We start from the raw sequence: 64,826 nt of genomic DNA, 5'->3' as shown, positions 1-64,826 counted from the left end.
AGAATCGCACCCCTCTTTCTCTCTTCCCCATAACACATCAGGGTTTGTGAGCCCGTTGCACCATCACCACTAAGGACAGCCCACGCCTCCCAGCAGAGCTGGGCCATGCACAGTCACCCCTGTAGCTCCTGCTATTCCTTTTTTTCATCTATCTCTTCTATACAGACTTTTCCAGGTTAAGATGTGCTAAAGGATAGCATGAAGCTCAACTCGGACACCTGGGAAGTCTTAGGAAATCAGAGGTGGGCCGTGATTGGGATTTAGCAGTTGAGGTCCTCAGCAAGGAGGTCGGTTCTGCTTCTTGCTGAGGTTTCAGGTGAAATGCTGAGTTCTGACCTGGCCTTGCTGCAGCCTGGCCCTGGCGAGTGTTCTGTATGTCAGATCTCAGACACCATGTACCTGTCTCACTGTGTAACCCTCAGCATGTCATCCCCACTCCATTTCTTCATCTGGAAAATGTGCTGCTTGCTTGTATCTGCATGGAAACGCTGGGATGAATTAAGCAACCATTTCTTTTGTGATAAAGGCAAGAAAAAGAACGAAGCTGTGAGGACACTGGAGGTCAGTTCTGATTTTGTGATGTGAGTACCTGCTTGGGTACAACCCTTGAGGAAGCACCAAAAGTAACCCAGAAGTTATTTGGGGAAAGCTGTGCTGCATCCTGCCACGTGTGGGTTCAGCTTGGGGTGCCCCAGGCAGAGGTGTGCTCCTCCTCCGAGCATCTGGGCATGGCAAGGGAGGAGGGAAGTGTGTAGTGAGGTAAGAAAGCCAAAGAATTTCGGGCTTGGAAATGCTGCAATGAAGCCCGAGGGGAATGGGCAGTTGACAGGAAGGAAGGAGGTGTCACTGCAAGAGGCAGTGAGTGGGACTCATTGTAGCAGCCTGAATGGACTCAGCTCTTTGTGAAGGGCAGATGTTGTCCTCGGAGCCCTTTATTCCCTGCCTTGTGGGAAAGCCAGGAGACAAGACATCTCATGAACGCTTTGAAGCAGTCAAAGGATTATGATACAAAATAAGACCCAGCTCAGACACCATGCCCCAGCTTCTGCCAGCTTTAATGAGGTGTTGCCTGTTTTCCTGTGCTCTCTGGCTGGCCTTTCTCCAGGAGCTGGTGTCCCAGGTTATCCCTTTCCTAGCAGAGGAGCCATGCTGGCAGACCTTAAGCCAGGAGCTGACAGGTAGGCATGGACCAAGCTGGTTGAACACTCTTCAGTGTCAAAAACCATCTTTTTCCCAACTCCTGAGAAGCCCTGACCTTTATTGCTGTATTAGAACTGATAGCCAGATGGTCTTTTGGGAGTTGGATTCTTTCCCTTTAAATCATTCAGGCTCAAGCACCGTCACTAATGTCGGGAGTAGTTGCAAGGCACACTTCTATTGTCCCAGCAAGAAATGTTATCAATGGGGGAAGAGTATGGGAAAGGCAGAGAAATCCAAACCCACACAGCCTGGCGCTAATAACCCTTTTGTGGAGCTGGGCTTCTGTTGGGGCACCATGAACTCTGTGGCTTTTTCACCCAGGAAGGCTGAAATGGGCACGTTTCACATCCAGGGGCTTCTCCTGGATCTGTGTGCACGGGGAGAAAGGGGTGACAAGGGGTAGAGACACCAGTTCATGCAGGGGTGGCTGTGGGAATGCTGAACTCAGGCTGTCCTGGGGCTCTGGTTTGTTCTACTGTGCCTCAGTTTGCTCTTCTGGGAAATTTGGGATGTTTGCTCTTCTGGGAAATGGGTGAGTGGTGCTGAGCTGTTCCACAGAGCCCTCTGGGAACTGGGAGCTGACCTGTGCCTGTGGTGGGAGGCAGGGATGGGGCTGATGTGGCCCTTGTGCTTTCCTGGCATCACCTGGGAGCATCTCAGGGAGCAGAGTGGAGGAGCAGCAGTGCTTGGGGTGCACAGAAGGTTTTTTCTTGTCTTGCAGAGGGGTTTCTTTTCTCCCTGTCTGTTGGGAGCAGTGCTGGGAAAGTTTTTGTACCCAGGGAAATGGAGGAGGTCAGGGTCAAGCCAGCTCTGATCTCAGTTTAATGGGGAATGTGCTGGTCCCACCACTGAGGGACACAGCAGTGAAAACACTGCCAGTGCTCCAGGCAGACACACCTGAGTGGGAAATATTACCTTTGAGTGCTATTGAAAATTATGAACCCTGGTAAACTACTGGGTCTGTGTGTCACTGCTGGGTGAACCTGATCTAATGGTTAAAATTCACAGATTCCAGCACCACAAATCCCTGCAGTGTTAGCACAGCCCTTCATCACCCTCATGTTCCCACATCCTCTCTGGAGGTTCTTGATCAAGGTGTGAAAAGACAGGGAACCTGTTTGAGGTGAGCCCTAATGATCCTGTGTCAGTTCTTAATTGAGGAGCCACTGCTTCTTTTGGTGTCTCAGATGAAAATCCCTTCTCCCAACTCTAACCCCACCCTAACCTCAACCCTAACCCTAATCCTGCCTATCATGCTCTGCTCAGAGTCTTTCAGTGACATGACATTCTACACAGAAAATAGCACAAAAATCGTTTGGCTGGAAGGCAATATGTAAAGAAATAACCATGTAAAACTTGTTACTCAGGACTGGCTTCTGTTCCCACATGGGAATCATAACTCTGCATGTGAACCAGTGGAGTGAGAGTCGAGGGAAATCTGCCTCTTCCAGGGGAAAAGGTTATGTTGTTATTAGACCTATTGTATGAAATATTCCATTAAATGTCATTAACATGGCATTATCTTGCCTCCTTAAGACATCAGAACCCACTCAAAAAGGGGCCTTAATACTGTAAAGTACATTCTTCACAGATTTAGCCTTCTTTAATTAGTTTTTCTTCAAGACCAGAATGTTTAATACGCTGCCATTCCCAGGTGCATGAGTGAAGGAAAGTGGACTTTGATCATTAAGAAACATCTGAGACAACTTGATCTGCATTTTTAGGGTTGTTAGAGGCAAAGGCAATTTCTATAGCTGCTTGTGTGGTGACCCCCAAGTAGTCATGCCCCAATGACATAGTCCTTCTACAGCGGGTATCACAAATAATTAAAAATTAAGGAGAATTTATTATTTTTCTGCCCAGCTGAAATTCCCACAAGTCACCTCTTGGCATATTCAAGAGTGCACAAGAGGGATTTATTATTTCCTGGTATATTGACTCTGAAAGGTCTGGGGATTACAGCTGCTTTGCACATGAATAGCTGGAGTGTGTTGTACAAAAGGCACGGTCTGTGGGATAATGGGGTTGGATGTGGGAAAGCGCTGACCCTGGGGGAGAGCAGGCTGGTGCCTGATGGCAGGAATCAATTATGTCTCAAAGGAACACATTGCCCTGGGAGCAGGCTTGGCGGGAGCCACCATGTCCTGTGTTTACCACCCTCCTCCTCCCAAACCCGCAGAAAACAACCGCGGGATGTGTCCCGTCCTTCTGCTCCTTCCCGGGGCTCGTGGCAATCAGCGCTGAATTACCGGGGATTTTGGAAATGCTGTTGCTTCTCCTCTCTGGGATGGGGCTGAGGGATCTCCCACGTGCTGGGTTGGAGTTTCTCCCAAGCATCCCGGATGGTGCTGAGCTCACTGGGAGCTCCTGAAAATCTTCTGGAATTCCCCATCAGTCACCTCCCCTGCCCTGGCCAAGGACTCCTGTCACCGACAATGCAGAGAGGGCAGCAAACAGAAGCTGCTGGGTTCATGCACTTCCTTCATTGTTTGCTTTTGGTTAGTTTTTTGGGAGGCAGTGGCATTCAGCTCTGGCAGTGCTGCCAGCCTTTCAAAGATTTGACAAAAACAATTTAATGTTTCTAATAAAAATAAAAGCATTTTGATGCTATTTTTTTCCTGAGCATTTGGACTTTGGATGGACACAATTAATTTTCTCTCTTTATAGAATTATGAGGCTTGGATGTGAAGTCCTGCTGAAGGTCCTAAGCGTTATAAATCTCCTGATAAAAGTCACAGGAATCAGCAAATAAGCTTTTGGCAGGGAGCAGGTATCCTGCAGAGAGGATATTTCAGCAGAGCAGGTTGGGAATAGGGAATGTGGCTCCCGAGCTCTGGCCCCAGCAGCCCCTTGGTGGCATTCACCAGAGGGGAAGGGTGTGTCCGTGCCAGATAGGAGGACAGGCACCTCTCCCCTGACAGGAGCAGCAATTAGTCCCATCTGCATGAGGCAGATATTTAATCACTCAGAAACCAGCGAGGGCAGTGGTGGGAGATAAGAGCCTCAGGTTCCCTGGGTGTTCCCTGAGCCTCGTTTGATTGTCCCTGTCTTGGGAACAAGTCTATAACCTGAAGCTGACTCTCCCTAATGCCCCAGTGGATTGCTCCACTCCCCTCGAGCTCAGCCTGAGTTTTGAGGTGAGTTTTGGGTGAATTTTGGGGTGTAAGCTCCCACTGGAACCCATTTTCTTGTGCTTGGCAGTCATCAGTCACCAGCTGCAGAGCACAATGGATGTGTCTGGGAAAAGTGTCCTGGGGCTCCTGTGAGGTCCTGCCCTGCCAGCCAGGTGGGTTTTGGAGACACCTTTGCCATGCTCAGCTGGCAGCAGAATGTAGAGATGGTGTCTGGTAAAAGCAAGAAGGGTTTTTCGGGAGGTGGATCACCTGATCCTGAGCCAGGCAAAGGCCTGACAGAGGGGCACATGCAGGAGCAGCCAGGCCATGGGCAGGGTTGGGTGCCCTCATCTCCATCCACAGGACAAGACATATTGTCAAATTCCCTCATATTCCCTCAGGAATCCATGGAATTCAGGGCACACTCCCTCTCTGAGGAGCTCCAGTCCCAGGACAACCATACCTGCTGGGAAGCAGCTGAGCAGAATTCCATGGTGCTGACAGACAGACAGGCTTGATCAGGGACTAAGCACAGCTGCAGGTCTGCAGGAGTGAGAATAAGCAAATGAAAACTTTCTTTACTTTCTGGAGAGATTGAGGCATCTTCCTTTTCCAGCTGTTTCATGGGCTTAGAAAAATTATACTTAATAACATTGTCAAGCCCCACTGCTGAACTGGAGGGCAAAGGAGAATTTGGTATCTGCTTATCTGGGTGGTGCATGGCTGTGAGTGTGGTCCAGCCTGGAAATCCAAGTCCTTCCACAAGCAAACGAGTTGGCCCCATTCAGAGATGCCAAAGCTAATTAAAACAAAAGTGGGTGCTGAGCATTTTTGCAAACCAGATGTCTCAAAGAGCCTCTTGGCCATAGAAGCCTGTGACCTGTAGGCTGTTTGAAATCTTGAAATCTTGGTTTTCTTCTCTCAGCCTCATTTTCCCGCCTTTGTAAAACACTGCTAATAATACATCCTCACCCACGGAGGAGGTCGCTGAGAATTCATTAGCTGGTATTTGTAAAGCACTTTGAAAATGCAAAGCCAGTGTATTATTCCTACTCTTCTGGATGCTTTCCATGTTATTAAAATCAGGATTTCAGAAAAGGCTTATCTGGGATCAAAACAGCATCCCAAACTTGAAAGGAAGCAAGACTGTTAAACCATCAACTGTCGCCTCCCCCTCCAGCCAGATGTTAAGCCCTAAAGAACTGAAGTGGCACAAGGAATTACTTTCCCAAGTTCCCCCAGCTGGGCTGACAGGCCTTGATCAATGGTTTTCTCCACGGTGAGGGCTATGCAGATGGTCTGCCCAGAGCAAGGTTTCTGTGGAGTACAAAAGGAAGTCAAACACCATTTCTAATTCAGCTTGTAGCATGGCACACTTCCTTTATCCTGTGCCTGAATGCCCTGAATGGGAGAGCGGTGTGGGAAACTGGAGGGAACTCCACACTCACCATGGCTGTGGGGCTCTGAGACACCCCTGTCCTCAAACCACATCTGCCTGTGACAGGCAGGGGGGAAAGGAGTGACAGATCGAAAAATCAGATTATAAAACCTGCATGGAGGGAAAGTAAGGCACGAGGAAAAAGGAGGAAAAAAGGGAAGGAAGCTGTGCAGGCAGACAGAAATTGCACCAGCCAAGCAGCAGGACAGGGAAGGACAGGGAGGAAATTCAGGGAAGGGGTGGGAGGAAATGACAGGGAAAGGAGCTGCAGAGCAGAGCCCTGCTCATCTACCAGTCAGGCCAAAGCAAACTGTCCCATTGGAGGTGGCAGAGGTGAATTAGATTGCACTGAGAATTCTGAGCCACATCCCCTGTTTGCCTCTTTAACTCCCCAGTCTGTTCAATATGTCCCAGAAAATGCAGCAACTCCTGTGGGCCACGAGGGTATTGTGAGAGTTTTGTAGGACCCATGTAGAGCTATGGGAGCTGAGCCTGCCTTTCAAGAAAACTCAGTCAGGTTTTATACCAGCAACACCAGGAGGATGAGAGAAATGGGAAACAACAGACCTGACTCTTGTTTTGGTATTTGGCAGGAAAAAATTCAAATTTTGATTAGGTTTTGATAAATTCTGAGGTAGGTATGGAAATGATTTGTATTCCCAAGTTTACAGAGATCAGGAAATAGCTCCAGAGTTAGAAAATCTGCAGAGTCCAAATTCTCTGTTGGCCTCAGTGTGGATCCCAGTAAGGCCCTTGGGATTGGACCCATTTTATTTTCCACTTCAGGATACTCTGCAGAACTCAGCACTAACTGAACACCCACATGTTGCTGTGTTTCCTGTTCCCAGTTCATCTCTGCCCCTGCTCTCCTTTCCATGACTTACTAACATACGGCTGTGGAAGTTTGAGTACTCTGGAGTTTCCCACACCATCCCTCAACCATATTCCCTCCTGTCACAAAGGAAGTGTGCCCGACTACAAACCACATTAGCAACGGTGCTTGGCTCTGCTTTGTGTTCAGTGGGAAACCCTGCTCCCAAAAGGCCATCTGGGCAGCATGGGCTGGGGGGGAAAGCACTGGGAGCAGGGAGCATCTCCCCAGACTTGGGAAAGCAGCAGCATCCTTAAGGCTTTCTAAAGGGCTAACATCTGGCAGGGATTCTGGGGCAAAGCCGTTGGTGATGCTTGTTTCAAACATCCAGATCCAGTGTTTTGGGATCCTAATGAGCTTTCTGTCTAGTAGTGTGTGTGTTTGGAGTAGGAGATGTGTAATTCCAAATTCATTCTTCTTAAACTTTTCATAATAGGGGGGAATTTTTGATACCACATTCTTTAGAATGTCCAGCCAAAGAAGAGCATCTATTTTGGGTAACTGAGTATCTATTTTGAGTAATTCTTCCAACTCGGTCAGTAACTGGGTAGTTTTTTCCCCTCAGAGATTTTGCAACCAAAGAGAAAATAAAAAACTGTTTTAAAGATGTGTTTTTATTTCCAATTGTTTAAAATTTGTGCGTGACACAGAGTGAGAATGTAGGAACCTCAATGGATTTCCAACCCAGGGGAGACTTTGCTATGTTCACCTCCCTATAATACATTGAATATTGTAATTCTTATTACCACACCCAGTTTAAGTATGCAGGGCTTCCAGCCTCTCCAGCAAAAGTGGAATGGCACAGAGGATTATTTTGCATTCAGCCTCCTCAGGTGCAGGCTCTGGGTCGGTTTGGATGCTGGTAGAGAGGAAATTCTGAGCACTGATTTTTTGACTGCTAGTGCACAACCACTCCCAAAAGCAAGGAGGTTGGCATGATTGTTCCCATGAAATTAATGTAGTTTTTATCTGGGTGTTGAGTGGAGAATCAGAGGAAAGCAGCAAGAGAGAAACAGCAATTGTCTCTAGCAAAAACTGCCCTGCCCATCACAGGACTGGCACTTTTCTTCTTCCTGTGCTCAATTAACGAGCTGGAGAAACGAGTCCCAGCTCCGGAGTTTCTGTTTCAGGGAATGTCCCCGAGAGGGATGCGCAGAGGGCAAGATTGGTTTCAGAGGTGGCATTACATGGGCTCAGAGATAATCCACAGTCTTTGAGGAGAACATGTGAAACAGTGTCACAAAAGCTTTCCCACAACTTGACATAAAAGACCCGGAGCTCAACAGCTGCTGCTCTGTGCCGAGAGAAGGGAGCCCATTCAGGGCAGCACAATAGGGATGGAAAAGCAGAGCCTGGAAGAGGTCACTGAAGCCTTACCTGGTGCACCAATAATGAGCTGCAGAGTGAGAGAGAAATGTGCCCCTGCGCTCTGGCTGTGTGTTCACATTAAAGGCTGTGTGTGACCACACACACACATTGATGCAAAGGTGAACACACCTACATGTACATTAATGTGAATACAACTGGTGTTTACTCACTACAGTAAGAGCTCCACGAACATAAGCCCTGACATTACTTGATGGATAAATTGCTGGCAGATCTGGTTCAAGTGTTCCAGCAGGAATCCCTGACTGTGTTTCCATCAGAGTCTGTCAGCTCTCCCAGCTGCAGGCACCTCCTCAGCACAGGTTGTGCATCAAACACAGCAACTGGCCCAGGGGAAAATAATGAGGAACCAGGAATTCGATCTCTAATAAATTTATGAGGATATAAATCTCTTCTGCACCAAATTTTCCTTTAGTTTATGGACTAAATGAAAACAATTAGAGCAAAATATGTTTTGGGGAGGAAGTAAGAGGCAGCATGTGATACTGAACTGATCCTGAAACAATCCCAAAACGCTTCCCCTCAAGTATTAGTCTTGCATGTATTTGGAAACAGGAACATAAAGCGCTTATGACTTGGCTTTAGAGTTTTCTAGAGGGGTGCATAAGGTACTGAGAGAAGAAAATGTTTTCAATAATTGTGCGTACTTAAAATGAAATGTTTTTATTTGTAGTGAGTCAAAGCGGGAAAGCCGTTTTCTGCTTCCCATGAGCAAAGCTGGTGCCGAGGCGCCTGTGGGAGAACCACAGGTGTCTCAGTGTGGAAAGCAGGTTAGTGGATTTTAGGAATTGCTGGCGTGTGCGTGTGCCTTGTGCCTGCTGCAGCGTGTGCCTGGACGCGCTCCCGGGAGCGGCATTCCCGCCATGGGCAGCTGATCTCCTCCTCCTCCTTCCTCCTTCCTCCTCCTCCTCCTCCTCCCGCATGTGAACCCCGGGCTGCCCCTGGAATGCTATTGATCCGCGGCATTAGTCAGCAGCCTTTCCCGTTGAAGGGCAGCTCTTTCCCAGCTCCTGACACGTAACTCTGATCCCAGCCTTTGAGGGAGCACACACTCCCCACCTGCTCATCTGGGGGAAGGTCATTATCCGCGGGCTATTCACCGCCACTGGAGCATGCAAGAATAGCTGCTTCTCCCATTGTGCTGCTCACGGCCCGGATTGGCTGGCGAGTGTGGGAAACGCCACCGAGCCGCAGACCCACACACTCGCCCCGAGCTCGGACAGGATAAATATCGGCACAGGCGGCTTCCAGCAACACGTTTCTCCTGGATTCCACTCCAAGACCTCTCTGCTCAGGACAGATGGCTCCCAGCACCGTTTTCTTGGAGCCCGACAACCTGCTGACACCAAAGGAGAAAAACAAAGTAAGTGCGGGCGCAGCAGAGAAGTTTACAGGAGTGAGATCTTGCCTCGCTGTTTAGGAGCGGTGGTGGGCAGCAAACAGCCCAGTGTCAGGGAGAGGATCCTTTAATAACAGGTCTCTCTTCCTTTGCTTTTTACAGCTGAGGAAGCCGGTGGTGGAGAAAATGCGCCGGGACCGGATTAACAGCAGCATCGAGCAGCTGAAACTGCTCCTGGAGAAGGAGTTCCAGAGGCACCAGCCCAACTCCAAGCTGGAGAAAGCCGACATCCTGGAGATGACTGTCAGCTACCTGAAGCAGCAGAGCCAGCTGCAGATGAAGAGTAAGTATTGAGGTTTTTCTCATTCTCCATTTTATCACAAATCTGACTGTTGTATGGATCTCTAGCCACGAACAACTGTTCTAAACTATTCTTTCTTCCCTCTCCCTCTTTTCTTCCCTTCTCCAGCTGCAGGATCCTTCCATAAAAGCTCCCAGTTTGACTACAGAGAGGGCTACTCCAGGTGTTTGCAAGAAGCATTCTATTTCCTCTCTCTCCACAAAGTCCGGACTGAAACACAGACCAAACTTTTAAGCCACTTCCAGAAGAGCCAGTCAGCTGGTCCAGAGGTGTCCTTCTCCCCTGGGAACGCCGGTGCCCTGAAACAAGTGTCTCCAAAGGACAGCAGCCCTCTCTGGAGGCCCTGGTAATCAGGGGAGTCCTCACTGCACAGACCTGTGACAGTCCAGAGGAGGGATCTGACTGCATCTGATAGTCCAGCTCTGATCCTCTCTCCTGTAGGGAATTTTATTTCCCCCCGTGTTTTATTTATGTATGAGAGAATGCCTTGCTTTTGACTTTTTTGGGATCCTCTGGCAAAAGTTGAGGTGTTCTGTTTAGTGTTGAAGCACTGGTGCAGTGCTGCCCGAGCAGGGGCAATGTCTTCAGAATGAAGGAGAGTGTTTGTAAATGTTACAGTTTTGATGGACAGGAATTGCTGTAGGAGATTTTCTCTAATATTCCCAGTAAGAGCCATCAGCTTTGCTCTGGCTTGACTGACAACTCTGGTTGACTCAGTCACCCTGGAGGATAAATTTATTCCCTTTGGTTCATGAACACTTGGTTAAAATATTGCCCTCTATTTGCTTATCAGTTGTGCAGCATCAAAAACGGGTTTGGTTTTGGTTTGGATTTCTCCCCCATGGCCCTTTCATAGTCCTGTATATACAGTGTGAGGGATGACCAGGAGTTAGGAAACTATGTGGAATATTTCTACTATTTGATGCTTTTTTCAATTTAGAAAAAGAGTATGTTATTGCTTTATGTTAAAGAAAAGTAGTAGGTAACAGGCTTGATTTGTCAATGTTATACATTTTGGGTGTAAGCTATGCTTTTTTAGCATTTTCATTATAATAATGATTTTTTATCTGTATTGAGTGGTTGAATTCCTGGTGGATGGTGTTTCTCCCAGTGCTGGGACTGCCCTATGGCTCACCTGCATACTGTGTATGCGTCTCTGTGTGTGTAGAGAGCAATAAAATGCATTTGTGTGCAACTTCTGTGTGGGTCTCCATCTGAAGGATGTGCAGCTGCTTGCACCCCTGAGAAAGGTTAAATCATTCTGAAGAAATGGGTTTTTTGTAAAGCTTAAGGAACTCTCATTCATGTTTTCTTTGTATCTTCTCATCAATCCCACCATGTGAGTCACCCTGAACCTCAAGGAGTGCTCCTGTCACACAAAATCCTACTGAACATTTCCTCACTGCCCTCCTGTCCCCAAACCCTCACCTGAGCAGCAATGTCCTGCACCTGCCCAGAACCTGAGTTCTCTTTCCACACCATTTATTCACAAAGTTAGCCCCTAAGCCCAGTTTGGAGGGGTGGGTTTGTGTCAGGTTTAGAGGGGTTTGTACCAGGTTTTGAGGGGTTTGTCAGGCTTTGAAGAGTGTCAGGTTTTGAGGGGTTTGACACAATTTGAGGGATTTGTGAGGCTTTGAGGGGTTGGTTTCCCAGGGTCTCAGGGGTATCTCAGCCTTTGAGGGGCTGCTTTGGCACAATTTGAGGTATTTTACTGTCCTCGGGCCCTGCCAAAGCCTTTCCTGCTGCCCGGCCGGGAGGGCGGGAAGCGCTGAGGGGATCTGAGCCGCACAGCCCGGCGACTTCACTTCCCGTCCCCTTCCTCCATTCCTTCTTTTGCTTTTGCTTTGGAGTCCTGCGGAGACCCCTGCTGGGGCACCAGGAGGATGGCGGGTGGGGACACCGGGGACTGTGAGGGAACGGCCTCGGGGGCCATGAGGGACACGCCTGAGGCAGACACCTGGGGGGCCATGAGGGCCCCGCCTCGGTGGCGTGAGGGAACAACCTTGGTGACTGTGAGGGAACCGCAGTGATGGCTGTGGAGGGAATGACCTCAGTGGTGTGAGGGAATGACCTTAGTGGTGTGAGGGAACCATCTTGATTGTGTGAGGGAACCACTGTGATGGCCGTGAGGGAACCACCTCAGTGGTGTGAGGGAACCACCTCGGTGGCTGTGAGGGAACCACCTTGATGGCCATGAGGGAATGACCTCAGTGGTGTGAGGGGATGACCCTGGTGGTGTGAGGGAACCATCTTGATTGTGTGAGGGAACCACCGTGATGGCCGTGAGGGAATGACCTCGGTGGTGTGAGGGAACCATCTTGATGGTGTGAGGGAACCACCATGATGGCCGTGAGGGAATGACCTCGGTGGTGTGAGGGAACCATCTTGATGGTGTGAGGGAACCACCATGATGGCCGTGAGGGAATGACCTCGGTGGTGTGAGGGAACCATCTTGATGGTGTGAGGGAACCATCTTGATGGTGTGAGGGAACCACCGCGATGGCCATGAGGGAAATACCTTGGTGGTGTGAGGGAATGACTATGATGATGTGAGGGAACCACCTTGATGGCCGTGCCTCTGTGGCTGTGAAGGAACTGCCTCGGTGGCATGAGGGAACCATCTTGATGGTGTGAGGGAGCTAGCATGATGGTCATGAGGGTCCTGCCTCGGTGGCCATGAGGGAACAATCATGATGGCGTGAGGGAACCACCTCAATGGCTGTGAGGGCCCCACCTTGGTGGTTGTGAAGGACCTGTCTCAGTGGCCATGAGGGACCTGCCTCACAGACCACAAGGGCAAACAACCTCAGTCGCCATGAGGAGAAACCACCTCAGGGGCCATGAGGAGCTGGCCTCAGGGTCCTGGCTCTTGTGTAACCCAGTCCTTGTGTCCTTACTGTGGTGTTGGTCACGCTGTTGCCCCATGGGCAAAGAACACTTGTTGCTTTTTCCTTCATGAAGGCAGAAGTGTGTGAACTGCTGCCTGCAGTGAATGGTCTCTGCAGGAATCACTGGGTCACAAAGATTATGCTGAACTCCCCTTAGCCAGAGGTGCAGAGAGAAATCCAATGGGTTTCTCCCTTCTTGGCACAAAACCCAAGGACAACGTGTGTGAAGTTTGTCCTCTTGGCAACTCCACCACAGCCTGTCTGACACCTGCACCCCACTGCCCAGGGAAGCAATTCTAATTCCTTCTGGGTGAGAGAGGCTGCTGGGTCTGCACTGGTCTCTTCCAAACAGCAGCATCCTCCTTCCAGTAAGGCTCTGAGTGTGGAATCCTGTTCCTACTCCTGGGAACAGCTGAACTCCTCTCTTTATAAGCTCATTGACATGACAGATTTAGCCTTCAGCCTCTCATCCAAACTTGGAGAGCATGGGAGGCTCTTGGGGTGGCTCCAGCAGAGCTGGATCTGCAGCCATGGAGAGCAGCAGGTACACTCCTGCTACCTGGGTTTCAGGTGACACATCCCTTATCTAGAGTAGAACAGCTGACAGTTTCCTTCTGAGGAGAATAATTTTCCACTTACAAGCATTAAAACAAATAGGTAAGAGCAGCTCCAACTTGGATTATCCACCAAGTCAGGAAGACATTTGGGAGGAGAGATGGTAAAACAGGGCAGCAGTTCCACTGGCAGGTTCTAACATCACAATTACTTCTTTTCTCACATCACACCTGAGGAGCAGAACACTTCCCCAGCTCTTCCTCTGACAGCACTCATGGCAATCCTTGTCTCTGTGGTTCTGCTGGCTGCTGCAGCTGCCCTCACAGACATCTGGCAAAGGAGGGAAAGTTATGTGCCCCTTAAATATGAAGAACATGACTGTAAAGGGGTAGTTTTGTAATAATATCCTGGAGAATGGTCTTAGCTCTTCAGCAGAAAATTCCTCTCACTGCTTGTTGGTGGGACTGTTTCCTTCCCTTTGCAGCAGTGCAGGAATCAGAGTAATTTGGGTAATGCATTAAAATCTGATTTGAGAGTGAATCTTGCTCTTAAGATAGAAGTAGAAGCTTGGCTGTTAGTATGGAGAGAGTAGGATTTGCTGATAAAAGCTGATAAAAGCTGACTGTTCATACACTGTGTTTTCCTTTGACATGTCATGAACAGCATTGAGAGGTTTTGATGTTAATGAGGAGGAGAAAGGGGATCAAACAACTGCTCCTGTGCAGGAAGTTGGTGCTGAACCCAAAGAAACCAGGCCTGAATTGGACATTGTTTGAACTGTGGCAGACAATGGGGATGGTTAAAAAACCCAAGCACAACCCTTTCTTTCCCCCCCTAAATCATCATGAAGAGAAAGGCAGCTTGAAAATGAAAAGGAGGGTTTGCAAAGGAGTTAATGAAATAGCCCAGTGGCATCTTGTGAAGCATCAAAGCCTGCAATAGCCGAGTGATCAAGGCACTGGGAGTGTCATCAGGGGCTGGAAAGCTCTTCCCTTTTACATCCCCTTCAGGAGCACTGGGCTGTGTGGAATGCCTGGACTTTTCTTCTTCCCCCATGGACAGTTGACACTTGGTATGCATTAATTATCCCACTGTTGTTTGTTGATGGGAAAAAAATGGTTGGTTTTCTTTTTTTCATTTTAAACTTTCTGCATAATACACAATGCAGTTTCCAAATGTATTTTTGTACAGATTTTTCTGTTTTTAAGAGAAAAGAAGATATTACTGGGAAAAGAAATGGTGCACAGCAAGAACCATGTGGCTTTTAGTGTCCACTGGGTCTAAAAATAAAGTTTCCATTAAAGAAAACACCTTCTCTCTGTGAAAGAACTTTCCTGGTACCTGCAGAAGGGAAAACTCTATGTGGCTGCTGGCTTTGCCTTAAGGAAAAAGATTAGTCTGGAAGAGCATCCCTGTGGATGTGCAGCATCAACCAGGATCAGCAATCCACCAACTAAAAATGTTTTTTATGTTTTTTGTTTTTTTGGTTTTTTTTTTTTTTTTTTTTTTTTTTTTGCAGGGTTTGATGTCTGCACCGTGGTTCGATAGAGTCTGAAAGCTGCTCCTGTTGGATGTGAGTTTTGGTTTTTCAGGAGCTGGAGCGGGATTTGTCACCAGGTGGCAGCATGGGAGAAGGAAAGGCTATGGATTCCTGCTGGGAAACATCAGGATCTTCCTTCTTTTCCTAAGTATGTAATAAAGCTTCTCTGAGGCTTCATTGTCTAAAGTGCAGCAAAACACCTGTGAGTGCAGAATCACACAGGCAGTTACTGCCTTGCTGTCAAGTGATTCCTGTGCTAGAAAGAAAAGGATTTGCTGAAATAATATTCAAAACTCACTATTAAATGTTGGAAGTTTAAAATATTCTCATTATAGTAGGATGCTTACCAAGGAAAGCCCCCCATGCCTATCCGTAGGGAAATCCTCCCTGAATTGGCCACTGTGATTTTTTTCTTTTAAATTTTATTAAAAATTAATACATGTTACATTTTCAAGTGTAAATACTGAAAAATAGTCTATGGCAAAATAAAAAGGCACAGGATTAAAACCAGCTTAATTGTTTCCATGGATACATGTCTGCTATTTGGCAAAAGGTATTTTATACACTTTCTACAAGAATAAGCATCGTTTTAAATATATCTCTGAAGGGTGGGACCCTGTCATTTAACCATAAAGACAGAATTTGTACTCCTAAAATGTGATAATTGTAGTGATGCCTCACTTGAAGGAGGTTCTTTGGAGCAGAGGAACTCAAGTGCAGGAGGAAAGTGCGACAGGCATCTTTACATAGAGCTCACTGTGTGACATGTCACGACAAATAGCAATCCATGACAACAAAGCAGTGATCAAAGTGCAGGGGCACAGACAGCACGAGAGTTTACACCAGCTCTAACCTGATCTGGGGGAGAATGCACCAGAAACGGAACCAGAACACTGGAAACGGAGCAGTGGAACATCTCAGACAGCATTGCTGAGCCCCAGAAAGAGGAGCTGGTATATTAAAATTATTATTCCTTTCTGAAAAATAGATTCGTGGCGGCTTGTTGGTTTTGTTTTCGTGTAAGAATTAGTCCTTGTAACCCTGATGCAGTGTCCTAGTAACAGTCAGGATGTCATTGGAAACAGTCGTTGTGCCCGGGAGCACAGCGAGGGCTCTGGCACCGCCCGCCAGCCCCGGGATGCGCCGGGGGATCCCGGATCCCTGTGCGCTTCCCTGTGCGCCGGGAGAGCTCAGTGCTTCCTTGGCTCACTGCAGCAGCTGCCCCGCAGCCCTGGCTGTGGCTGAGCAGCAGAGCACCGGGCACATCCCTGCCACCAGCTCTTCGTGGTGTCACCAGAGTGTCCCATCCTTGGTTACCACACCCGGCACTTCCCCGCGGGATGCATGGCCGTGCCCTTCTTACAGTGGAACACCTCGGAGAAGGCTTCAAAGTTCTGCAACGAGCCCATCACCCTAAACAAAGAGAAGGGACTCATTTACATGGAAATTGCTCTTCTGGGGAACAGAAAGAGGTTTGGAGCCTCAGAACTGGGAACCAGAGAAAAAGCCTTGAAGTCTTGAGTTTCTCAGGCTGGACAAGGACAAGAAGTTATAGCAATGATTAAACACCTGCAGGGTGTGTGAGAGTCGTGTGAGTGCCTCATGATATTTTGCAGGAAGTATCTTTTCAGAGAGGTGTTGCCTTCTTGGACCAATGAGTCTCTTCTATTTTGTTTTCCTCATACTACCCTAAATATATGTGTGTTTCTTTAAACAAAGCTCTTTCTTCTTCAGTTTCTCCATGGCAAGAGGAACTATGCTGCACTATCCTTTTCATTGCTTAAAATGCAAGACAGAACTAGATTGCAGTTCAGAGTATGGGGTGCTTTAGGAAATATAGGTAATATGAGCAATGAAATGCCAGAACAGGGTGGGTTTGGTCCTGCTCCATAACCAGGTCAGGTATAGGTATGTGCTCTTCAGCAGGGTCCTACAAGCCATGGGAGAAAATCTGGAAATCATTCAGAATTTATCTTGTGTGTTATCAGACTCTCCTTCTGTTCTGTCGTGGTGCAAGGGATTGAATGAAGTGAGTTGTGAGTTAGTAAATGAGTAAAACTCACCTGTACTTCAAAGGGCTGTGAACATCTGTCTTTATGGACTGACTGGCATATTCTGGTCTGTAGGAACCACACCAGACCTGCACAGGGAGATTCATCATTAGTGGGTCAGCGTTAAAGGGAATTCATGTTGGGAACCCTCTCAGTGGCTTTCCTGAGAGCTATCCCAGTTTGCCATGATAGCATTGGGGTATGTTTTATACTGAGGCAGAATAGATGCAATTATTTACTAATTTATCAAGGTCTTGGACCAAGATCTGCTGCTCTGGGACAGATTGATCTGTCCTTGATTTTCCCCAGGTGTTTCCTCCAACAAAGTCCAAGGGCCTGAGGCACAACCCTGTGTGTTCTCACCTGGGCAAAGTTGAGGAAGAAAAGCTGTTTGTGGGACAGGTTCAGTCCAGGCAGCTTTGGCTCCTTCCCTTCCCGTTCCAGCCACTTCAAGTAGGCCTGGAAATGATCACAGATCAACTCAGAGAGGCAGCAGGAGGTGCATTTTAAATGTTGTTTTGGGAGGAGGGATTTCAGTCCCCACATGCATTAACCAGTGTGCTTCTCTTCTGTATTTCTATAAATTTTCTCTCTCTGATACAAACAGTGCAGAAAATTTTATGAAAAAGTCGTCAGCATAAGAACTGTTGACTTCATGAACTCTTTCTACAGGAATTTGTATCTGGAAATAAAGTGTTAAATCTCCTTTGCTTCTCTATTGTGAAGATTTTTCTCTCTTCAGGTAACTGCTCATTAAATAGCAGATAACAACCTTGCTCAATGTTAAATCCATTACCTGTTATTGTTACACATTAATTGGCCAATTTGCTTTTTTTAGGTATATTGACATGATGGAGACAAGTTAATGTGCCCTCATGCTGGTTAATTCCCAACATTTTGTTTCTGCAGCCTCTCAGGTGCTGAGACAGTCCCAAAGCATGAAACAAAAGGGAGAGCTGAGGGTAAGAAGAGATCCAGCACCACAGAAAATTCATGGATTCCATGTGCAGGCAGTTTGTGTCACCCCACACGGCTCCTCCGTGTCTGTGATGGCTTTTAGAACAATCCTAATGAAGTAATTGATTGGAATTGTTTCTCTTAGGGTTAGAATTTCGATTTCTGAAAATTCAGGATGTTCTGTAAACACCCTTGACACCATACTCAAAACACCAAAGAGAAAAGGTTTTACTGTGACATCTGGCAGGGTTCTCTGTAGGGAAGAACATTCCCTGCTCACACCTGAGCTCCACCTTTGGGCTGCTCCTGGCTGCAAGAATGGCAGCAAGGCATAGGTCTGTGAGCTTCCAGGTGTACAACTGAGGCTTTAGCTTTTGGAATAGGGTAATGACACATTAATTGTCAATTTTTAGCACAGAATAGGTCCCCCCATTGCTGGATGCCAGGTAAAGTTAAATCACAGGGTGTTTGAGGATTACCTTATAAGCCTGTCTGACTCCTCCATTATCTGCAATATTTTCTCCTAATGTGCTTATGCCACTGACCTGTAAAAATAATCATTTATTTACTCTATTGTCAGTAAAATCAGCAACTCTAAGAACCACAGGTCAATCATACAACAGCCTGACATGCATGGAGAAAAGGGAAACTGACTTTATGCTGGGATAGGAAAGGAGAGAATGAAATTTAAAAAATCACAGGGTAAGAGCTGCAGATTGGAAGAGAACACACACAGATATAACACAGACAGAACTTGGGCTGCTGCTGGACAGAACATCACTGCACACAGACCCTGGGCTTTCTGGGCCACCAATGTCCCCAGTTTACCACAGCTCTTATGCCTTGTTCCCAGAACAGTCACCTGTAATATCTGATCTCCCACAGGGATCCCCAGTTAAAGTCATTATTTGTACAAACCCAGAGCTGTGCTTGTTACTCACGTTCTGTCCTCCAGCCAGCTCCCAGGTGTAGTTCCCATACTGGTGCACCATGCACAGGGACTGCTCCTTGAAATGCAGTGCTGAGAAGTTGCTCCACCAGTCCAGCATGTTCCCATCTTTGTCAAAATTCCTCCCTGCAGGAAAACCCAGGAATAAAAGGAAAGTTTTGAGTGAGATTTTAAAGCCACACTCTTCCAGTGTAGCACATGGAGCTGCACTACATCCTTCCTCCTTGAATTTTGATGCTCAGAAATATTTTGGGCAATAGTTTGTTCTCTTTGCCACAGGGTAATGGAATTGTGGTCTCTGTTATTCTCTGATTTCCTGTTCAGTCAGCAGCCCTGACTTCAGGTATAACTCCAAGGCCTGGTTTTATTTCCAAGTGGACTTTGCAGATATTGTGTTACAAAACCTTCCTTCAGAGATGAGGTGTCTGAGGTGCTGGTCTGCGTGGCCACATGACAGAACTGAGGTTTATAGAGAATTAAAAGCTGGAATTGCAGTTCTGGATTTTGTGTTCTTGGCTCTCTGGCTAGAACAAGACTTTTCCTTGCTCTAGAATTCAGTTTCTGAGCCTATGCTATGACATCTGTACAAACTTAATGAGCATAAAAAAAAAAACCAGCCTGAAGAAAACCCATGTGGAAGAAAATCCTAACTTGTAGTCAAAAGTGAGCTTTTCCCCCAAATTTTTTTACATGGCATTTGAGAAAGCGAAAATGTTCAATTTATTTAAGCATTTGTGTTGAAAATCCAAGTCTCCTGGGATTTCAAGACAGTACTGACATTTGTTTTATGCCAAAAATGTTTTTCACAGATTTCACTGCATTCAGGAGCCCATGGATCTGCTTGCTTTGTGTTTCTGGAATGATGATGCTGTAAAAGCAATGTTTTTTTCCTGAGAATTGCCATTGCTTCGACTTGATTTAATATTTTCAGGAGGCATTCCCTGCAAAACCTTCCACAGAGTGTTCCCAGTGTGTTCCTATTGCTGCTGAGCTGGATGTGACTGTGCAGGGACCTTCAGTCCCTGTGCACTTCCTGCCATGCCACGAGTTTTAGGTGAAATAATAACATTTTTTCAGTCATCTCCTCACCATTGTCATCGAACCCATGAGTGATCTCATGCCCAATAACCATCCCAATCCCTCCAAAGTTCAGGGCCTGGGGCTGGTGTTTGCTGAAGAAGGGGGGCTGGAGAATCCCAGCAGGAAAAACTGCAAAGACAGAGAGAAAGAGGGAGATGCTTTAAGGTGACTTTGCTTTTGCATCCTTGGCAGACAAATTGTTTTCTTGGTGTAAAGGTCAGGAAGGAACAGAACATATAAAATGATCAGAAACAAGCTCATGCCTCATGTGAAATTGTTTCTCTCTTGATAAATGGAAAATGACAAATTAATAAAGGTTTAATTTAGCACATCTGCAGCTACAATATCTCCCTGTTTGAGACCCAAGCAACATTTACATTAAGCTTAGCCTAATTTGGTCCATAATGTTTGCTGCAGTGAGTCAAGAACAGAATGTTTAGGAGCTATCCTTTGGAGACAGCACAGTTTGTGTGTCAGAGTCATTTTATAGGGGAACTAATGGAGGTTTTATTGCTTTATTTGGGTTAAGGAGAGGTTAGAAATCATCTGCTGTAGGATGTGATTCCTACAGACCACTGAGGCACTCAATGCCAGTTGAGGGGAGCAATATGAAAACTGTTCTGCCTCAGTCTGATGGCAAAAACCTTATCCCAAACCATGGGATTTGCTTTTCATCCCTTCTGAAAAGCTGAAAAGCATAAATGCTTCTGGAGGAATTCAGACTGGCAGTAATTCACTCTAATGAGGTATTTTCTGTGAAGGGAGATACTGAAATTATATTGCAAGTACTTAATTCAGAGACAAAACCCTTTTGGCTACACAGGTTTTATCCATATAATTTAGTGGAGAAATGCATGAGCCAGACTGCATTTAGAGCAGTGTGGGAAATTGTTTTCTTAAGCTAGAGACATGAAGAAACAGAATTTAACTGACATACACACTATTGTGGGTGGTTGTGCTCAGATTTTTACACAGGCATATTAATCTACAAGTTGCTTAAATGAGTTGCTTTTGTATGGTTTATAAGGACAAAGCTGGAGAGGAACCAGGTGGCTTCAGGACTCGAGTTCCCTGCCTGGAAAGCTGATTCCAATCTGTGTAAAACCACTGGGGATAAACTGGAAGCTGAGGTTGGCCACCAGGAGAGCCCTGCAGCTTCCAGTCCTGATGCTGCTGTACCTGCAGGATGGAGGTGAGTGGAAGCTGCACAAAGGAAAACAGATTTTGGGTGAGGTCAGAGGGGTAAATTATCAGCAGTTTGGATGTTTCTGCTTCTAGCAGTTACAGAAGTTTTCTGCTGTGACTGTTGGTAGATTGGGTTATTTCCACTCCTGGACTTTCCCTAGGAGCAGGATGCAGTTACTGCCTGGCCTAAGCAACAACATAAAAGTGCTTGAGCTGAACAGTCTGGCAGGCCTGCCCAGAATTCCTGGATGGGCATGGGCAGGTTTACCTCTGGATGCAGACCTGCACTGTTGTGTGGATAAAAATGAGCTGGTTAAAAGTGTTTAAAAGTGTTTAAAAGTGTTTAAACCTACCTATCTGGTTCCTGTTGGGGGAATAGAATGCATTGACCACTGCAGCTCCAATTATCCATCTAAAAATAAATGTTGCACACAGTTAGTCATGATGGGTTTTTTCCCCCCAGATATTTTTTTGAAATTTAATTCTGGTTAAAAAATGCAAGGTATGTAGGAAAGGATTGTAAGGATATAATCCTTTCAGGGATTATTTATTTTTATACACACACACACACACACACACACACACACACACACATATATAAATCTAATATATATAACATATATATATGATATATATATATATATCCTGATATATACATAATATCAGGAATGTATATATGGACATATCAAGAAATACAATTTCCCTGTTAGGAGAAGGAAGAACCTTGTAACAAGAAGGAAAATCCTTATAAGGAGATAGCATAAGGGAAGGATTAATACAGGAAAAAGAGTGCATTGATCCCAGCTATAAAGAATTCCTGATACCAGGAAATACCTGGTGGCTTCTTTATGGGCAGCTTTCATCCCACAACATTCAAGGGGAAAAACATTTTTCACTTTATCTTAGAATTGTTTAATTCCTTGATTATTTCAGTCACAGGCATTCCCAGGTACTCACAGCTTGAGTCAAACACCCCCACCATTAACCCAGAATTTAGGTTGTGTCTGTGGCTCTGTCTGGAAACTCACATATCTTGGTCAACTCTCTCTCTCAGCTTTTTCAGGCTCTTTTGGGCTCCAGCTTGCAGGTTTTCCAGGATGTTTTCAAAGTAGTTGTGTTCACTGAAGTTTAACTACACAAACAGGGATCCAAGTACATTGGTCAGCTGAGCAGGAAGAGGAACTCCTTGTCCCACTGAACGCCCTCTAAAGAATGTTTTGGTTGCATGGTTTCACTGAATAGTTGGTTCTTTGCACCAATTATTTATTAATATGTTCCTTTTAATGTCCTTGGAAAGGGCAGTTGCACAGGTACAAATATTCCAGTGGCAAGAAAGTAAATGCAGGTGTTTATTTTGAGGTATTTAGTGAGATATGCACAAAACACTTACATTGGCATATTCCAGGTCCAGTTTCTCATTCTGGTCTTCCAAAATATAATCTGGGTAGCCAATCTGTTCTTTGATTGCCATTGCCTGGAAGAAAAGAGTTCAATGTTTCCTCTTAATTGTGGCTTTTGTTGGTGTGTTGTTGTTGGGTTGTTTTCAATAAAGTTTTGATACAAAGAATAGTTGAATGTTTGGGGTTTTTTCTTGCCTTTGGAATGGTGCTGATGGTCCTGAGGTCAATTAAAAGTTGGAAATGTTTTTTTTTTGGGGGGGGGAATTGCATTGTATCCAGTTGGCATTTTTATTGATGTGGGCTAATAAAAGATTGAAAGGAAAAGATAATGTAACAGGTTAATAATGTCCTCTTTTCCTCTTGTTGATGGAGAAACTGGAAATGGTAATACTACAAAATTCCAAGTATTTAATGTTCATAAGGGAATACTGAAGTTTCTTTTTATCTCTGACCTTCTCACGAGCTTTCTCCTTGGACACCTCGTCCATCCACTGTAACTCATCCAAAGTCTCCACAAACACTTCACGGATCTTGTCTATTAAATCTCGGACCTGAAAGAGATCCAGGGAGACACTCATCATTCACATGCCCTATTCCCAGGCACAGCTGAGGAAAAGCTTCCTGCTGGAAGGCAACATCTCCAAATTCTGTGTGCTAAACCAGGGTACCGAGCATCTAAAAGATCATCGCAAAGGAGCTCTTGCACCTTCTTGACTGGTGGATAACTCTCCCAGGCAACAACCAGGGAGCTCACAGCAGAAAAAATGGGCACTGTGGGCATGGTGGAGGTACAGGAGTATGAAGGGTAAACTACATACCATCCTCTTGCTCTCACCAGCAAAAGTCTCCCGGACATACATGGCTCCCACCGCGTTCTCCATGTTGTTGTTGACGTAGCTCACGCACTCCCTCCAGCGCGCCTCCTCCAGCGTGGTGCCGTACAGGGCCTGCAGCACAGCCCAGCCTCAGCCCTGCCCTGAGCCCACTGCCCCACCTGCCCAAAGCTTCCCTCTGCTGGGCTGGGCTGCTCTCAGGGGTCTGTGCTGTAACCACAGAATCTAGAATGGTTTGGGCTGGGAGGGAGCTCAAAGTTCATCTCTTTCCAAGCTCCTCACAGGGTTATTGTGCTGTTGGGTTTGTGGCAGCCGTGCTCTCCTCGTTAGGAAGAGGGGAAATACCTTCCTGTAGCTGGCCCGGGCATCCTTGAAGCGCCGGCTCAGGCTGCTGACCCTGTCGATCACCAGCCGCCAGATGAGGTAGTTCTGGATGGTGCTGTGTGGGAAAGTAAAGCTGAGCTTAATCCCCTGTAAAAACCAGGCAGTCAGAGGGGAATCTCAGTTCTGGATGCAGACAAGGAAGGAAATCATTGTTGCCAGTCCTGGGTTTCACAGCATCTCATTTAACTGCAGAGTCATCCAGCCTGAGGACTGGGCTGACATGAAAAAAATGTCTTTTTTTCCTTCCTTCTAGCATGTAACAAGAGTTAAGCCTGTCATGTATTTTTTTTCTTCCCATTTAACCTTTTCTAATTGAGTAGTGAGACACCTTGTACTGCAGTGTTTGGATTTGAAACCTCCAGAGCTATCTCCTGTATTTTACAGGGGTGTCAGTTTTCCTCAGAAGCTCAGAACTACCAAGGCTATCCCATAATTGACATTTCAGCAATTCTTCTGTGACTTTTGTCCTACCTATCCTGCAGTTTCTTTACCTGGCTGAGTACTTGGAGATAATTGCTTTCAGCTCTTGCAGATATGGCATCCCATACACAACCACCTCTTCTTCTGGCTCCACCTGAACGTTTACTGAGGACATGACACGTTGGATGAAGAAGGTCCAGTTAAATTCCTAGGCAGACAGAGAGACATTCCAATGTTGGATGATTAAATGCTTCAGTAACTGGACTTTTTATAGTCTTATGAGTTGTAGTTTTCAGCAGGACAAAGCTTTTAAATAGATTCTGAAGACAAAATCAGGAGTGGGAATGATTTTATAGCTCTTTTTTGAAGCACTGATAAATTCACAATTCACTTACATTGAATGCAAACTTTTCCTGCAGCTCTGCTAAGGTCATTTTGTTGTACAACAAGGTCACATCGTGCCTTTCCTCTGCTGGGGTCGTGGCCTGAAGACATTCACAAGGTTATTACTGGAATTAACTGACAGAAAGATCAATGGCTGAAATCACATGCAGGTGCACACATACATACTCCAATAATATTCAATAATATTCTCCCCTATTCAATAATATTTCAGGGATATGTTGAGCCAAGTGGTTCTTTCTGTGCTCTTTGGAATGGAAGCCTTCTCTGGGGGATTTTCAGGGTGCTGTAGGTTATTAAGGATGCAATGGAGCCTGCCCTGGTGTTATGCCAGTGCATGGCTTGCAGAAGGTGGATTATCCTGTTTCAGAAGTGCTTCAGGTAGAAGTAAGGCTGGGACTGGAGCAGCAGAGCAGCAGAGTACACAGCAGGCAGAATTAGAGTCACAGAGACTGATTTTTGTGCTGGCTCATGGCACAAAAACTCTTCTTCCCCCACTTTTTCTGTGCCGTGGGTTTTCTGCTGCATTGAGAACTGCAGCACAAACCAGCAAGTGCCTCTTCCCCCTCACCCCTTGCCCCTCAGAGCTTCCTGAGGAGTTCTTGATCTCTCTACTCACATTTGCAATCTCTGTTTCAAACTCCATGACCTTTGTCATTTCCTCTTGGACAAAGGAATCATCTTTGGACATGTTCTTGTCCTCCCGGATCATTTTGGCGATGGTGATCATGAACTGCAGATAAGCTTCTCTCACCTGCACTCAGACACAGAACGTGTAGAAAAGGTTTGCTGGGCATCATTTCATAAAATCCCAGAATGGTTGGGGTTGGAAGGACCTTAAACCCCATCCAGTGCCACCCCCTGCCATGGCAGGGACACCTTCTACTGTCCCAGGGTGCTCCAAGCCCCAATGTCCAACCTGGCCTTGGGCACTGCCAGGGATCCAGGGGCAGCCACAGCTGCTCTGGGCACCCTGTGCCAGGACCTCTCCACCCTCACATGGAAGAATTTCTTCCCAATATCCCCTCTAACCCTGCCCTCTGTCAATCTGAACCCATTCCCCCTTGTCCTGTCACTCCAGGCCCTTGTAAACAGCCTCTCTTCACTGTTTTTACAGTTCATCTTCACATTTCTCATTCAGCAAAGCATTCTCTGTGTCATGAATACCTCACAGGGCACTTGCCAGCCTCAAAACACACTTTCTGCTTCTCTGTGCCATCCAACCCTGGCATTTTGAGTTAGAATTACTGCTGGGGCAAAGAGGAGGCTCTGTGCTTTGAGTTACACCATGGGAACAGTGATCCAAAATTCCAGGGTGAACAGGGAAGGTTTGAGCTCTCTGAAAGTAATACCATAAATCTTCTCAGGTCTGGTTTTAGTGTCTGAAAGAAAAGCTCTGTTTCAGACAGTTCCCAGTGACACCTTTGCTTTATTCCTGACAGGAGGCTCTGACAGATTTATGCCTCAGAATGGGCCTTGGAAAGATATTTGGCTGATTTCTGATACAGGAAAACTTGATGCTACCTATTCTTCTCACATACTTTCCTTCCTCTGTAGACCCTGGAAGCCAGATAAACAGGGTGACTGTGGTGAAATTGAGTCTGGGCACTTACAGATGATGATTTGTGGTTTTAGGCTGAATGCTGAGCCTTAATCAGGCCAGACTCCCCCAGGCCTCAGAAGGAGTTTTGCCAAAAGATGCTGGACTAAGCACAGGGGGAGTTTGGGTCATCAGAGTTGGGCTCATTGTCTGGGGGCAGCGAGCTGGTAAATACAAATAAAAAGGGGTTGTGTCTCCTCCTTGGTCATTAGGATTAAAAGCACAGCCTCAGCCCCCCTGCTTTGTGCCTTCAAATTAAAGCTGTATTGAGCAGAACTGCTTTTCTATCACTAATTTAGGATTGTCTCTGCACTCTACCTGATTTCCTATCTCCTCCAAGTCAATCTATGTCTGACCTTCATGCCCCAATGCATAAATATCTCTCTTTTCTGCTGTGAGTGCTGCTGTGGAGGTGACACTTGCAGGGGAGATTCCTGGGTCAGCAGCTCTCCACATTTCCCAACTTCCAGGAGATTGTTTTGTCCCAGGAGCTGGCAGCTCCTAAAGGTGCCCAGAAGGTGTGAGGACAATCCTCTATGAACCTCCCAGGGCTGTATTTTAGCTAAATTCTATATAAAGTGTAGTCAAATACACTGAAGTGAGAAGAAAACTCTTCCCACTGATGTTTTCATCTGCCTTTACAACCATGAGACAAAAGAGTCTCAAATGCTGATTGTCATCCCTCTGTATTCCCTTCCATTCTTGTTAGGAAAATTGGTTTGATGTTGGGCTGCAAATACTCTTTGTTAGCAAGGCATAATTGAGGAAAATAAAATGTACTAAAGCAGTATTTTCATCTTGGAAACAGACAAATTATCTGGCTGTGTTTGCAACAGCTTTGTGTGTATTTACAGAAACAGTGTTTTTGCAGAATCAGTGTTTTTGCCCCGAGCATTGGCAGAGGAAAGCAGCTAGAAAATAATCTCTCAGAATTTCATGTAATTTTGGGGGAAGGGGAGAGTAAGTGGCAGCAGATTCTTACTTGCTGAGCAACAGGGATTCAGAGGAAGATACAAGTAAATTCCCTGCACTAAAAATGTGAAGCTGCCCTTCAAAATGAGAGACTGTCTAAGCTATGAAACATGATTTGATTTTCCCTTCTCCATGAGTTGGCCAGTTCTGGGGAGGCTTGGTATTTACACAGTTGTTCAGTCTTTCTGTAAACTTTACAAAATGTTGGCTTAATTAGGAAAAAAAATGTAGCAATGAATGTCACAGTCTAATTCTGATTGTTGCATAGAGTGAAGATTCATGTTTTGTGGTTTTAGAAAACACAGGAATACGGAATAAATCTGTTTTGGTGGCACAGAGTAAATAAATACAAGGAATACTTACTCTTTGATAGTTGCCCCCATTAAAGTAGTAGTCCCTGGATGGCATTCCCAAACTTGGCTGGTCAATCTGAAGGAAAATGAATTTCTCTGGTTAGTGGTGAGCAGGAACTGGGGTTGTCCCAAGGAAGCCTTGAAAGGCAGCAGGAAATCCCAAACACCCAGAGAATTTGGGCTCTCCTGGGTCTGGGCCGAGGTGGAAGATACAACTCTGTGTTTTCAGGTAAGGAGAGGGTGGATCTTAGTGTGGGTTATAAAGCAAAATCTTTCAGTAATCATGGAGATCCAAGAACAAATTTCAGTAACTTTGTTGCTTGACTTTAGGGCTGGACTTCTTGCACAACCATTCATGAACAAACTCTTAATGTATTTTAAATGCATGGTTTCCTACTATGTATTGAACCTTATCATCATTTTTGTAAGTCACAAGAATTTGCAGCCCTTAAATGCCATAAATCAACAAAGTTCCATTCATTCTTATTCCTTTAGCTGAAACAAAAATTATGCTGCATAAAACATTTCCCAATATGTCTTTGACACAGACCTGACAGTTGGGGTACAGAACTAGTGCTGTAAAATACATTTTACCACTATTGTTCTATGGGCAACTCATCTGTCTGCAGTATAAATAATTATCCAGAATAATATAATTATTCTGGCATATAAATAATTCCCTGTCATTTTTTTCTTACATAAATGATGTGTCTGCTGGAATCCCGGTCATCATTCCACACAAACATGTCAATGAGGACACGTTTGTTAAACCTGGAGTTCATTATGGAAAGGTTTTCCTCCATGCTCCAGCTTGGCTCTGGGAGATAAAAGGGAAAATAGAGTTAATTTGTCAATCTGTAGCAGACTGATTGAAGTTGTACAGTTCACAAGCTGACTGCTGAAATTTTGGAGATCTCTTTAAATGGATCAATGAGTGTTAAATGTGTGATACCCTGACTTCTGTTTGGGAAGAGAAACTGAAAATGAAGGATTTAATTTGGTGGCAGTGGCCTCCCTGATTCAATAATAATTTTGAGGGAGCCCTTCCAGTCCCAGCATTACCTTTGGTCTTACTCCAGTCTGCAGAAGCCACTGGCCAATCTCCAACCATCCTCAGGGCCTCCAGCAGAGGCAGGGAATCTCGTTGCTCTATAAGACCTGAGGGAGGAAAGACAAATTCTGTGTTGTTTTCATTCAAAAATAAAATTAAGAAAAATAAGTAATGGGCCTAACAGCTTAAATTGCAACTGAATGTGGCAGAGAAAAAAAAAAAAAAAAAAAAAGAGATATAATGAAACAATTTTATATTAGTCTTTAGAAAAGGAAGGAAAATACTTCTGTGGATCCAGTGCTGATTTGGACTGGATTGGTTTGGGAAAGATGAGCTGGGACAGGTCTGTGCCTTCTGAAGGAAAGGCTTTGCATCCACACCAGGATCCCTCCTTTCCACATCCCAAATGGGTATATTGAGGTTTCATGAAGCACCAAGGCATCTTCATCCATCTGAAGATGAATTTTCCAGGCACAGCCACATGGATTAGACAGATATTGACTGGATTTTGCTTAACAGGACTTTGGTTTTCAGTACATCTGATTTTGAATGAATCAGGGCAATTGATGGAACAAGAAGACACTCACTCTCATTCATGCAGGACTTGTAAAGGATTTTGGCTTTCTGAAATGCTTCTCTGTCCCCTTGATCTGAGGTCTCCAGCACACCTGGGGAAGAAACCATTGCCATGAGGTTTTTGCCCTGGAGAGCTTTGATCATTTTACAGAAATCCCTGAGGAATCAGGGCTGTGAGAAGCACTTGTAGGCTGCAATTACTGTCAAACTAGAGAGCTCTCCATGCTATTAATGAAAAAAGTGTCAGGAGGAAGGACATGCAGACAGCTTGTCCTGCTCCTTTTGGAGTTAGCACCCAATCACCTCTGGCTAATTTTAAGTGGGAACAGGATGTTCCTACAAAATGGCGCAGTAAGAGATGTAGAGATTAAAGGATCAGAGAGAAAAAAAAATCCCAATCAACACTTATCTCCCAGTTTATTTCTCTGTGAGTAGAAGTGCAATGGGGATGGGGCAGCTGCTGCCTACCTTTGAGGATGATCTCCAGCTCGTCCCTCAGGGTGTCGAAGATGCTGTACCTGGAGCTGGTCTCTGGGATCACGTGCCGGTCCAGCCAGCCCCCGCAGGCGTACTGGTAGAAATCCTTGCACGGGTCAGCTCTGGGGTCCATGTTCTGGATGATTCTGGCAGCTGGGCAGCAAAATTGGGGAGGTGAATTCTACAGACTGCCCAGCAATCTCTGGGACTGGTGAAAACTCTCAGACAGCTGCTTGGTAAGGCTCATTCCCACATATCATGACTTGAGGAATCCTATTTTCTGCTTAAAAATGGATCTGGATGGCAGAAGAGTTGTCCCTCTGTTGCAGGGAAGAATGCCCAGTGCTCCCCTGGGCTCCAGTTTAGGCACTGCCCAAGAAACCAGTGCTTCCAGGGGGCTATTGGGAACCTGTGCTGGAGTCTCACCTCTCTTGAGGTATAAATACCAAAAAAATAAGGTAAAGACCCCATGAGAGAGAAAATTAAGTCTAAAGGGAATTTTATTGTGCTTATAGATACAGATATTGTGTTGGCCAGTTCATGGCTCAGAGCCAGAGCTCCTGACCATGCTGGCAATTTTCCTGTGTTAGTTATGAATGATATTCCTTACCCAAGGGGAAACCTCATTCCTTTTCCTCTACTGCAGCCTAAACTCTGAATTATCTCTCATTCAGGTTCAGTAACATAAAGCCTCCCCTCTGCAGCAATAATTCACAATAACTCCTTTACCTGCTGTCACACACCCAGGGGTGGTGCAGATGTTGCCTGAGTTGGTGCCATAGTGAGAACCTGCAGGGAGAGGAGAGGAAAGCAGATGGAATTACTTGTCTTGGAAGGAAATTGCTCCCAAAGTCACCCACCAGAGCCCAGTCCCAGTGACAGATCTGCTTGGTTTTGTGATGCTGGGCAGGTGTCAGGTCCCTCCCATGCTGTTCCCTGCAGAGCCCCCAGCCTCAGGGTCTTGAGAGAAGAAAATTCATTTTAGTTTAATTTCCCATTTGAGAAACTGGATGTCTTGGTTTACTACCCACTTATATCAAATAAGTAATGCCTATTACATCAAATATGTGTTTCCACTCTGAAAAACAAAATCTTGGTACTTTCCAGCAGATTTAGCCATTTTTAAGCTTTGCTTTTGATCCTTGTTTGCAGAAAAGAGTTACTAAAAAAAATTGCTTTCAATGCAAGTAAGTGCTTTACATGAGAGCAAACAAGATTACAGTAATTCTGAGAGAAATAAAACAGTGGGGGAGAAAAAAGGGCTTTGAAGTTCATCAGTGGAAGCAACATAAAAAGCCCCCACTGTGCTGGGGAATGTTCAGGGTTCAGCTGAGCGTGGAGTGCTGGGTGGGAGCACATCTGCATGGGAAAAAATCTCTGTCCTGCCCTGGCTGGGGTCTGGCAACCTGAACAGGAGAAAAATATGTGGAACAATGGGAAGCTTCACACAGATAGTTATATTTTTAAATTTTTTTAAAATATTTTTTTGTGTTTGTTTCAGCATTTGTTGGGATTTTTTTTGTGTGTTGGATGAAGCTTTGTCTAATTTTTGAAGTTTATTAAACACTCCCATAATTAAACAATTGGCAAAATCAAACCTAAAAGCCCAAGGTATCTCCAAGGAGAAAATAAAATACTTGAAGGAACAGAAATGAATAGATCAAGGGCAAAAAGAAACAAGCAAAGCAAAGGACAACATGAGGAAGAAATAATTGTACAAGAATTTTTTGCATAGCCCATTGTTTCCCAGGGACCAGGCAGGACTGAAATGGATCCTTTTTTCTTTCATTTATTTATTTATTTATCAAAGCTTCTCTCTTTACTATAACCTGACAATATCTGACTTCAATTTCTGGAACCAGCTGCTCTGAATGAGGTTTGAATTCCCCTCCCTTGCCCAGCCCCTCGTGATTGTGATGCTGTAACTGAGCAGGATGAGCAGAGAGCCAGAGCTGGTTTGGAATTTGAGGGCACACTCAGGGCTCTGAAACCCTGTCCCAAAACCAGATCATGGGAAATGCTGGGGAAGGGATCTCAGTTTACCTCAAAAAGTGTCTCCTTTGTTTCTCAATCAATTCTGTGCTTTTATTCCTCAGTTCCTTTCCTGCCACAGGCTCTGGGTATGAACAACTCTGCCCTCTTTGTCTTTCCAGTCTCAAATCTTTGCTCACTCAACTGGATCTTTGTCACCTGCACCTTCCAACAACTAGAAATGAACTTAAAATGCACTTCCTGAATTCTCAACAACTCTGCCTTTTGTTCTCTCAATCACTTTTCTAGAAGAACAGCGCAAGTTTTCAGTAGGAACACAGATATTTCTCTATTTATTTTGCTCCTGGTTAAGCACTGCTGACAGGTGCAGTTGCAGTGATAGAGAAGCTCCTGCTTTGACATCCATTTCAGTCTGCCACAGCAGCAACAGAGAATTGATCAGGGAAGAGAAGCTTTAATGGAGATAAATGAAATAACCTGAGCTGTGGGACTCCTCCAAATGGAAGAAAATGAGGGAAATTAAACACTCCAGATGCTTCTGCAGAGGTGAACTGCTCACCTGAGAGATGGCAGAGCTTCAAACCCCCTGGGGGTCACTGTAGAGAATTTGATTGTCTTAATTTGGCCTCACAAGGAGCCACTGATCCCTGTCCCATCTCCTGGCCAGTGCAGGAGCCAAGAAGGACCTGAGGGATCTCTGGATGCCAGCTCACCTTTGGGAGGATGCTGCTTTTCAAACCCAAGTTGCTTTTGCAGAGCTTTACTGCAGCTCCTTTTTCAGAGAACAAAAGCCAAGCCAAGCCCTGTGCAGGGCTCTGGAGGACACAGCTCGTGTTTGGTGCATCCCCAGGGCACCTTTGGAGGAGCACAGACGGCTGGGGATGGCACACATGGAGACAATTACAGCCACAGTTGTCACCAGCCACTCATGTGGGAGCTTTTACCTCTCAGCCCCTTCCCTTTCCTCACATCTCCTCTGCAGAAATGCTGTTGGCACTGCAAGCTGCCCTTGTGGCTGATAAAACCAAAATTTGGTTGCCTGTGCCAGGTGTCAGCATTGTCAGAAGGAGAGCAGAACACAAATGTTTGGTTTTATTCCACTTTTCCTAGGATTTCTTACCTATCATCATGGCTGAGCCAGAATTTTGTGTGAGAATCAGTAAATTGTGTGTTTATTTGCCCGTTTTGCAGCCCTGCATGGCCTGTCACTCCCCATTACTGCTCTGCATTCATGTGCCTCCATCTGACTATGGCTGAGGAGAGTCCTGCCACCCAAATGTCACCATGACTTGTGTGTTAGCTGCCACTTCTTGAAATTCTGCATCTCCCCTCAATAGCTGGCTCGTTAATGAAGGTTCCTGACGTCAAAGGACATTTGGGCACCAGAGAAGGAGAGGAGCCAGAGCTCAGCCACAACCTTGTCTCAGTTTTTAGTTTAGGTGCTGCTCCTGCTCAGCAGGCTCGTGTAAATCTGTTATTTAAGTGCACAACAATCACATTCAGTGCAGGAAATGAAGGAGAAAAATGTGATTTTTAAAAAATCCCTCCCCAAAGCAAAGTGCTGCTTAGTTTCTGTTTCTGAGGGCTGTGACCTTGGGCTTCCTGACAGCCAGCAGGGACAATTTTGGGGATGCAGCCACAAAAATATCAGTGAATCCTCCTCCTGAGCAGGCAACTTGGGAGCCAGAAAGTCAGTGAAATACAGAATTACAGGAGCAGCAGTTAGGTGAGGCTGGAAGTTGTTTGGAGCTGAGTTGCTGGAGGAGCTGCTGAGTGATTTGATGTTACAAATGCAGAGGTTTGTGATTTGATGTGTCAGTACAGAGAGGCTCAGGATGTTCCTCAGGCTGTGACCTTTGCAGCAAGGGATGAGGTTTGAGGTCAGTAAATCCTGAGAGGGGGTGTGAGGGGAGGATTGAGAGTGTGGTGTGTTCAAACCCACTCCTCCTTCCCAAATATTATTTTATTCTCCCTATGTTTTCTTTCTGCTTATTTAGATGAGCATGTTTTTGGGTCTGAAAACTTCCTTGGATGTCAAAAATCCCCAAATTGTGGCCAGAACTCTGTAACTGCACTGCTGTGAGAGCTTGAGTGTTTTTGTTGGCTGGGAATAGAGATAAAAATCCCAGTCAGCATTAACAGAACTCCAGGAATTATTGCTGTGCCCACAGGCCCATTTCATGCACCACAGTGCTCTTCTGCAGGATATATACAAGCAGAAAAATATTCTCCCTGAGCCACAAAGCCTAAACATGCCTTTAGAAATTAAAAAAAAAAAAAGTGAATGCAAAACAGGACAAGCAATACTTTAATTTTCTAATTTAATTCCTAATTACAAGCTAAATAAAATTATTTTTAGAAGCTTGGGTAGTGTCCTTCTGATCAAGGATGTATCAAGGTGAAGTGAGAAATCTGAATATGCTCTTAGTGAGCAATCCAGTGTCCCATACACAACCCAAAATTAACATTTCAGTGAAATCAGCAATAGAAGAATCCCAGAATAACATTGTTGGTTGTATCACATGAATGATACTCAGCCAAATAATTTTTTTTCCTGTTATATGGGATTTATGTAGTACAGCTTTGAGTTTTTCCCTTGGGGAACCTGAGACTTGAATCTTTTGGCTGAGCACTGGGAATGGGCTGAAGTGTGGCAGCCAAACAGAGCTAAGGGAGACTTTGGGACAAAACTTTTCATGACAAAAAAAAAAAGTTGTTTCAGCTACAGGAACATCTAAAGAGCTCTTATTGTCTCAGCTCTTAACCCAGGTACTGCTCTGTGAGGATGAAACTCCTGCTGCTCATTTCCCACCTGGAATCTCATTTCCCACCCAAAGCTTGTGGCTCTCCAGCTGTGCCCCAGATGGGAACAGAGGCTCAAAGTGGCTCCAGGGCAGAGCTGAGCACACCTGCTGGGGTGTGAGGAGCACAGGGCAGGCAGAACATCAGCCCTGCACTCAGGGCTCAGCCTGCAGAGCACTTCCAGAGAAAGTTGAATTGCAGATGGGAGCCTGTGAAAATATTCAGGTTTTAGACCTGAATTTAGACCTGAAACTTTCTCAGAGATAAGCCTTCCATGCAGTGAGCACAAACTCTGCCTCTGGATTTAGATAAGACCAACCCTTGGGCAAATATTATCAATACCTGAATTCTGGATTGTCTGGAGCCAGTAAATGATGGAGGGCAGATTTCTCAAATCCTTTATGCAGGCAGCAAACCCTGCCTAGCTCAATGTCTGATACAGAAACTCCTCCTCCAGGACCTGGCTCTGGGGAATTTCTTTCCTGACCTAATAGAATAAACTTTCTGATGAACTTCATGAATAGAAAACACTCAGATTTTGCCCTGCTGGTGGCAGAAGGAGTGAACAATAACACTGTTCTTTTAAATGAATTATTGCTCAGGACTGTGCAGTGTTTCACTCACAAGTGCTGAAAATGCAGCTCCTGCAGCAGGGGAAGCAGAGAGTGTGAGGACACAGCAAAGCCTTGCTCCAGTTTTGCTGTTCCCACTTTAATTTTGTTCTCCAGTGTTTTAACAAAGCTCCCAGTCCAAGAGACTTTAGTGGAAGTGACAAACATGAGGCAGAGCTGCTCCTGAGCATTTGATGCTCCACAGGGTTTAGAAGTGGGACTTTGCACTTGCTGTGCCAGTGGGAAAAATTCGATTTTACCAAGTGTGCTCTGTAGTTAAAATATTTAGGCAAAACATTTCAAAATAATGTGGATCAATGTCAGGTTTCTGGCAAGATATTTGCATTCAAGTCACTGAAGCAAATCACACTTAGAGATCCAACTGCCTGATGGAATATTTAAAAATTCTCCTTTTCCTCAGCAGCAAGTGGCTTTTTTTTTTTTTTTTTTTTAAGCTTTCGCATTGTAATAAGCAATTTTTCCTTCAGGGATATTGTTTTTAGAAGTGTTTTAAAGCAGCTGTTGCTTTATAAACCCTGACAGTAATGATTCTTGGCTTGTGCTTGGATAAAATAAGGAAATGTCAGTCCTCACACACAGACACACACCTTTCCTCTAAAACAGCATATCAGCTTTGTCAAAACAGCTCTGAATTCAACAAATTGCATGGAATTAAATAAAAGCATTGAATCTTACAGAGCATAACTCAAAATTTAAGCCAACATAATCTCTGTGCCCAAGCTGGGACTGAGCAGAGAGAGCCCAGTCCCACACAGAGTGACCTCATGGTCTCCCCTTATTTTTGTTTTAATTTATCTCTGCGAAAAATAAAAAAAGGGACTTTTCCTGCTGTTTGCAGAGGGAAGGGAGGATTATTCCCAGGTTCTTACCTCTGCTGCTGGCATAGAGGATCACCAGGGCGACGGCAGCACAAGTCATGAGGAGCAGCAGGACAGCCAGCCCGATGGCCACAAAGCTCCAGGGCTTCTTCCCAGATTTGGTCGATTTTTCCACAATATCCATTTGACTTTCTGATTTCCCCATTATTGTAACTCTAAATCGGGGAGGGGAGGGCGAGAAAGGGTTAACAGCGCGGCTACATCAGCATCGGGAGAAAAAAATGCATCAGAGAAAAAAAAAAAAAAAAGCAGAATAAAAGCAAAGAGAGAAAGAAAACTTCCAAATTATTACATGTATTTGTCCATTTGATTGTCCACAGATTTGCCAAGCTCATTCTCCATCTCCCGTGTCTGCTCTGGAGGTTGTGCTGCCCCGGGCTCTCCGTGCTGCAGTGGCAGAAACTTCAGGAGCCTCTTTGGGAAGTGTGGAAAAGTCTCATGACCAGGTTGGGCAACTCCTTTCTCCCCAGCAGAGAAGGAGGGGGGCAAACTGCCGCCTTGCGCTGCCCTCTCCCAAAATATTCCCTCTGCCGTGAAGAATCCCTCCGTGGCGCTGGGCAGGGCTGCGTTAACAGCCGGGGAATGCGGGGGATCCTCCCCGCTGCGAGCGCCCTGGAGCGGCTGGGCGGCTGCGGGATGGGGACGGGGAGAGGCTGCGGGGACACGGGGCAGCTCGGGGAGGCTCGGCCAGGCTGCTGCGAGCCATGGTGGGAGCGGGGACCCCGGCCCCGAGCCCGGCCCCGAGCCCGGCCCGGCTCCGGGAGATGCTCCGGGGGAGGAGCGGGTGGGATGGGCTGCAGGAGCTGCGCGCCGCGGCGGCTTCTCCCGGGGTCTGGGGTCCCGGGAGTCCCACCCGCTTATTCTGCCGTGTTCCTGCGGCTTCTCCCGGGGTCTGGGGTCCCTGGAGTCCCACCCGCTTATTCTGTCCTGTTCCTGCGGCTTCTCCCGGGGTCTGGGGTCCCTGGAGTCCCACCCGCTTATTCTGTCCTGTTCCTGCGGCTTCTCCCGGGGTCTGGGGTCCCTGGAGTCCCACCCGGTTATTCTGTCCTGTTCCTGCGGCTTCTCCCGGGGTCTGGGGTCCCGGGAGTCCCACCCGGTTATTCTGTCCTGTTCCTGCGGCTTCTCCCGGGATTGTGTGATCCCTGGAATATCACCCGCTTATTCTGCCGCGCTTGTGGGTTCTGGGATCCCTGGAAAACCACCCGGTTAATCTGCCATGCGGCGGCTTCTCCTGAGCTCCCCGGGATTGAGTTTTCCCTGGAAAACCAACCGGTTATTTTGCCGCGCTTGTGGCATCTCCTGAGCTCCCCGGGATTCTGTTTTTCCTGGAAAACCACCCGGTTATTCTGCCGTGTTCCTGCGGCTTCTCCCGGGATTCTGTTTTTCCTGGAATGCCACCGGGTTGTGATGAGAACCTGCCGAAGCTCCCCGGCTTCCCGCAGCTTTGGGGAGGGATGAATGGGAGAAGGGAGCGCGAACGGGCTGATTTATGGGTTGTTGCAGGCAGTGCACACAATCCCTTCATGGATATCATGGATATCTGGCCGGGAACGACTGGGGAAGGCAGTAAAAGCCAGGGCAGGGCAGGGCAGGCGTGTGCTTTCCCCGGGTTTGTGTCACCCTGCTCCAGGACGGGCTCCGGGAGGAGGGACAGGCGGGGTGTGTGAGCTGGGGGAACTCAGCTGCAGGAATTCACCCCGGAGAAATGCTCGGGCTGTGCCTCGGCACTCCGAGTTTGTGTGAGGAGTTCAGGAGGAGGTGCTGGGGGCAGAGCGGGGATTCCTTCGTGGCTGTTTGCTGGGAATGGACACACAGTGTTCCAAGAGTGGGGAACAATGAACACCCTTTCCTTCTGCCAGGAGCCCAAATCTCCTCTCCCATTCTGCCTCAAACCCTGGGAGAATTTCCCTCTCATTTTTTCCCTCCAGAGTCATGTTAACTCAGGCTCCTGGCAAGTGTGTAGGCAGCAATTCTCATCCCACCAGCTGAGGAGGAGTAGGAGAACACAGGGATGTGAAATGTGCCTTAGCAGATCCTGGGTGTCCATATGGGAAACAGAGCTGCAGAAGGCAGGGTCACTCCCAAGGACACAGCTATACATTTAATTAGGATTTCAGTGATCTCTCATTTCTGCTTGCAGAAATTTCTACAGCTAACAAAGATTAGTTTCCTGTGTTTATGGGAATCTTCCTTGTTGTTGATCAGATTTACTCTTATTTACAACGTAGCTGGCTCCAAGTAGGATCTACCTGGTTGACATCCATAAAACTGCAATAGGCAGGTGTCTCAGAGGAGATAATATGGCAATTTTTGTAGACTCAGTGTAATTTTTGGAGATTTAATATAGTTATTTTTGGAGATTTAAAGTGGTTATTCTCATAGATTTAATGTAGTTATTTTTGTGGATTTTATGTGATTATTCTTATAGATTTAATGTAGTTATTATCATAGATTTAATGAATTTATTCTTACCCCACAGCTATAAGACACTGCAGGGTATGATTTTGCCCATTTTGGAGGTGGAGAATCAAGATGCCAAAAATCTAAGAGCTTTATTTCTTCTGCTGTGCTAAGTGAAAAAAAAAAAAAAAAAAACCCAACCCAACTCAAACAAACAACCCAAAGAAATGCAATAAACCTTATTTTCTGTGTGAGCAGCACCAGCAAACTGTAAAGGACATATTTGCAGAATCATTAATTTTGATTGTCTTGAGCAACTTGGAGTGGTCACTGGAATGGAGCAATCCATCATCCTGACAGTGCAGCAAGGTCCCTGTTCTGGTCACTGCCTCGAAGGGGACAAACCTGCTTTGATTTCTGACAGTCTCACTCTCACCTTGGAGCCTCTGTGGCAAAGACAACCCGATGCTGTGAAGTGGAATGGAGTTGCTTCGTTATTTATTTTCCCCTAAATCTCACATTCAATTAAATTATTCATAATTTAATCACTGCCTGCAGAAATTCTCATCTGCTGGTCCATTCCACCGTCCATTAGCCCCTGCTTTTACAAAACAGCTTTAAAAGCTTAATTCCTTTTTGCAGCCCTGGGAAGGTGAACACTGATCTGGGATTTCTTCTTGCAGAGATTGAGGAACAGTGGGAGTTTTCAGTTCTTGGAAAATATCCTCTCTCCCCAAAGCAATGTAGACTCAAAACACATGAAGCAACCAGGCATTTGCTGTTTGGGTTGGGCCACTTTGAAAGGATTTTTCCTTTTTGCTTACTTTGTAACTTTGCAGAGGCCGTTCTCCTGTTACTGGAATTTGGAAGTGTAAGGAGCTCGCAGTGGCAAGGTTACAGCTTGAAAAAAAAGCCTCAAATCAGGGATTTTTACCCTTGGATCCTGCAGGGATGGGGTTTGAGCAGCCAAGCTGGATGATTGCCCCTCTGTGGGATGTGTTTGCTGGGAACTCAGAGACCCCACGTGTGAATATTTGCTCCAAAGGTGCTTCCTCAGGCACAAAGCATCCCAAACTGCACAGAACTGCTGAATACAGAGAGGGAGCAGCTCTGGGGGTTTATGCAGTGCTTTCCTTCTTGGGAAAAATTCTCAGGTCTGGGGGGAATTTAGGTCAGAGGTTCCAGCCCTGGACAGCAAATATTTGAGTTGTTGCCTCACATGTCTGGGAGACAGCACTTGAATATTTTTGTCTTCACATTTTCCCTGGAGAATCTGGAATAATGACAACTATACCTGGACACTGAGCTGGGATGAGACTATTCAAGGATATTTTTGCCTTGCTCAGAAGTTTGGTTTGTTGTGAATGTCAAGTTGACCTTCAACTCCTCCTTTAGAAAGAATTCTGCAGATAGAAATTTCAAGAGTTGTGCATTTTTTTCCCCCTCTGCCTGTGTTTGTTTCGCCACTGGTGACGTGAACCTCAAAAAATTGTGCTTATGAGAATATATAACCTAAAATTATATATTTATTATTATTATATGAGAATATATTACCTACTTTAGTAGCCTGCCCAATTTTTGCACAGTTTTTAGTCTGTGATTGGATGCTCTGGGTCACCTGAACAGATGATCCCATGGTTGCTGCTCCCAGAAATGCAGGGAGTGGATGTGCAGCAGGGCAGTGATTTCCCAGCTGGAGCTCTGGGGTTCTCCTGCAGGAATTAAACAGCTCCACCAGATGTAAAAACAGCTCCATGTCCTAAAGCAATCTGAGCCAAGCAGGACGTGGCAGCATCTTTAGTGTGATTTGTCTTAAGAGTTGTTGCCATGGAAACAAGGTCTCCATCTCTATCTGGTACATCCTTATAGATATCCATAGGGAGATTTGAGGGAAATTCTCTTACCTCTGGGTGCCAGGGTTTGTGGTTTGCCCCGAAACCTTTGCCTATACCAAAAAATAAAGCAACCAAACAAAAAACCAAAAGCAAGCAAACAAGATTGATTTGAGGCAGTCCTGTGGAAGTGCAATTCCAGATCTGGAATCACCTGTGTGTGAACTGCAGGTTAGGAATGATCAGCTCCTCTGTGTGAGGGACAGAGGTGTGGGGAGCAGCTCCAAAACTCCTCCAAGGCTGCTTAAAATCTCTTCTATTATTTACCTTTTTGGTTTTAGTGTAATAAAGAACCACGAGTCTGGAAAGAGAGCTGTTACCTATTGTCATCCGAGTTTCAATGTTCAGGTTACACAAAAACCTGTTTATCCTGTGTATAGAAATTAATCTCAACTGAAAACTGACCTGAAGCAAGATTTATAATGCATGTGTGAAATGGTCAGCTTAGTAACCTGAACAGTGCTCATTATTCCAGTTAAAATGTCAGCAAATGAGATTAGTATACACTTTAAACTTAAACACAGGAGAAAATCTGAAGCTATAGGGTGACATTAGAACAAAAAAGTCCAACCCAGCAGCCTCTCCCCAGTGAATCAGCAGATGCCTGGCTCCAGGACAATGGCTGGATGCAGCCTTTGATTTATTGTGGCAGGGATGCTGCCCACAGAGGAGAACTCATTGTGCTCAGAAATAATGGGTTTGTCTCTGAGAGCCAGCAGAACCCTGTCATCTGTCAGCCAGCAGAAAAGAAATAAAGCTCAGCATTGAAATATCTTCTTGGAGCAGGTTGGCAGCCAGCTGTGTGTGGTGGAATAAGTCCTGGTAGAGGCACAGCTGAAACAGTTTAGAATGGGGAAAAAACCTCAGAGTTTAGGTGATGCTTCAAAAACTCTTCTCTTGCTCTCCCTTTAGAGATGAGCAACTTTGGAGCACCCTCAGAATTAAAAACTACCAGACATCAGTGGTATTGTGCAGGAAAAGCACAGCAGAAACATCCAGAAACTCCTGCCCTGAGTTGCTGGATGCACTCACTGCAGAGACAAGCAGTAAAAAGGTTCTTACCTGGCTCTTGTGGAGGAGGTTTTTCAGCTGCAGAGGTGCCTGGAGCAGTTTCTGGGGTGGAACTGGACAGTTTGTGTTTCCTGGCAGTCAGAAATAAATGTTTATTCATGTTCCCAGCATTGATCCTCTTCCAGGCTCTCCCCAGGAATGGTTTTTGCAGAGTGCTGTGCCCAAATCTCCCTCTCTCCCCCTCAGCCACACACAGGTGGCTCCCAGTGCCCAATGAATTAAATGCTCTGCTCTGAGACTTCTCAGGGATTTAACCCCTTCCAACGTGCCTGAAACCACTTGGTTTTAGAGTGGAAAATAGGGTGTGCAACAAGGCTGCCTTTAAAAGGACAAGATGATTTCCTGGTTTCTTAGCACTTGGAGAATTCTCTTCTATTACAGCAATTAATTATTAAGAAAGTTCTCATTTTCCATGAGGTGCTTTACCTTTTTCCCCCAAGAGGTTTATCAAAACTTCTGGTGTCTCATTTTCACACCCAATTTCAGTGTTGTAATTATTTCAGTATTGCAATTATATTCTTAATGAAAAAAATGCTTCAAAATTACATGCACATGACTTGAAAGGTTTATTTTTGCCTTGCTTTGATGTATAGGAAGACAGATTCCAAACAAAATAGGTCTCAGATATTTTACCTTAAATGATTTTCAGTTACAGAGACCATGCAAGTTTCAGCTGTTCATCAAATGTACTGCTTTTAAAAATGACAAGGAGATAATTCTTGTTTCCAAGGAAAGCTGTTCAGACCAGTTGAAAAATTAGAGAATATAACCCTAGTCCTGTATTTAAACACCAGGCACATGTTATTTAATGCAACACAGAAGTCCAAGCTATAAAATCCTATTCAACAAATGATTGGTTTCAGCAAGACTGTGAAGTCCTGGATTACAAAATATTTGTAAATATACTTAATTTGCAGCAAATTTCCTATTTCATCCAGCCCTTACCCTTTTCTTGCATCCCCACTGGCAATTAGGATGTTATGGGGGAAATCAGGGGGTTGGCATCCTTCAGCCCAAGGACAGGGACAGGGGCTGGGGACAAGGTGCAGCTCTTTTCCAATAATGGAAAATGTACAAATAATGTCATCTTCAAAGCACCCTGTACCCGGAACTAAGAGGTACTGACAAGCATCTGAAAGAGAGAATTATCCCCATTTTACAGATGAAAGGGAATCACACAGAGAATCAAAGTCAAGATTAGATTAATAGACATTGATGCCAGAGGAGCTATTATGTCTTGTCTGGCATCTGGCAGAACAGAGTGGAGAATTTCACACAGATTGCTTCATTAAATCCCTAATCTCTGTTTGGGCTGAGCAAAAGACCTCCAGAGCTGACACAAAGACACTGCACCATCTTCAAGTGCTTGCTTGTGGGGCACTGCTGGAAGTTCACATCCTATCCCAGTAGGAGTTTATTTAACTTCCTGCTGCCTCAGCTAATTTTGTTGGAATAATATTTTTAAGAGCCCCCCTCTCCTCCCTGTATCACCTGAAATCTCCTTTGCATTTGTGCTCCCTCAACGGAGATGAGGATGTTGGAGTGGGAAAAGTTGAATCTTGATAAAATAATTTTTATTTTTTCCGGTGAGAATAATCAATCACTGGAAGAGCCTCCCCCGGGACATGACAAGGTTCCCTTCACTGGAATTTTACAAGATTTCCCAGGCTGGGCAGGGTGCTGAATAATTTTATCTAGGGCCCCTTTCCCATGGGAGCTTGGCTTACATGACCTTTGATGTCCCACCCTGGGCTGATTTTTGATTCTGTGTAAAAGGTTTTGTAGATAGAAACTGATGTAAGTGTGTGCTGAAAAGTTGTGTTGGTCCAAAGTTGTGTTGGGACCAAACCCAGCACCAGTTAAAGTTCCCAGTTTTCCTGCTGGGAATGATTTGGATCTTTCCAAATGACACAGTCTATTCTGAACTGTCAGTTCTGTGGCATTTTCCTTTACATTTGTGCTTGATGTGTGATTATCCTGCAGTTCATCAGGCAGGTTTATTAGGAGACTTAATTGGATTGCATTAGCTGGCATTTAAGCCATCCAAGCCATTTGAGAATGCAATCAATTAAAACATCCAAGCACATTAATGATGTGGACACAGGGCAATTTATGTAGATGGCTAATTACCTGTTTACTTCAGGAAGCAGAGCAAGAATGGCCAAATGATGCACGAGAAGAAAAGAAACAACATTGCAAAAAAAATCCTGTTGGCAAGGCTGCAAAAATGAGCACATGGCAAGGTGTAATTGTTTCCATTGTTACAGTCTACAGTAAGAGAACAAACCCTGCACCGTGACAGGCACTCAGAGGTGCTCCCAATAATTTCACGTTTGAATGTGACTTCCAGAGAACAGATTGAGCACATTACCAGTGCTGGAATGTCTTATAATGGCACATCTGAGCTTTCTAAGCAATCAAGAAGCTCTCTGAGATGGTCATTTCAAGGGGGGAAGTGCTAATCCCTCTCAGTTTTCCATTTCATCCACTACTGATCTGGATCTGGGGGACTGGGGCCCCGTGGGGACTCTGGCTGACCCCAAGGAAGAGTTTTTGGTGTGGCAGCACCCACCTGGAGATGAAAGCACAACTGAGGGGCAGAACAAAATGCAAACCAGGGTGGAATTAACATTAACATCTTCCTGTGCTTCCTGCTCCCTCCTACCATCCCCCCTGGCTTTACGGCTCAATGTTCTCATTTACTGCTGCAGCTCAGGAATGGAGCATGCAAACTGATTATGAGCTACTGCTCTTAATTTCCTTTACAGTCCAGGGGGAAATTCTTATTCTCCTTCATTCTCTGCAACTCCTGACTTTTTGGGGTTGTGTAAGGAGCATAGAAACACAAAAATGATCAGGTTGGGTGGTGACACACCTAAAGCCACAGCTGCTCTGGCACAAAACAAGTCCCCAGTGGCTCTCAGGGACACAAGGGAATCTTGCCAAGGTTTCCAGGAGGTCTTGGCTATACATCTTGTGCCCAGGATAAATTTTGGAAGTGAATTAATTGAAAATTGCCCAGTTGCACATGTCTTAGAGGTGAAGGTTGCACACCTGTATGGAGATGTGGGACCCAGAGGGTCGGTGGCACCAGGACAGAAGCTGTTTCCTCACTTCCTCACTTTTCTCAATTGCTGGTTCATTAGTGAGGAACTAAAAACAGCATCACTGTGATCATGAGTGGTTTCCACACTCTGCTGACAGCTTTGGGACTGGCTCATGTTCTCCAGCCTCCCATTTGAGGTGGAAATTTGTTCCCCACCTGTCCTCAAACATCCCCAGCTGCTGAGAGCTACAGCAGAAATATCAGCTGTGTTTGTTTTCTGCTTTCCAGGCACTTCTGGGAGCCAATAAACCACTGCTCCTGTGCTCAGGGCTGTCTGTGCACACCTGTGGGCAGGTGCAGGCTCTGCAGCATTGACAGAACAAACAGATATGGAAAAGTCATTCCTGAAATCCTCAGCAGCAGCAGGAGGGGAAGGAGCCTCCTGAATGCCACAGCTTTGGGATGCTGTGCCTCCTAAATAATGAACTGCTTTTCTAAAGGTGCCACAGAGCAATGGCTGAGTGCAGCAGCAGAGCCCAGCACAGAGCAGTGTGGCTGAAATCCAGCTGAAGCAGCCAAGGCTCCAAAGGCAGGCTCCAGTGCCAGTGACAATTCCATGGGACACATTAAATTTCTGGTGACAGCGACTCCTCGGAGCCCTGGCAAATTGGAAACTGCAGGATGCAGCAGCAGCACAATGATAACAGTTAATCTTCTGCAGGGCCATGATGGTAAAAGAAATGGCTTTTAGATTAGCTGCCATTAGAGTGAAACATCTGCCCCTGCAAGCCAAGGGGACTGTCCTCACTGGGGCACGAGGAAGCTCATTAATCCCTGGGTTTGCTCCACACTGGAGTGGTGTTGGCAGCATAGTGGCTCGGGCTGAGAGGCAGCAGCATCAATTCCCTGGAGATGTGGCAGCTCCCAAAGCAGCTGCACGAGTTGCTTCATGTCTTTAGATTCCCTTAGTACCTGGGAGCACACAGGGAAGTGAAATAGGAAAAACTAATGGGAGTGATGAATATCACAAAAGCTCAAAGTTTAGCTCTGCCTGAACTCTGAGGAAAAGCTTCCACTGGAATATTTAATTCCAAACACTTTGCCATCATTTCTAAGCTGTTCTTTGCCTGCTGGACTGCAGAGCATGAGGTCAGGAAACTTCCCTTGTTTAACTCTATTTGTGATGCAAATAGTGCAAATATTCTCACATCTGATTTTCCTTTCACATACTCACAAGGAATGTTGAATATTTCAGAGGGGTAAGCCTGGCAGGGCACTGTTAGTACAGGAAATTCTCAACCATGATCTCAGTTTTCTTTCACTGTTCATTACCTGGTGATGATGTGCAACATGGTTATTAAGGCTGCAGAATATTTTAAAGGAACAAAATTTATAGAGAGCAAAGAAATAGTTGTTAATTCAGAGCTGAATAAACTACAGATATTTAAGCTGTAATTAATTAATGACTGCAGCTTCAAGCTGGATAAAAAAACCAGGTACTCAGTTTCATCTTTTATTAGGCTGCACTTTCTTCTTGATTACATTAATCTTGATTAATATAAATATATTTAAATTCTTCCCAGTTGTGTGACATTTACAGCAGAATTCCTTGAGGGTATGTCCTACAGCACATTGTACAAGGAGCAATAAAGCTCTTTTATGAAGTATTCAGCCTTGGGCTGCTTGCACAGGGTGAGGGAAGGGTCTCACAGCAATGGGAAAGAGCTCCACAGTCCCCATGAACTGCAGCTTAACATTAAAGAAATGAGGTACAGAAATGATCACTGCAGGTTTTGCTGGTTTTCCTGGCAGATTCTTCAAGCCAGAAGTAGAACCAGTTTGTTGTTGTTGTTGTTTTGGGTTTTTTAGTTTTAGTTTTTTGGGTTTTTTTTTCCTAATCTAATCATAGAATTATGGACTGGTTTGGGTTGGGAGGGACTTCACACCTCCCACTGTCCCAGGTTGCTCCAAGGCCTCTCCTAGAAATTGGTTGGAAGAGTAAGAACACAACAGAGAATTAAAGAATAAATCAGAAGCTTGGGCACAAGCAAAAGACTTTAGTGGGCACAGACAGAGGACAAGGAAAATAAAAGAAGCAAATGAAAATATTGATGAGAAGAGTCAGGAGAAGCAGCCATTCCTCAATGGCCTTTCAGTCACCTGAAAAGGAATTTTTTCCTCAGGATAACTCTCTATCTGTCTTGCAGGGATGCCTGTGGTCCTTATTTTTAAAGAAAAAAAAATCTTTAGGAGCAATAAATGCCTTCTGTCCAGGAGAATACATTGCTTAATGAAAAGAGCAGACAAAATGGCCCAAAATTCCAGACTGATGGAGGGAATGTTACTCTGGGGGACAGGACAACTGGATTGTCTTCCCAGTGCTTTCCATGGTCTGGAAAAAAGTGAGATATCCTGTTTTTACATAATGGAAAGACTTCCAGAAAAAATTTTGAAGCCCTAAACAACCACTTCTCAAAAATTCCTTGAGACACAGAGAATTTCCTGTCTGTTAGTTACTACTTGAAGGAAAACATGATCAATTTTTCTTTTTCTTCCAGCTTTCAAATAGAGCAAACAGTTGTTTAAGGATGTAATTTCATGCTTGGAAAGAAACTCTCCCATAACATCTTGATGCCCATTAGGGGGAAAAATCCTCATCAGTGTCACTAGGATTAAAATGGAATTTGAAGGGCAAGAAGCCCAGCCCTACCAGTGCTCTTAGGGCAGAAAAAGGAGCATGCAGAGGAGAGGGAGAGGTGGAAATTTCCAGGTGTCATTGCTAGGGGGGATCCCATGGCTGCTGAATGAGGTTCCACCCTGGAATGTTGACTTTGAGACAACAGCACAATAAAAAAGACAATGCTTCCTCTTCCCTTTCATCCTAATCAAAGCAGCAGGGCAGTCCTGCCATTGCTTTAATCTTCATTTTCAGCACTAGTTTCTGGTTTTCTCCACGGTTATATTAGCACACTCCAAAAACATTGGGACAACTCCTCTGGAGCAGCCAAAACAAAGAAAGGAGCAGCTGCTCTGGGCCCCACCTCAGCTCCTTTGTGTTTCTGGACTGAGCTGAGGCTCCCAGGTGAATCCCCAGGATGTCCCAGCACTGCTCTGGGGCCCTCCTGGGCCTGCCTGGGGCAGATTCTGTGCAGCAGAACAGTTTATTTGGCATTTGTGATCCTGGCAAAGCCACTGCATTCCCAGCAGGGCAGATCCTTCATCCAGGTGAGGGGCAGGAGAGGGCTGTAACACAAATGAGCCTTCACAGACACCTTACAGGAGTCACTTTGGACTGATCCTTTTGACTGGCCCATAAAAATAAGGCAAATTGATGGAACAGTATGTGTTAAAGCTCATCAAATACTTGCTAGGAAATGCATGATTATTATTCATGAGCTGCAAGTGATTTGAATGTTTTCCTTCAGTAGGACTGGAACCCCTGTGTTAGAATTTGTTGTTCAGCCAGAAAAAAAAGCTTTTTTCACAATGGGGAGTTTACATAATGCACAGTAATTTTCAGGAATCCTGAATCTGCAGTTTGCTTTTGTTCCTCATTGCACTCTTGGTCAGTTTTTTTTTTTTTGCTGCCTCAAACTTTCTACTCTTAATTCTGCTGTCCCATGTTCAGTGTAGTGTCTGTTGCATATTTATCAGGAGCTTCTCATCTTTCCCTCATTCTTGCAGCCTCCCAAACAAACCAGAAAGCAATCAGACTGGAAAATCCCCAAACAGAGAAATCAATGTATGCTACAGCTCGATGCCTCCCTTTTGAGTCTTGCTTTCAGCTTCTGGAGTTCAGAACTTTTATCAATTCTCAGCCCATAGTCTGTGATCTTCCAGGCCTCTTCATAGCACTGCTTTTCAAAGTTATATTGTGCAATTTTGTGAAAAGTTTGGGTTAAAGATTCCCTGCCAGGGCAGGTGGTGATGGTGCCCAGGGCCAGGGGCTCGTCCAGCTGCAGAGCCTCCATGTAGTGCTGCACTGCTGCCTCCTCCTGAGCCAGGGCCAGCAGCAGGAAGCCCTGGCAGCAGTGATCCCCAGCCTGTGTTTTTGGGCTGTTACAGCTGTGCCCCTGGGTCACTCTCTCCATGTCTTTCAGAGCCTTGTCATATTTTTTCAGGTGCATCAGGCAGGCAGCTCTGCGCCGCAGGTGCCTGGGGCTGTCCCTGCTGGCCAGCACAGCCAGGCTGAGGTAGCCCAGAGCCTGCTCCTGCTCATGGCTTTTCATCAGCTCCTTCCCTTCCTGGGCTGCTGCCTGTGGGACAGAGGGAGTCCGTGTTAGTCAATCAAGGGGAAAAAACAGGGCAATGTCTGCTCTGCACTGGTCATATACACAGACACTAAGAAATCGCATTTATTTTATCAAATGTTGGAGTTGCATCTAGCTGGAGAACTAATAATTGGTGTATTTTTGCATACAGATAAGATATAAAACTCTTGGCTCGTTGGGAACTTGCTGTTATCTCAAGAGCTTCTGAAATCCTTTGTTTCTGCATGTTATGCAGAATTACTTCTGAATTTGTTGACATTCCTTAGGAATGATGAGCAAAAAAGCTGCCTGGACCAACCACCCCAGGTGCTGCCTCACAAATGAATTTTTTTTTTCTCTACTGGAGATTACCTAAACTGTAGGAAAAAAAAAAAAAAAGGCCAACTGGTGGCTTTGCTAATTGTTAATCTTGAGTGCAATTTGAGCTCTCTGCCCTCATCTGAAGGAAAAAACAACAAGAAAATAGAGAAGGCTGAAAGAGCCACATAATTTTTAGGTTCATGGAGGTCAATAAAGAAAACTCCATTAGAACTATTGGCCTCAAATGGATTTCTCATTATTTCCCTTCACTGGTAATAAATAAAGCTTTTAACCTGCTGCAGCAGAGTGAATATTCAATTTATAAACAAGGCTGAGGGTTTACAAAAGGCTGGGCCAAACAAGCTGAGGCTTCAAGCACAGGAAAAATGTTTCCATCCTCCTCATTTCATGGGTCACTCCTGCTTGTGGATGCAGAATTCCAGCTAGCCCAGCCACTGTCCCAGTAGCCACACTTGACAGCCAGGTCAGGTCCTCCAGTCCCTTTGTGTGTCCCTCTGATTTTACCTGGCTGAGGTTAGAATTGATTTCTGTCTGCCAGGACTGATGAAAACAGGTTCTGCAGGAAAGGGATCAATAGTGCAGGGCCAGTCCCTGCACCTCATCTGAGAGCAGTGGCATGTATAAAATAATTTAACCTCTCCTCATGGCTTATGAGGAATTCTGCCCCAGTTATTTCATTATAATGCACAGAATATATATATATATATTGCTATTTTGTTTGACATAGTCATATTTATTAAGGAATCTGAGTTTCCACGCAGAGAAAATAGCAATAGGGCCTCTCCCCAAAAAGTGTCAACCCCTGGCCATAAATTTTCAAGCAGCCTGTCCAAACCCACCTCAGGTGTGTACATTTCAAGAGCAGCACATTTACTTTGTTCCTTGAAATGTTTTTAAGGCAACACTTCAATGCAAGTGTCCCCTCTGTGGCAGGAATTCAAGGTGGAACTGCAGCTGCATGAGGAGCATCCTGGCAAGGGAAGGTGTTTTTTTCCCCTAGAAATTCCAGAGTTCTGGATCACATTGTTCCAAGGAACACAGTGCAGTTCCTCAAGACAGCTTGTGTTTGTGTAGTTAAATTGTCACTTTCAGCCTCTGAGGTGCATTTGTTGTCTCAGAAGCAGAAGAAAACACAATTGTTGTTGTTGTGCTGAGTGCTGAATCTGATGCTGGAGGTTTCAGTGCTCTAACCTGGGGCATTTGGGGTTATTGCACCACAGCAATATTACATTTATTCATTGAGCCACTGTTTTGACTCCTTCATATTTCCCTGAGAGTCCCCAAATCAAGCCATGAGATTCTGCCTTTCCTGCCACGCTTGGAGGAAAAATCCCATCTGAAAATAAAGGATTCCCTTTCACCCTTGCTGGTGGAGCAAGGTTGAGCAGCTGCATTCTGGATTTTCTTTTGGCTCTGGCAGTCTTGAGGGACATTTTTGGCATGTAATGGGGAAGGATGAATCAGCAACTTGCACATTATCTCCTAACAGAGATAAAGATGAAAACCAGGCTCAGGGAAAGGAGGCAAAGGGAGCCAGAAGGACATGGCACAGCTGAGTTCAGCTGCTCCCTGCATGTGGCCTTGGAGAAGCATTTTTGTCATCAGCAGGTGACCTGGAAAGGCAGGAAAATCTGTGGAGTGCATGCCAGGGGAACTCGAGTCCAACCTGTCACCAAAAGTTTGATTTTGGTTTCCAGACTGAAATAATTCAGGTTCCACCTGGAAAGAGACATGAGTGGATTCCTGGATTCTCTGTGTCCCTTTTTTTCCATCTATTCACCTCTCTGAGTGTAAAGGACTGAACATACACATATTTTTGTGGTATTTTTGGTTCCAGTCCCTAGGACTTCTTATGATATGACCAAGGCTTAATTCCTCAGAAAGAAAAGAATGAGGAGTTTACTGGACATGGAATTATGGCCAAGGGTTAGTCCTGAGCAATAAATCCCAGCAGATGGAATGATAAACTCTCAGCTTTGGGACAGGGTTGGCTGTTTCCAGAAGAGTTTGGAGCAAGTCTTCCCTTCTCCACCTGCACCTGCCATGAAGGGAATGTGGAATGGCAACTTCACCTAATTCTGACTCAGACCATGGAGTTTTGGAGACCCTTTTTGTAGGAATCTGGATACCCCCAGAAGCTGCAGCCCCTGCAGTTTGGGAATCAGTGCATTTACCCCTGGCTTAGGAAAGCCAAGGGTTGAAGTTGCACGAGCAGCAAGCAAACTCCCTTCCTCTGACCTTTTGCAGCTTAATAAATCTTTCAGATTCCTATTCCCATGGGGTTCTGTCCCAGTTGTTTACAAATTTCTCAGCATGGGACCCCTTTGACTATAAATAATGGGAGAATTTTATTGCTTTGTTTTCCATGAATAAAAAGAGTACATCAAGGAGCTCTCTCCTTCCTCCACCCTTTCCTATTCAGCTTATGGAGAACTATTTTTAGCTCTTCAGACCTGGCTCCAGGATAATGATGACACGTTTTTAAAATGCCTGTAATTCCAAATACTCAAAAAACAATATGGCAGAAATGATTTTGTGCTGGAGTGCTGAGACTGGGTGTGAACTCTGAACTCTCCTTTTCCTACCTGGGAAATTCAGGAACACAGCAAACTCTCCCTCCCAGGGTAGGAACCCTGGCAAAGTCAAGGCATTATTGGGAATCTTTGCACTAATCCTGTCTGTGAGCTTTTGAAACTGTTCTTTTACTGAGATCTTCCTTTCACAAACCAGAATAACCTTGCAGGCAAAAGGAAGTGCAGCTGGGAAATCCTTTGAGACTATGGGCAGGTGGATGAAACAATTCCTTCCCCACCCCAGAGAGCACACACTCCTCCCCTGGTCACAAAACACATCTAAAAACCCCCAAGTGCTGGAGTTCAAACATTTACTAGTTGAATAAAAGCAGGAAGATGAAAGAGAGCAATGTTTTCTTTCTTTTAAAATTTCCAGCACTGGTACTGGGCTCCAGTTTTGAAGTCAGCCTGGTCACACCCCTTGTCTCAAGCAGAGGGATCTCTCATGATAAATAAGCCACAGTGAGGAGTTTTATTTCAGCCACAGCTACCAAAAAGAGAAAGAAATAAGTTTCTCTCCCATTTTAAAGCTTCACTTGCCTGTGGCACCAATGGGTTCTCACACATCAGTGCAGTATAAGTGACACAAATGTTAGTTTGCTTTTTCCTTCTCGTTTTTCTTTTCTTATTGACAGCAAAGAACATCCCTCCTGTGTAGCCTTGGGAAGCAGCATGGGTGCACTGGGCTGTGAGAGCCCCACAGAAGGAGTGATGTGGCAGCAGGGGAAATTCAGCTGTAAAATGTGTCTTCATTTACAGACACCTCCTCAGGGCCTCCCTAGTCACAGCCTCAATTGTTCCTTTATCAACTTTCTGAAGTGGAAGATTACAAATTGCTTCTGAAATCTTCCAACTCTTCCCCTAAGACTGAACTTTTTACATTATTTAGAAGAGAGGGGCTCTTTTCTCTGTAATGGGGCATGTCTGGGGACTGGTAAATTAATACTTGTTTACTTATATCCTCCTGCTGTTCTGCTCAAATACATTCCAAGGGCTCCTCTTGCTGCATTAAGGATATCAGCATGTTGTTTGTTTTATAACCTGGGAGAGAGCATAACAATATAGCTTCTCACCAGGGTGCACACCAGCAACAAATTGAATAAAAGGAAGCAAACTGATTCTCAGAACACAGAGCTTCTGGGTAATCAGAATTGCAGATGCTTGGCTGAGTGTTAAAACTCTTCACCATCAATCTGACCTTCTCCTGTCTTATTGTTGGAAAGACTTTCTTTTTGGGAGAGAAACTTGAAAAAAATGCTGAATAATAGATATTTGGTGGGGTGGGGGACCAGAGCTATGTGACACTGTTGTGTCAGTGTTAGCTAAGAAAATCAGCCTCAAAGCCTTTCATTTTATAAAAATATGAACATAATAAAAATCCTAAATGTTGTACAAAAGAGTAAGAAGGATGGAAGCACTTAATATCACTGATTTTAAATATTCAGTATAATGTTACCAAGAAAATGAACAAAATATGAATCTCCCTTCCCCATGAACCTCATGTATCCCCCAGACTTCAACAACCAGCAATGATTTGTTAATTCCTACCTGCTGTCCCTCACACTCCCTGAATTTCAGTGTGGGCATCACCAGGTTTTGTGCCAGGGAGACCAAAAAGGAATCCCAAATGCTCAGGTGTGGCAATATGGATTATTAGAGACTGATCAAGGTCACTGCAGGGGAAGAAGTTTGGCTCCAGCTCCCTGCCCTGGCTGGAGGAAAAGCCAATTTGTGCTTTGTCCTTCTGATAAACTCTTCCCACACACTTCTCAAGGCAGGGAGAAATCCCTGCAATCCCAGTTTTGCTTCCCAATTCTTTCCCCACTGAATCCAGGGATGTGTGATCAGTGGAAAGGGCTGTACCTGAGCCAGATGCTGCTGTTGCTTGGTGCCTACAAAGTTCAGGAGAAAGGCCAAATCCTTTTCATCTCTCCTGGCCAGGACACTGAGGGGGGCAGCTGCTGCTGCCACGTTCCTGCTCTGCAGCTGCAGCACAGCCAGGCGAGCCCTGGCAGAGTCCTCAGCAGGACAGTGGCCAAAGGCTTCCTGCAGGTGCCTGAGGGCCTCTGGGTGCCTTCCTGTTGGGGAACAGCAACAGACTCCATAACCCATCCCATGGGGAGCAGGGCACCCTGAAACCTCAGCAAGGCAGGGTTCAGGCAGCCAGTCCATGTCTAAAGGTGTTAATTACATCATACCCTGCCCCAAAATGTTTTCAAACTTGGATTGAAAAGGACCATCCAGCATTGTCCAACATCATCCAGCATTACCCAACACCATCCAGCATTACCCAACACCATCCAGCATCATCCAACCCCATCCATCCCTATCCATCCCCATTGATCCCCATCCATCACCATCCATCCCCATCCAGCATTATCCATCCCCATCCAGCATTATCCATCCCTATCCATCCCCATTGATCCCCATCCATCCCCATCCAGCATTATCCTCCATCCCTACCCATCCCCATCCATCCCCATCCATCCCCATCCATCCCCATCCAGCATTATCCATCCCCATCCATCCCCATCCAGCAGCACTCCTGACAGTTAATATTCATTTTATCCATTTTCTGCTTGCTCACCAGGCCTGACCAGCTGTGCTGAAGGACTCAACTCACCATTTGCCATCAAAACATCAGTGTAGAAGATGTGATGTTGTGCACTCCTGCAGATTTTGGTCAGTGCTTTTGCCACCATGAGAAGGTCCCCGAGGGTTTCTTTTCCTGGAAGGTCTTTGGTGGCCATGAGCTCAGTGAGAGTGGCCCTGCCATGCTGGAGGAGCCACCCAGTGACCAACCCTTGGGTTTCAGGCTTCAAGGACAGGATTGCTGGGATCACTGCTCCTGCCTCCACCTTCAGTGCTGAGATCAGATCTTGCACTGCCTCCTGTGGAAAAACAGCACCAAGGAAAGAAATTGAAGCAATAATTAAGTATTGATCATTTGTTCTTTCAGCTGCTTTCTGTTCTCTGCTTTACCATGGAAAAACTTTGCTCTCTCCTGTCCTTGTGCTACAATTTTTCCATTTTCAAAGCTGATAGGAGATAATAAAGGCAGGTTTGAAAGAGTGTTTGCACATTATTTCAAACTCCTTGTGTTATCATAGAAAATTATGGCCAAGGTTTAGTCTTCCTGTCTCTAGGCTTGGGAAATAAAATCAGTAACCTCAAGTGTGCTGTCCATGCACCCAGGCAAACCCAGAGCCTTTCACTGCCCAAATTCTGTGAGAAACTCCTGATTCCACCAACTCCACGACAAATTCTGTGATACTTTCCATTCACATGGTTCAATCCCTCAGAAAAACCAGCAAAGCCCCAGATGGACAGTACCTTCTGCTGCCTCAGAGCCAGGTGAACAAAGCCTCTGCCACTCAGAGCTTGTGCATTGCTGGGCTCCTCCTTCAGCACAGCATTAAAATCAAAAATCGCCGTTTTCATCTGCCCCAGGCGCCCGTAGCACTGGGCCCTGGTGAGGAGACAATCCTCAGCATAACCACCTGCAGGACAGGGATGCAGCCATGGTTACTGCAAGGACACCCACAGGAAACTGCAAAAAAGCTCCACTTGGCCTGAGGATACCTCAGGATGAAGTACAATGAGAGTTTGCTTAAGTGGAAGTTTCCTTTATTTTTGTTGCAAGTGGAATTCCTACCATGTGTTATCAGCTGTGAGCTGAAAGGAAAAAGGAATCTGTGTCAGTTTGGAGTGGGAGCAGCACAAATGAGAGCAGAAAGCCCTGAGAGGGAGATCTGTGACTATGTGAGAGTGGAGGCACGAAGCCATTTGGCTGTTTTAATAAAGTGGGGTCACAATCACAGAATAGTTTGGGTTGGAAGGGACCTTAAAGAGTCCCCAGCCCCCTGCCACGGGCAGGGAAGGTACACATTGTTTTGGATAAATGACTTATCCAGATGGGACTGACTAATTCCCTGCCAGAATTAATATGCACTGGGACTTGTGATACTGAGCTGCTTTTTTTTTCCCCCCCCTCTGTTTTCACACAAAGTGCTGCCCAAATAAACACATAGAGCTGTCAGTGAAAATCCTGGTCCCTCCACTCCCTGCCTGCAGAGCATTTCTCTCCCTGCCATCCACATATCCCTTCCTTCCAAGGCAATTTCGATAAGGATCTTAACATGCCCAGGGTTGCAATCAATAACTGTGGCATCCAATATTGGATGATAAATCATCAGTGCCACTGGAAATATGTTTTCATAGGGAGGTCAGCAAACACAGCTGCCTGCAGGGATCAGCAAGCAGACAGGCTCCAAGCAATTCCTCTGCAGTAATGAACCTTTTTCTCCCTCCTGGTTTGCTCCAAAACTTCTGTACCAAAGGTTATTATCACTCTGGAGCTCTACCAGTTGGCTCCTCTAAAGACAATATCTATTTCTTAACAAGCATCTGTTCTAGCAGGTGGGGAGCTGATAAGCTGGAATGCATGGGCTGTGAAATGGAACCATCTCCAAGCAATTAACAGGGTTTTTATTCCATCTCCACGAGCCAGTCTCTCTTCTTCTCAGTGCTGCTGTCATAACATTTGCTCAGAGTGAAAGGCAGATTTCCATACAAACATGGTTCCACTTGGAACACGCCAGCAGCATTTCCATGTCAGCCTGGTCTCTCTCCTGAGGGAAAGCTGGAATAGTGAAATGTGTGAGGGGCTGAGTTCACTTTGCACTGGGTGAGGAAAAGGGGCTGATGTGCCTGTAGAACTGAGCTGAACCCATTTCAAGGAATTTAAAACTTATTTCCTTATTGTTTAACTGCACCACTTCACTGCCCAGGTGATCCTGCTGGGTCAGCCCAGGAGGGTGTCACCAGGAGGTGACAGAGGACATCTGGACATCCTGTGCCAGATGATTTCCCTTAGGAACAACCCCCCAGGGGCAGCCTGCTGTCCTACCTGCAGCAAGGATGGCAAAGGACAGGTGGGCAATGGCCTCTCTGATGGCAGCAGCCTCCTGCCTGCCCTTCAGGAGGGCCAGGGCTCGCTGGTGGCAGTGGCTCTGCAGCAGCCTGCGGTCCTCATCCTGCAAAATGTCCAGCACTGGCAGCAGGCAGGAGGAGTCTCCAATCCTGATCAATCTCTTCAGCAGCTTGAGGATGGGAGAGGAAAAGGCAGCAGAGAAAGTTTGAATGTGAGGCTGGGTGGGAGATCATTGTGCCCTTCCCCAGCTTCTCCAGCATTCCCTGGGGTTTTATCCAGCCCAGCACCACAAACCTCCCTGATTTATCCTCTCAGCTGGCCCTGGTGTCAATGCAGGTTGTAGAAAACAGGAATTCTTATCTTTCCTCACCACCACTGCAGCTGTGGAAATAATTCTGGGCAAATAACTGGTGCTGCCTGCTTTGTTTTGGGCAGCATCTGCTCCATATTGGCAGTGGAGTGTTTTTTTAAACACAGGATGATTGCCCAAAAAGAAGAGAATGTTCCTGTGGAACACAAGGATTCCAGTGACATTTTGACTGCAAAATCAAAACCAGTGAATTAATGGAAAATTAGAGAAGTGCTGTAACTTATTTTTAGTATTGTTATTGGGAATCTGGGAAAAGCATGGATTCAAACCCACAACTGCTGCCCTTCTGGAAAAGAATCCTATCTGACCTTTGGTATCTTTGCCTGGATAAACTCTTTTTAAGCTGCATTTCCAATGAAAATGAATCAAAAGATTGTTTTTTACAGTGCTCAGCAGGGACTGGATATTCAAATCTGAGCCAGAGAAGCCTGGACAAGAACAAAGTTATCCTCATGTACCAGACACATCTCTTAAACCCATAACTTTCTCTGTTTTATTAATAGATAAAAGTGATTGGCATCTGACAGGCAGGTGGGATAAAAATACATTGAAGAGAAATTTTCAGATGTTCCATGAAGAACTTGCAGCAGAAGCTGCAGATGGAAATCCAACTTCCAAGGGCAGCACTCTAATAAAGCCACACCCTTCATTAACAGCCTTCCCAAAGGCAGCAAATTACAGCAAAATTTTATTTTTCATAGGGAATAGGGAAGTGTTGACAGTAAAATCATTCTCCTTATCAGTTAGAATTTATATGTCATTTTTTAAAAAAATACAATAGTTCCCTCTGATGGCAGAGCCTGGGAATTCAGCTTTGTGATCCTGGGTGTGAGAACCAACTTGCTGGAATGACTTTCAAGGTTTCAAGCACAGTTTATCAGCACTGGGGAAAGAAAACTGCAAATGGTTATTGGAGTTTCTGTGTTTGTGTGTTTCTTCTCCAATGCTTCATTAGGATACTAGGGAGGTGGCACTTGTGCTTTTTTTTCTCCAAGGGAACATTCCCAATCACATAATGTTGTCCCCAGGGACAGGATGCTCTGCCTGATTAAAGTGCTGAGAAATGCCATTAAAAAGCATGTGGGGAATGAGCTGGATTTAGCTGGGAGTGCTTGTGTGGCCTTTTTTGACAGAAACTCCTGTGATTCTATGATTTTATGGCAATATCAGCCCTGTATTTACACCTTAAAATTTCTGCTAGAGGTTCTGCATGTGTGCTCCAATTTTCACTGTGCTACAGCTCCCCCTGTCACTATTCAGGGAGCTCCTAAGAGCAAAGTTTGGTTATAAAGGGGAAATGCACCCAAACCACTGAACACAGGGATTAAACTCTAATTTCACTGTTGTCTGGGACAAATCAGCTGTTGAGGAGGGAATGACCCTGAGGCTTTCCAGGTGCTCCTTACCTGGTTGCCATCATACACAAAGCCCCTCTTGAGCTGCAGCAGGGCCAGCCTGGCCAGCACAGGAGCCCTCTGGGGGTTTTTGGAGAGAGCCAGTGAAAGCATCTTGTGGGATTCTTCCCCACGGCCCATCTGGTACAGGGCATCAGCACACAGGATCTGGGATGTCTCATCAGAGCTGTCCAGCTCCACCAGGAGAGAGGCCAGCTGGAAAACCCCAGGGGCATCTCTGGAAGGGAAAAAAAAGCCAACAAAACAAAACACCTTCCAGGTTAGGAATGTGCACAGCCCTGTTTGCTTTTTCTGAAAGGAAATATATGGATACCTCTTCTTTTGGAGCATCATCTGTCCTTCCTCCTGGAGGACCTTCAGCAGCAATCCCCTCTGGTTCCACGGCACGTAGGACTTGATGGTGAAGATGGTTTCATCCAGCTTTAACTGGCAAGCTGTGATATAATCCAGGGCAGTCAGGTAATTGCTGCCACCAGAAATGCGGATCAGCCCACGGCCACACAGGGCTTTGATGCAGCTGCTGGGATGGGGGGAGTCGTGCTCAATGACCCTCTGGAAGTCCTGCAGGGCTCTGTGCTGGTCCTGGGCGTGCAGGGAGCAGAAGCCTCGCAGTGCCAGCAGGGTGTTGTGATAAGTGCTCTGCTCTGCTGCCAGCAGCTGCTCACACATGTCCAGGGCGGCCCCGGGGTGTCCCTGCAGGAGGTGACAGTCGGCCAGACGGACACGGAGCTCCCGGCTGCGCCCCGGGCAGATGTGCAGGAGCAGCTGGATGGTCTGGATGACAGCAGGGAGCAGCTCGGTGCCATGGCTGCCCCTGAGCTCAGCCCCAGCACGCACAGCCTCCCTGTAGGCTGCAAACCTCCCCTCCAGGGCAGCTCTGGCCTGCTCCTCGATCTTCTCAGCATCACTGGGTGAGAAAACCTCTTCAAAGCATTTCATTGCCAGAGCAGGGTCTGCTGCAAAGGCTGCTGTCAAATCCTGCATCATTTCCTGCGTCCATCCTCCCAGCAAGAAATACCCAGCAGCTCGTTGCAGCAGCAGAGCCACAACATCCTCCCCTGCGAGATTCTGAGCTGAGAAGCCCTCGAGGGCCTTGGTGCAGACAGCCACACACTGCTGGAACTGTGCTGTTTTCAGGAGGTGAGCCGCCCGTGCCCTGCACACCCATTTGTGCCCCGGTGCCAGCGCCGCCAGGAAGGTGTAGCAGTCACCCAGCCATTGCTGCGAGGCTCTGCAGCCTGAGCTTTCCTCCTGGCACCTGGACAGGTGAGCAGAGAACGCCTGCAGCACCTGGCCCAGGTGCTCCCTTTGCCTGCTGCACACGTAGGCCACCGCCTCTGCTTGGTACAGCACAAAGGCTTGGACATAATCCACGATTCCCTGGCCGAGCTGAGTCCCCGAGAGCAGCCGTGCCAGCGCCCTCAGCAGCAGCAGCTCCATGGAATGGCTGCCGTTCGCCTCCAGCAGCAAACTGCACCTGCTCACCACCTCCTCCGAGCAGCCCTGCCTGAGCAGGGCCTCCAGCTCGTACACCAAGGCCACCACATTGTTGGGCATGAGGGTGGAGAGGAAAACTGCAGCTATTCCCACGCTGAGGGACACCACGGCCAGGTTCCTGCTCTGGATTTTGGGGATCTCAGCCTTGCCTTGGCACCAGGCCTCCAGGGTGGCCACCACTCTCTGGCAGAGCTCCTGGCCCATGGTGCTGACCCTCTGCACGGCTGTGGGGCCACAGCAGCTGAAGGCAGCCAGGTAAAAAGCGGTGGCAGCTGGAAATTCCTGCTGGGAGAGCTGCTCGTCCCCTTCCCCACAGAGCAGGGCAGCCAGATCCTGAGGAGACATTTCCTGTGCCTGGACCCTCAGCGAGCGGCATGGCGGGGAGAGCCCGGCTGCGGCCTGGGGAACAGCAGCCAGGGGCTGTGGAGAGGGGTTTAATAAAAAATAATCAATGAGGGGCTGAGGAGATGGAGTTTAATAAAAAATAATCAATGAGGGGCTGAGGAGATGGGGTTTGATAGAAAATAATCAATGAGGGGCTGTGGAGAGGGGGTTTAATAGAAAATAATCAATGAGGGGCTGTGGAGAGGGGTTTAATAAAAAATAATCAATGAGGGGCTGAGGAGATGGGGTTTAATAGAAAATAATCACTGAGGGGCTGTGGAGAGGGGGTTTAATAAAAAATAATCAATGAGGGGCTGTGGAGAGGGGGTTTAATAGAAAATAATCAATGAGGGGCTGTGGAGATGGGGTTTGATAGAAAATAATCACTGAGGGGCTGTGGAGAGGGGGTTTAATAAAAAATAATCACTGAGGGGCTGTGGAGAGGGGGTTTAATAGAAAATAATCAATGAGGGGCTGTGGAGAGGGGGTTTAATAGAAAATAATCAATGAGGGGCTGTGGAGAGGGGGTTTAATAGAAAATAATCAATGAGGGGCTGTGGAGATGGGGTTTGATAGAAAATAATCACTGAGGGGCTGTGGAGAGGGGGTTTAATAAAAAATAATCAATGAGGGGCTGTGGAGATGGGGTTTAACAGAAAATAATCACTGAGGGGGCTGGGGAGATGGGGTTTAATAGAAAATAATCAATGAGGGGCTGAGGAGATGGGGTTTAATAGAAAATAATCACTGAGGGGCTGTGGAGATGGGGTTTAACAGAAAATAATCAATGAAGGGCTGTGGAGATGGGGTTTAATAGAAAATAATCAATGAGGGGCTGTGGAACACAGGTTTGAGCAGAAAATCAGCAGTGAGGGGCTGTGGAGCTGAGTTTTAAGAAAAAATAATCATGAAGGGCTGTGGAGTAGAGGTTTAGCAGAAAAAAATAGAAGTGAGGGGCTGTGGACTAGAAGTTTGTTAGAAAATGAACAATGAGGGGCTTTGGAACTGAGTTTTAGCAGTAAAACAACAGTGAGGGGCTATGGAGCTCAGTTTTAATAGAAAATAATCATGAAAGACTGGGGAGCAGAGTTTTAGCAGAAAGAAAACAGTGAGGGGCTGTGGAGCACAGGATTGAGAGAAAATCAGCAATGGGGGACCATGGGGCAGAATTTTAGCAGAAATCAGCCATGAGAGGCTCTGAAACACAAGTTTTTCTGCTTAAAGGGAGCAGCTTTTCAAATGGCAGATGTCAGCAAGCCCAGGTGCTGTGCAAAACCAGAGTTTGGTCACTGCCAGGTTTCTGGGGGATTAAAGGCAAGAGGAGAATCATCACAGAGGTTGACAATGGTCAGGCAGGTTGGAAAGCACCTGGTCAGAATTCCCCTGCCCATGGAAGGAGAAAATAATAGAAATAATAGAAAATAATCAGTGAGGGGCTGTGGAGCTGAGTTTTAATAGAAAATAATAATGAAGGGCTGTGGAGTAGAGTTTTAGCAGGAAAAAAGCAGCGAGGGGCTGTGGAGTAAAGGTTTGATAGAAAATCAGCAATGAGGGGCTGTGCAGCTGAGTTTTAGCAGTAAAACTGGGACACACGAGTGATAAATCTTTAATCACCAATGTCGCCACTAGTGGGGGACACGGAGGAGTCAGAGCCACACCTCAGCCTCACCCACCCCTTACCTTTTTCCTTGGCTCGGAGAAAGGATAAAATCCGCTGATTTCCAGCCAGCGGGAAGGACGGGGCGCCTTCCCCCCATCCCGCACACCTGCAGGTGCGGGGAGCGCCGACACCTGAGAGGGGACGGGACGGGAGGGATGGAGGGAGGAAAGGAAGGAGGGAGGGAGGGAGGGAAGGAGGGAGGGAGGGAGAGCAGCGCAGGAGCCGCGACTGAGTTGCCTGGAGACCGCAAACACTGCCCGGTGTCCTGCGGGGCGGGACCCGCCCGAGTCTGCCTCCTCTTCCCGAGGGATGCTCAGGGCATGGCCAGGACAAGGATCCCCCTGATCTGACTGAAATGATCCCTCACCTTGGGGAAAGAATCCCCAAAGCTTTGGGGAAAGAATCCTTCTCACCTCGGGAAAAGAATTCCACTTACTTTGGGGAAAGGATTTCCCTCACTTTGGGGAAAGGATTTCCCTCACTTTGGGGAAAGGATTTCCCTCACCTTGGGGAAAGGATTTCCCTCACCTTGGGGAAAGGATTCCCCTCACTTTGGGAAAAGGATCCCCCACACCTTGGGGAAAGGATCCCCCTCACTTTGGGGGAAGGATCCTCCACACCTTGGGGAAAGGATCCCCCTCACTTTGGGGAAAGGATCCCCCTCACTTTGGGGAAAGGATCCCCCTCACTTTGGGGAAAGGATCCTCCACACCTTGGGGAAAGGATCCCCCTCACTTTGGGGAAAGGATCCCCCTCACTTTGGGGAAAGGATCCCCCTCACTTTGGGGAAAGGATTCCCCTCACTTTGGGGAAAGGATTCCCCTCACTTTGGGAAAAGGATTCCCCTCACTTTGGGAAAAGGATTCCCCTCACTTTGGGGAAAGGATCCCCCACACCTTGGGGAAAGGATCCCCCTCACTTTGGGGAAAGGATCCCCCACACCTTGGGGAAAGGATCCCCCTCACTTTGGGGAAAGGATCCCCCACACCTTGGGGAAAGGATCCCCCTCACTTTGGGGAAAGGATCCCCCACACCTTGGGGAAAGGATCCCCCTCACTTTGGAGAAGGGGTCCCCATCACCTTTAGGAAACTAACCCAGGTCATGACCATCAGCAGAACAAGACACAGGAAATTACTTCCACAAACCAGCAAACTCTGTGATGCAGCCTAAACTTTTAACCTTATTTTTTTTTACTAATAAGCCTTGTTTTTAATTATAAATGTAATTTTTAATAGTAATCCTGATTTTTTAATAATTACTCTTACTTTTTTAAATAACAACCCTTACCTTTAAATAATTATCCTTATTTATAAATCATAGCCTTTATTTTTTAGCAATTGGAGTGTTTTCAGCAGTAGAGCAACTCTATTTTTAGGAGTGTTTAGCCTGATGATGTCTCTTTAAGCCTGGGCCACTCTGAAGTCCAACTCTTTCTTTCTCCACATTCTTTGACATTCAAAAGAGTAAAAAAAAAAAAAACACCCTCTATGATGGATAGAGATTTTTTGACATTTTATTAAGAGTTTGCCCATTACGTTGATTTGATTACTTTCACTTTAATTACCCTAATTAGCCATCAAGATATAATTTAGCATTGCTGTCACATCAGGCCACAGGTGATATTGCCAGGAAAAGACTCAAGGGCACGACAGAAGCAGTTCTGAAATAGAAATCACATTAAGGGGAGCTGGGTTGATCAAATGCCTCTGCCCCTCCTTGGAGGCTCAGGCAGAGCTTGTGGGAATAAAATTGGGACTGGAGCCTCTGATGGAGCCTGGTCCAGGCTGCAAAAAATCATTACCCATCATCTGACTTTGCTGCATGACTGAGTGGGCTGGAAGTTGCTTCCAGCCACATTTTGCCCTGTAGATACAGAGAATGTGAGGGTGGCATTGTCCTCCATCCATCATTTCCAGCTGAAAAAGGCTGGTTTGGGTAAGGATCCCCTGTGCTTCCTGCTGGACACGGGTGGTTTAGGGGATGCTGGGCTTGGCCAAAAAGGCAGCAGCCTCGTGAAATGTTATTTTGTTGGCTTTAGGTGAGAAAACCACAACCAATTTCATGTTGACTTAAATCAATTTAGGTTCCTGACTTTGGACCTTGAAGGAATAAGAGGAGCAACATCTAAGGAGCTCAGTGGAAAAAGAATATTTCTCTGTGCCCTGGTGAAATCCCTGAGACTGTGAGTGTATAAACCTGTTGCTGTAAGAGATGGAACCAGCAATGCCTCTTAAACACTTAAAGGTTCTTCTCAAGCCCCCAGAAAATTTGCTGTGTGTCCTGTGGGGTAGATAAGACCAGCTCCTTTCCTGAAAGAATCGTAAACACAAGGGAGGAGGGGAAATTGTGGAGATGTCTATCTAAACATTAAATATTAAATCTGCTACACACTCATTAAATAGTAACTCTACTACAACAGCTCCTCAGGATGTCTCTGATTACTGATGAATTTTTAAAGGGAGGTGGGTGGGGAGGGAGTAAATACAGAACAAGTTTGCAAACTTTGTTTTTCCTGCTTTGCAGAGCAGGAGGTGCACAAACACATCTGCAACAGCCCTTCTCAGAGACAGGGCTGAGAAATATTGCACTTCTTTCTTTTAAATGCTCTCAGTCCCTGCAGTGCAACAAGTCCCTTCTCTTATTTCTCTTACTCCTCTTAAGGCTGTTAAATGCCACATGCAGCTAGGGCTGGGGCTGAGAGACCAGCATTTTGGGGTTGAACATTTGGATTAAAAGGAGGATGACCTTTCTTTGACAGAAAGAAGTATAATGGAGTGAATATTAATAATGTAAAAAAATCTTTGATTTATTTGGTGACTGTTTTTCACTCTGAGCTATACCTGGGCTGGAGAGAAGACACCAAATTCTGCTCTTTTTAGGCTGGTGTGACCATTCAGGCTGGGGAATGAGGATGTTTCTCCTAATTGATGCAGGCTGGGTGACCAGGTGCCCTCCCCACTGAAGCCCAGGAGCTCTGCTGGTGTGTGAAGCCACAGGATGAAATTTCAGCTCCACGCCCTCTGTCTGTTGGGAGAGCTGGGCTGAGGGAGCTCTGTTGTCAGCCTGAGGCAGGATCTCCTTCTCCTGTGGAGGGAATTTGCAGCCCTGGCACCGTGTCCCCGTGTCCCCACAGCTGCTGCTGCTCCTTTGGGTCCCAGCACAGTTCAAATGGAGACCTCTAAGGGTTGTCAGTGACAGATCTGCTTCCTAATGAAATCTGGTGGGAAATGCTAATTTTAAGGATGTTTTCAGTCTTTTAAATGCTGTTTTGATCACAGAATCATTGAGGTTTGAAAAGATCTCCAGG

At 46.0% G+C, this 64,826-nt stretch overlaps 3 protein-coding genes across 4 annotated transcripts; 1 reads left to right on the top strand and 2 right to left on the bottom strand.

The window, feature by feature from the left end:
• Positions 1–4,147: 4,147 nt before the first annotated feature.
• LOC306811913 (transcription factor HES-5-like) lies at positions 4,148–10,875 on the top strand. 2 transcript variants are annotated; one of them, XM_079326020.1, is made up of 4 exons: positions 4,148–4,337; positions 9,042–9,371; positions 9,510–9,690; positions 9,817–10,875. In XM_079326020.1, exons 2-4 carry the CDS (start codon positions 9,309–9,311, stop codon positions 10,056–10,058), a joined length of 486 nt encoding a protein of 161 aa, XP_079182146.1. In that variant the 5' UTR covers positions 4,148–4,337; positions 9,042–9,308; the 3' UTR covers positions 10,059–10,875. The 2 variants fall into 2 exon arrangements, with proteins under 2 accessions (XP_079182146.1, XP_079182145.1); XM_079326019.1 differs by lacking the exon at positions 4,148–4,337 and having other exon boundaries at positions 8,634–9,371.
• A 4,743-nt stretch (positions 10,876–15,618) lies between these two features.
• On the bottom strand, positions 15,619–36,296 carry MMEL1 (membrane metalloendopeptidase like 1). The gene is made up of 23 exons (XM_079325968.1): positions 35,978–36,296; positions 35,677–35,840; positions 30,111–30,170; positions 29,373–29,534; positions 28,916–28,996; positions 28,340–28,435; positions 27,976–28,094; positions 27,288–27,353; positions 24,972–25,106; positions 24,346–24,435; positions 24,022–24,158; positions 23,492–23,585; positions 23,132–23,260; positions 22,766–22,864; positions 22,304–22,387; positions 21,942–22,045; positions 21,267–21,325; positions 19,738–19,857; positions 18,641–18,774; positions 18,179–18,244; positions 17,106–17,201; positions 16,755–16,831; positions 15,619–16,104 (listed from the first exon to the last, which is right to left on the bottom strand). Exons 1-23 carry the CDS (start codon positions 36,025–36,027, stop codon positions 16,005–16,007), a joined length of 2,322 nt encoding a protein of 773 aa, XP_079182094.1. The 5' UTR covers positions 36,028–36,296; the 3' UTR covers positions 15,619–16,004.
• Positions 36,297–47,275: 10,979 nt separating this feature from the next.
• TTC34 (tetratricopeptide repeat domain 34) lies at positions 47,276–61,658 on the bottom strand. Its single transcript, XM_079326018.1, has 8 exons — positions 61,539–61,658; positions 58,291–59,894; positions 57,969–58,194; positions 56,169–56,361; positions 54,593–54,759; positions 53,883–54,150; positions 53,123–53,337; positions 47,276–48,350 (listed from the first exon to the last, which is right to left on the bottom strand). The coding sequence occupies exons 2-8, from the start codon at positions 59,817–59,819 to the stop codon at positions 47,832–47,834; spliced, it is 3,117 nt and encodes a 1,038-aa protein (XP_079182144.1). The 5' UTR covers positions 59,820–59,894; positions 61,539–61,658; the 3' UTR covers positions 47,276–47,831.
• Between the last annotated feature and the right edge of the window lie 3,168 nt (positions 61,659–64,826).

This window comes from Erithacus rubecula, assembly GCF_903797595.1.
Source record: "Erithacus rubecula genome assembly, chromosome: 24".
In the NCBI taxonomy this organism is placed as follows: Eukaryota; Metazoa; Chordata; class Aves; order Passeriformes; family Muscicapidae; genus Erithacus; species Erithacus rubecula.
This window is presented reverse-complemented; position numbering and strand designations above follow the sequence as displayed.

Bases quoted from the DNA above. Each gene is read 5' to 3' on its own strand.
- LOC306811913 (XM_079326020.1), top strand. From the start codon at position 9,309: ATGGCTCCCAGCACCGTTTTCTTGGAGCCCGACAACCTGCTGACACCA. The intron at 9,372-9,509 runs GTAAGTGCGGGC...TGCTTTTTACAG, and splicing joins CACCAAAGGAGAAAAACAAA to CTGAGGAAGCCGGTGGTGGA. The intron at 9,691-9,816 runs GTAAGTATTGAG...TCCCTTCTCCAG, and splicing joins GAGCCAGCTGCAGATGAAGA to CTGCAGGATCCTTCCATAAA.
- MMEL1 (XM_079325968.1), bottom strand. From the start codon at position 36,027: ATGGAGAATGAGCTTGGCAAATCTGTGGACAATCAAATGGACAAATAC. The intron at 19,858-21,266 runs GTAGGTTTAAAC...CTGTCTTTGCAG, and splicing joins CCCCAACAGGAACCAGATAG to TTTTTCCTGCTGGGATTCTC. The intron at 17,202-18,178 runs GTAATCCTCAAA...GATCATTTCCAG, and splicing joins GAGTCAGACAGGCTTATAAG to GCCTACTTGAAGTGGCTGGA.
- TTC34 (XM_079326018.1), bottom strand. From the start codon at position 59,819: ATGTCTCCTCAGGATCTGGCTGCCCTGCTCTGTGGGGAAGGGGACGAG. The intron at 58,195-58,290 runs GTATCCATATAT...TTTCCCTTCCAG, and splicing joins ATGATGCTCCAAAAGAAGAG to AGATGCCCCTGGGGTTTTCC. The intron at 53,338-53,882 runs GTGAGTTGAGTC...GTTCCCCAACAG, and splicing joins TGATGTTTTGATGGCAAATG to GAAGGCACCCAGAGGCCCTC.